At 34.7% G+C, this 70662-nt stretch overlaps 1 protein-coding gene across 1 annotated transcript; it reads right to left on the reverse strand.

Moving 5' to 3' along the window:
* Window positions 1-11601: 11601 nt before the first annotated feature.
* On the reverse strand, window positions 11602-32904 carry LOC123566088 (organic cation transporter protein-like). The gene is made up of 10 exons (XM_045359931.2): window positions 32647-32904; window positions 28365-28558; window positions 27675-27905; window positions 25136-25338; window positions 23906-24244; window positions 23160-23294; window positions 20860-20945; window positions 18657-18774; window positions 17481-17553; window positions 11602-12288 (listed from the first exon to the last, which is right to left on the reverse strand). The coding sequence occupies exons 1-10, from the start codon at window positions 32783-32785 to the stop codon at window positions 12085-12087; spliced, it is 1722 nt and encodes a 573-aa protein (XP_045215866.2). The 5' UTR covers window positions 32786-32904; the 3' UTR covers window positions 11602-12084.
* Between the last annotated feature and the right edge of the window lie 37758 nt (window positions 32905-70662).

A 70662-nucleotide genomic window follows, 5' to 3' on the forward strand; every position in this document is an offset into this window, starting at 1 on the left:
TGCCATGTCCTGTAACGGAATTAGTCATGTACTGTAACTGAATTCGTAATTAACTGCAACGGATTTAATCAATGTACTGTAGCGGAATAAAGCATGTACTGTAACGGAATTAGTCATGTACTGTAACGAAATAAGTCATGTAATGTAGCGGAATTAGTCATTTACTGTAACGGATTTAATCATGTACTGTAGCAGAATTAGTCATGTACTGTAACGAAATAAGTCATGTAATGTAGCGGAATTAGTCATGTACTGTATCGAAATAAGTCATGTAATGTAGCGGAGTTAGTCATTTACTGTAACGGATTTAATCATGTGCTGTAACGGAATTAGTCATGTACTGTAACGGAATTAGTAATGTACTGTATCGAAATAAGTCATGTAATGTAGCGGAATTAGTCATGTACTGTATCGAAATAAGTCATGTAATGTAGCGGAATTAGTCATTTACTGTAACGGATTTAATCATGTACTGTAGCAGAATTAGTCATGTACTGTATCGAAATAAGTCATGTAATGTAGCGGAATTAGTCATTTACTGTAACGGATTTAATCATGTAATGTAGCGGAATTAGTCATGTACTGTATCGAAATAAGTCATGTAATGTAGCGGAATTAGTCATTTACTGTAACGGATTGAATCATGTACTGTAACGGAATTTGCCATGTCTGTAACGGAATTAGTCATGTACTGTAATGAATTGCGTATCATTACTGCATACGGATTTAATCATGTACTGTAGCGGAATTAGCATTATGTACGAAATAGTCATGTATGTACGTGTATTACTGAACGGATTAAGTCTGTACGGATAATGTACTGTACGGAATTAGTCATTACTGTATCGAAATAAGTCATGTAATGTAGCGGATGTCATTAGTACGGATTTATTACTGTAACGGATTTAATCATGTGCTGTAACGGAAATTAGTCATGTACTGTACGGAATTAGTCATGTACTGTATCGAATAGTATGTATTAGCGGAGTTAGTCATTACTGTAACGGATTAATCATGGACTGTAGCAGAATTCATGTACTGTAACGAATAGTCATGTTGTACGGAATTAGTCATACTTATCAATAAGTCATGTACTGTAGCGAATTAGTCATTATGTACGGAATTAGTAATTAACTGAACGATTAATCATTGTACTGTTACGAGAATTAGTCATGTACTGTAACGGAATTAGTATAACTGTAACGGAATTAGTCATGTACTGTAATTGAATTAGTAATTAACTGCAACGGATTTAATCATGTACTGTAGCAGAATTTGTCATGTACTGGTAACGGAATTAGTCATGTTCTGTAACGGAATTAGTAATTAACTGCAACGGATTTAATCATGTACTGTAGCAGAATTAGTCATGTACTGTAACGGAATTAGTCATGTACTCTGACGAAATAAGTCATGTAATGTAGCGGAATTAGTCATGTACTGTAACGGAATTAGCCATGTACTGTAACGGAATTAGTAATTAACTGTAACGGAATTAGTCATATACTGTAACGGAATTAGTAATTTTTAACTGTAACGGATTTAATCTTGTACTGTAGAGGAATTAGACAAGATCTGTAACGGAACTAGTCATGTACTATAACGGAATTAGTCACGTACTATAGTTGAATTAATAATGTACTGAAGCCGAATAAAGCATCTTTTGTAATGAATGAAATAAATCATGTACTGTACCAGAATAAATTCACGTACTGTAACGACATAAGTCATGTACTATAGAAGAATAAAATGCACTGTAGAAGATTAAGGCATGTACTCCATGTACTGTAGCGAAACTAATCATATCTGCTCAGATATTATAATAGTCCACGTATTCAGATGGGCAATAAAACCAATTTTAAAGATCCGCACCATAGAATAACTGTATTCTTTTGTGTTTCCATGATGCTAATTACATATGAGTTGGATGATAATTATCAAGTGTCTATTGATATATAAGAGGTCAAGACAATGCTTTAATGTGTAACCGTTTGATTAAAATGCACAGAACTTGATGTACTAAGATAAGTTTAGACCACACTTTATTTCTACAGTATAAGATAGTTATTTATCTATGTTTTAAATATTATACTGAAAAGAGAATGACTGAATAAATTTGCAGATGAAGTTGATGAAGCCCATTAATTCGGGAAGGGTCTAATTATTGTCAACCTGTCATCTTAACATATAGCTGTATTATACATGTATTATCACAATTATTTTCATAATGTAGGTCTTTTTAAAGACCCACCACAACCTAGTGACCTACTTTTTCCGCGCACATAAGCATCGTGCAAATCACTCTAATAATACTGGTATAATATAGCTATTCTACAAGATGACATGTGGACAATTTAGGCCCTCTCTGAATTAATGTGTTTTCACAAATTCACCTACAAATCAGCATAGTTTTAAAAACATAGAATAATAACTGTCTTACACTGTAGAAACAAAGTGTGGTCTAAACTCACCTTAATACACCAAGCACTGTGCATACTGTTACGTTAATTTAATAATATATTTAGACATTAAACACATTGTCTTGGCCTTATATATGCCCCTGTCAATTTGTAACTAGATACTTGTATTTCTCTATTTTTTTTTTCATGCAATTAGTGTACAATTACCATCATGGAAATACAAAAGAATACAGTTATTTAGCCTGGCTCCCTGGCTGCATGGTTATTTTTTTATATAAATACTGCAAGCAAAATAAGAAAATCTTTAGCCTCTAAAATAGCACATTTTATCTGATGGCTGAACCATATGTTCGGAGCCAGTGGCAATAAAAAAAGTCAATGTAGAAACAACCTGCTGGAGTTACTTCCCTCTTAATGAATAAATATATATATGTAGAACAAACATAGGGACGGGAGCCAGTCTAACAGTTATTTTGTGGCGCGTCTTTAATGTAGTAGACCCGTAATGATACTCGGCAATTTCCGTGTGATTACGGTCTCTCCTGACGCTGTTCGGCATCAGAGATGAATATAGCTCAGCGCGCACCTGGCTTTCCGTAAAAATCTGGAGAATGCCAAAATCACATACAAAAAGTACGTAGTTTGTAGAGAGTCATTACTTGTCCATTACCTTTATACCGAAATGTTTAAAATCATCTCAATATGTGCACCCAGAGTGGAGAACCAAGATACACAAACTCGCAATATATTGTACACAATTATGTCTATAAGTGTCATAATTTTGCAAAAATGTAAACCGAAGCATAAGTATGATTTGCAATGAAGATCCTCCATTACTAAACTTGTGCTCTTAGCGTGAAAAAACATACTCTGGCCGATATCTGTCTTTGTCTTTTTGTTCTTTCGTTTTTCGCCTGTTTTCGCAAAAAAAAGAAGACACTTTCCCTAAATGTTTACTTTCGATATCAGGAGAAAATTTGGCCGTAATAATCTCGACTGTCTTGTAATAAAAAAAAAAGATTATTGTAATAACGAAATACTTTCTCGTGAAAATGAGATATGTGATACCGGTAAATTTCTTGTTATAACGATAAATGATTTTTCTTCTGAAAGAATCTCTTCGACTTTTGTAGTATTGAGGTTGTTTTCTGTTTTGTAAACTCCAGATGCATTTAAAATGGCATTTATTTGTTTTATTTGCTGTTGGAGAATTTCATACAGATTTCAGACATAAAAGTTCATGTGTTATTGTAAAACAGACATTTTCAATTTTCTTGAGAGTTCCTTTTAAAATTACATTTTCTATTTATACATTATGATTAAAGATGTTATAAAGATTCAAAAACCTACTTTTCATCACTATGATGAAAACCTTTAGAACAATACATGTTTTTATTTGGTTCATGAACCCTTTCATGGATTTTTTGAAACAAGCGAAAAGGCTTCCTTCCCAAAACAGAAATAAAACTGAATTAGAGTAAATAAAAACAAACGATTTTTATGGTGAAACAGCATTTTCTTTGCACATCTGTTTTACTGTTTGATTAAAATGCATGGTAATATTTTGAAAAAAAATATATACACACATCTTAGATTGTCTTCACATGATCCATTATGTATTAAATTACTCAACCTGGTTAAAACTGCAAACTCGGCACGGACAAAGCACGGGCAACTATTGGTGCATATATCATAAGGTCAAGTTCAAGTCTTGTAAAGGCATTTTAAACATTCAAACATAACAAAATGAGGTTCTAAAAGTTTCTCAGAACATGTATTGAATATTGTCAATTTAACACATTTAAACTGCGATAAATATTTATGAAATTCAGTCAAAGCACTTTTAACTTAATACGGAGACACAAATCGTGAATAGAGGACAATAACTCCGCAATTATCTGATTGACATGGGTTTTTTAACACAATACAATACATTCAATATCTTACCTATTTTGATGTGCTTCCGTGAATCATGAAACAAAATATCCAGTTGAATTTATAGATTTCTATCCACCTATACATCCGGATGATTTATGGATATTCATATTATCAGTCCCGTACATCATACATTGAATGGTAACACCGTACAGCTGTAGTTATTCGCAATGCACGGTTGTCCGAGTAAATGAAGTATGTATACAGAGAGTTCCGGCTGATAGTACGAAAAAGATTTTATTCCATATAAAAGAAATCCATTGAACAAGTCTACAATGTCCGAAATTTAATGAAAATTAAAAAGAAAACTTTCTACAACTTTAAGAATAACCGGCGTGGAATTACATACGCTAATCTAAACTGTCGTTTTATGTTAGAAAGGTTTTCCCTGGATTTTCTTTAAATAATAGACAGTGCCAATGAATATACATAATTCTAAGAAACTCAAACTCGGAGTGGTAATAGGATTTCAAATTTTCAAAATATATTGATTAGATTTGAATTTATCGTCAAGAAACGACATTGACAGGATAGTTTCCATTGTAACTTTGACCATAATGTTTTAAAATATGCAACTGAATGGATTACTAGTAATATACAATTTTCAGGATATCTCAATTCGCTTAAAGCAACATTTCCATGCAAAAGTTGCTAAAAATCTTATAAGATTCAAAATGATCCGAGTACCAAGGTTTTATCTGACCTGAAATTCCGAAAAAGCCATGTAATGTGTATTCGGTGGTTCAGACAGTAGAGTCTTGTCCCTTTTAAATTTATTGTATTAACATTAACAGGTCTTCTGAAATGAGATATTTGCGTCAATATCCGGCACGATCAAACTAAAAACATGTTGACTGCACTGGTAGCGAATTAAAATTAGAAGGTGACTACAAGTTTAAAGTGATAAAATGCAGCGAAAAGAAGTTTATAGTGTAAGTAACCCAATTTACAGTAACTGACTTTCCTCTAGAGTAAACTGACCTGTAAATTATGTTCCAGAGTTCCATCTTGAGATAATTAACCGATTTGGCATGTATGCGCATCTATTCGAGCTACTAATAATAAATAATGAGTATGTACATACAGAAGCATGAAAGGGACATGTACGGATTATTTTAATCAACTAGTGACCACGAGGTATAAAAAGAAGAAAAAAAACAATGCCCAAAATATAGTACAGTTATGTCATGACTTCGGAAAAAGAAAAAAATAACTTTTCTTAATTGTCTGGCCATGAGTGAATATAACACTTTTTGCACTTGTTCCCTCTAAGCTTCCGTATGTGAACTTGCTAAAGCACCCAGTGCATTCCACAGATAAGCGTAACGCCGAAATTTAAGCACGTGCCATTCGAAATTTACCTCAAATCATTTCTTTCCATCTGCCAAAGGTTATAAAAATATCAGGTACGATTTTAAGCCAATAATAGTTCATAGCAGCAAGATTTATAAACAATATATACATGTAGTTTTTAATATACATTTTAGCGTCGGTATTCTATTGTTTTTTCTTCTAAATTTAGGTTCAGTTAATACTAATTATTGATTTAATGTATCTGAGATATTCTCGTAAGTTTTACGTCAGAAATTTCGGAATAAATGAGGCCAATATTGCATAGATTTAAAGTTTTATAAATTTAAAAAAAAAAGAAAGTTTTTATAAGTCAACGTTAATTCAAAAATGTTTTTAAAAAGGAAGATCTTCTCACTACCTAGTTAAAATGATTTGTAATTTGAATCTGATCATCAAGTTACTCAAGAAGAAGCAGAACTATTTAGACGCAGACGTGCATCTTTGAGACATAATTTTCCCGTTAAGAATTAAGATAAAATGTTGTTGTTTTTTAATGTCTGACGAGGTTCTAATCATTTTCATGTCTGTTCACATTACATTATCAGACAACTTACGTAGCGCGCGACTTTTTTTCCTGATAATTCTGAGATGCACAGTGACGTCAGACCGTGTAGTTCCAGATATTACACTAGGTATGTTTCTCGTTACAAATCTAATAACCTATGATTATTTGTCACAACGAGGTGTATTTTTATGCATGTAATTAAACACTTTAAGCATATTTCCGCCATTGACAATCCTTTTCAGAATTTGTATTAATTGTCAACTTTTGATCTGATCATGCGTCATGTTGACCTACATCAAATGTGTATTATTATGATGATTGTATGAATAAACTTCTTCTATGTAAACTTTTTCTATGTAATCTCATTCTGCATGTATTTTCACAGTTAACTGCAGGAAGTGTCATTTCTTTATCTTTTGAGAGATGCATACACCAAATGACTTTATACTCTATTGTTTTATTCATTATTTCTGTAGAGTTTGATGATGTTGTTGTTGGTGTTTTTTTTTTGTCAAATTTTATAAATACCCTCTTTAATATGAAAGTATTAAAATATGGAGGATTTCTTTTTATTTCAATACAATTTCTAGAATACAATACAATTCAATAAATTCGATATTTCAACAATCTGAGCTAAAACTTTTATTTATTTCCGATATATCCTGGCTGCGCAAGCAAGATAGGCGAAGTGAGGTAAGAATCATTTTCTAATAAATTCCTGTTAGACATATCATTGTCGGTGCAAAGTTTTGATAATAGGTGTTATATTTATATCATTCCTGGGATAAAGTAGGTTTATCATATTTATACTTATGCTAAAATAATTTTAGCCAGGATAGCAAAATCAAAAGTTAGCATGTATTAAGCACTCAGTAAACATAAATAAGTGTCACTGACCAGTTGTAAAAGCTTTTAATAAATCGATTATTGGTCAAAATTTGATTACCCTCACCCTTCAAAATGTCATACTTTTTATTTTAAAAATGTTCTGAAATCGCAATTTTGAACCCTGATCCTGAGAATAATTGTGTATCTGGTGTCAAATTACCTGAAATTTTGCTACTTCAGAACGTGCGACATTTTTTAAGTTTCTTCAATGTGCTGTTTCAAACTTTCATTATGCATTAGTTAATGTTGTTGAATTAGACTTTAAATTGTAGTTATCCATGTATTTACAGCTAAGCATGTAATAAATACAAAATAAATAATAAATGATATAGAAGGGAAGCAACTTCCCATGAGCTTATTCTTAATAGTGTGGCTGTGATTCTGAATGACCTCCCTTTAACAGGAAAAAAATCTCGTGCTTTTCATTACTGATAAAGACAATGGTGTAATTTATTGTCAAAACTGCATATTAAATACGAGTCGTTCTATATGATTATTTTCTCACAGAAACTGAAAATGCGTGCAAAAGTGCAATGGCATTTTCACTTTTTTTCGCTGGGTATTCTGCATCATATTGTAATAAATGTGTTAACTACATGTTAAAGTCATGAAATACGATTTTTTTTTTGTTAACAACATTTGAAATATATTAGAGCACTTAGAACCGACTGGTACAAGTGAGAGAAAATACTCCCAGTAGTCAGTTTAATACAGTTTCTGGATAACCGTCCCGCATGTTTCTTGCTTCTTGTCCCTATGTTATTGAATAAATCGTCTTTAACTCATTAGTTTTATGCGTATGTTACTTATCTTTCCATGAACAAAATTTCGAAACATAAAACAGCCCGACAGACAACTGAATTTGTGTATGAAAGAAGTGGTATTTTAGTCAAGGCATTATAGCCTAAATAGATGGGTAACCTCAAACAAATTCCTTCACAATAATTATTTTAATTTTCATACACTATAATATCTGCACTAACAGTTTACAAAAGTCCTCAGAAATATTTGTGTCCAATCATGAAAAAATATATGTCTTTTATACCCTACTATTTTTCTGCAAGTCCCTCGATTTTTTTCTTCACGGAAGTCAAGAAGATAGATTGTATTATTTGTTTCAACTCTAAAACATGGACATCTTGAATACTGATAGAAAAAATGAAACAGTTTTATTAAAACAAATATTTATTGCTTCGAATACATACTAAACATGTAAATAATCACATTTTATGTGTATAAAGACCCGAACTGTACCCCACCCACTACATTATAAAGATAATCATATGAATAAACAGGTAGTTTCGATTTAGTAACAATGATGTGTATGTAGCATTATTTTTACAGTGTTACATTTATTCTTATTATATACAATTTTATTTTACAAAGAATTATGAGATCTTACAAATACATTTATCTGTGTAAAGTATCACTTAAACTAACAACCTCAGTAAATATCGAGATGGCACATTATCAAGCAGAACTTTTGTTTATAAGTAACAAGCAATTACTTACTGGAAAAATGAATATAAATAAAATGCTGCACATTACATGTGTTACATTTTTCTGGTATTAGTATTTTAACAATATGTTTTTTTTTCAAACACATGTAGTGCAATCATAGATTTATTCATATATGTGTTCATATTTACAATCACTTCATCAAATTTAATTAAACATACACTTCAGCCCTATTAGAGATATCTATCTTGAATATAAATAGTAAAACAATAAAACAGTTATGTCAAAATACATACTGTTTGCAAAACTGATACATACAATACATGCTAAATTCATAATAGCATGTGACTGAAGTCCTGATCTATACCCCACCCACTTTAATACATATCATGTAATATCTAGAATCCATATACAGTAAAACCTATGTTGAAGACCACCTGTAGATAAGACCACCTTAACAAAAACACTGATGCAATGCCAAACGGCACCAGTTTTTATTACCATGAGACCATTATTAATTGATATTTCACCTGTTAATAGAGACCACCAGTCAACTAAGGTAAGTTTTTGTTCTTCTGTAGTAACAATAATATGTTTGCACTGTTATCAAATTTCTACTGTTATTCCCATTATATGTACAATATCACTGTATAATAAATTGTGAGATCTTGGAAACTTATATACATCGGTGGAATTAGCTCTTCCGTGTGACTACAACATAATCGTTTGTTAATAATCCATAGTGATATGACAAAATACTTTGATTAGCAGAGTATTTTAAAAAGCAACAAGCATGTACTGACCAACTGAAACATAGTAATATAAATTATATGGTAATAATTATAACTCATTTCTAATTACGTTTTTAAATAACTATGATACAAAATAGCCTGCCTTCAAATGTAATGAAGTATACAACAGGCTTAGTAGATACATTTGCAGAGAATGTTATACTGACAAGTACTTTTCATGTTGACAAGTATCAACAAAGAAACATTTGAGACTGAGGGGCAAGCAAATATTATCATTAAGCTTCAGTATCCCTTCATGCACACAATTTAATTTTCCAGTTCATCTTCTACTGACTGAACATTGCTACAACCGATTCCATTGCATTCCCCACAGGCAGTAGAACAAGGCAGACCATGCTTACGACAAGTGCATCTTCGAGAGTCGCAATTTTGTTTGCAGTTGCATCTTATGATTTTCAAAAGTCTCTCTGGCGCAGCAGGAAAATCACATTTCAGTGGGGTAAGCCTGCCATCTTTTTCATACCAGCCCCATTCCCGTGGTTGTAGTATTCTTTCAAGCCATGTCTGAACTTGTAGGTACACCCTGTAGCTGTGATATTTGGCCGATCGAGAAGTTGGTGGTAAACTCTGTACTTGTACAACTGTTGTGCCTGTACTGACACGCTGAAAAAACTTTCTGTATCTTAGCCTATCTAAACCTTCAATTTTCTTGCCATTGAACAACGTACACATCATTTGCTCTCCTGCTCTTTCGACCTCTTCGTGAGTGGACTCTTTCAGAAATATCTTTGCATTTGCATGGAAATCTGTGTCGACCATGGCTTTTTTTAGAGCAATTCCTTTTGCTATTCCGTATATCCTCGATGTAGTGTCACAACCGCAGAATGCGTGGACGACAGGTAAAACACTGCATATGCCTTCAGTTAGTACATTCTTTGTCTAAGAAATATCCCAAATTTCCTTTTCTTTGAACCAGAGTCAGACTTAAAAAATATCTTTTCCCTGCCTTCTTCCGCGTGAAGACACAGTAAAACTAAAAGGTCTGTATCCTCACCGATAACCACCGTCGGTTTTTTCGTCTGATAATTCCACTGCTGTTTTCACTATCAAGAGATCAGCATCGTCTGCCGCATAGTGGACGTTACAATTGGTATGTAATAATTTTTCTACTAACATTTTGATGAAGTTCTGTTTGTTTTCTTTATTTGTCAAGATCGATTCCTTTTTGGTTTTACAAGTGTAACTCTCGCTGAAGGATATTTTTGCTCCTATTCTGCCTTTCGTCCTTCGTTCGTGTGTTGTGTCTTTTGTAGAAGGCCCATTTTCATACCCGTCAAATACAATATGTGCATTTTTATAGTTTGTTTCGACAAATCTACAATAATTACTACATATTGCTCCAAACGAGGTACCATATTCCCAAGGGATTCGTTGAAGTAGAGATCCGCCATCCAAAACAATATGACACACGGTCAAGGGTGGTATATATGTTGCATCACATTGTCCCAAGTCCCATATAGTGTTAGCGATTTGAGGCTTCTGTGCTTCTCTCATTAATTCTGAATTGTCAAAAAATGCTGATGGATTTGCTGACAACTCGTGCTATTTTGATTGTGAGCGTGATGAAAAATTAGACTGGGTATTTGCATGCACACTTTATGATTTCATGCTTTTTTATGAAATAGTAAGAGTATGGTGTCTGTAATTGTAGCTTAACTGAAAGGATACCTTAGAATACAGGCAACACCCATCATCAAAATAATGACAGTAATGTTAAGCGTGTGATATCAGAGCTTGTTAATGTTTACTTTACCATTTAAAGAATTTTAGTTGAAAAACAAATTTAAAGAAAAAACATCATCTATCGGTTACAAGCCTTTAATTAAATACAGTGGTTCGGCAATTTCCCTAGAGGCTATTTCATAGATTTGTTTTTGATACGCTGACTGGTCAAAAATGGCTACATGGGTATTATCATTTCCTATTGAGATGAATAGAATATCAAACATAGTAAAAGCAACTTTCGTCTTTAATAATAATTTGAAATAACTGATATTAAAAATGTTGCTTGTTTTGAAGGCATCCGCGGAGAGCAGGGGTGTCATTTAACCACCAAAGTGGCAGAAACCAGTGGACTCGATATAAAAATGTTGATATGTGCAAAATGAAGTGCATTGCAAAACTGTATGAGTGTTAGGATAGATAATCCAGCTAAACTATAACTAGAAGATATGAGGTTTTTGTCCTAGTCTGTGGGAAAATAAGGGGAAAACATTGAAAATTCAAAAAGGAAGACTGGTATAGTTTATTCCATAGCATAGATCTAGATTGCTCCGTTGAATAATAAGATTCTGAAAATAAGACAAACACGAAATCCAAGTAAGAAGAATTGTATGAGTTCAAAAATCTCCACCAATAGATGATGAAAACTAATAAAATCTTTAAACGTCAACCTTGGTAACTTAAGGTTGCGGTTTTAAGACTACAACATTAGAATAATCTTACCAAAAGTTACTATACTTATGAAACTGAAAACTGTACACGTGCATCACAAAACAAATTTTCTGTGAAATATTTAATGACAGTATATGCTAATACATTATAGGGAGGTTGTTTTCAGTTAAATGAAATAAATAAAACTGTTTATTCTGTTAATGTAATAGTTAGACCAACTCTAAAATTCTAACCATAAGAGTAACAAGGGCAGAACTTTTAGTAGATTTAATCATTGTTTGCATATTTCGCTCGAAACACTGAATAATAGCGTAAGTTTTCAATCAAACTTTTCAACGTCTTCAGAAGAAGAGTCAGGTGTAACGTCAGATGATGATAAGGTATCACGTTCCCATTTATTGCACTCAGCTATCGTTGTAGGAAGCTCATGGACGGCGCTTTCCGGAAGCCGTATTGCAAGAAGCACAACCAACAGACACATCCCGCCAAATATGGCGCCGGGTATCCATAACGCTATCAATGCCTTGAAAAAGATAATTATAGATGTATTTCTAAACATTAAACTGTACAAGTGTATATATCACACCCTATAAACGACTGTATTCCCCTCTTCCTCTTGCGAGTGATCAAAACAATAAACTGACAGCTAAAAGTTGAAAAACAGCATTTTAAAGTGACTGATTTGCTTTGAAGGTATATATATTTACATTTTATTGGAAGCTAAACATGATTTGTTTCTGTATATAATGTGTTAGTCTGATGACAGGTAGAATTATAGCAAAAAACTCGATTGATCACTGATTTTGTCCAGAAATTGTACATTGTCGGCGTCAAAAGTACTTATTTTCTTGCTTGAAGAATGACCTACATGTAAATCCTACTGTTTCGTGGATAAAGAAACAATACTAGTTTGGTAAAATAAAATAAAATCATTGATAAATTCTCCAATTTGTTTATAACCGTAAATGAAAGAAGATTCGGTGTTATTTCCTGACTGTATGCACGCTTGCTTAATTACTGTACAAGTGCTAGCGAGTTTGGTAAAAAGACTGTATGCCTGTTTGTGAGTGACTTCTTTATAAAATTTTGGCGTTTCCTCGGCTCCTGTAGTATTTCTTCATATTTAGAATCTGCAAACAATGTTTGAAGGAGTGTGGTATAAAGCAGTAACCATGCGGTCTGTCCGTTCGTTCTGTTTGTATATGTGTCCTCATATATTTGGTCGTGCAATTACTTCAGTGCTATTGCACCTACCTCTCTCAAAGTTTACATACAAACATCGGCCGTATGTAGTCAATGTCCATCTTATTATTCTTTTTTCTTTTTAAAGTGACACTTAAAGGTGAAACATGGTCTGTTTTTCGTGTCAGTGCTATAACTTCTTTATGCATTAAGGGATTTTGAAATAACTTGGCACAAATGTTCACCATCGTGAGACCATAATGCGACAATGTGTCGCATACAAGACTATATTTTCTAGAATTTCAAACCATTGAAACCAATATATAATCGCAACTGCAATTAATAAGGTGTGAAAATATGAATAGTAAATGGGGTGATTTGGAGTGAAACAGCGCCAGATTGAATCCACTAATCCTTTGTGGATCGCTTTCTTGACAGCGTCGCACAGTAAACAGCTCTATTTTAATTTTGTCTTTGTATTTGCCATAAACACATGAACTTTAACATGAAACTTGTTTTATTTTACTGAAAATACATTCTGCGAATGAAATAAGTCCCCATTTTACAAGCAGAAGTACCATTAGAGGAAAAAATGAGGGTTTATTACCTCACCTGAGCAATAAGTGCCAATGTGAGCTTTTGTGATTACCCTGTGTCTGTCGTCCGTCATGAACAATTTGACTGTTAACACTGAGAGGTCACACTTTTGATCCAATCTTAATGAAACTTGGTCAAAATGTTACCCTCAATAGCATCTTGAACGAGTTCGATACTGGGTCATCTGGGCTCAAATACTAGGTCACCAGGTCAAATCAAAGGGAAAGGTTGTTAACAGTCTAGAGATCACAGTTTGGTCCAATCTTAATGTAACTTGGTCTGAATATTACCCTCAATAAAATCTTGGACCAGTTCGACATTGGGTCATCTGGGTTCAAAACTAGGTCACCAGGTCAAATCAAAGGAAAACCTAGTTAACACTCTAGAGCCCACATTTATGACCATTTATTAATGAAACTTTTTTTTTCAAAATGTGTTTTGGTGATATTTAGGTCCAGTTCAAATCTGGGTCCGATGGATCAAAAACTTGGTCACCAAGTCAAATCAAAGGAAAAGCAAGCTAAAACTCTAGAGGCTTCATCTATGACTATATCGTAATGAAACTTAATATTAATCTTGATAATCTATAGGCGACTTTAAATCTGAGTCAAGTGGGGTCAAAAACTAGGTCACCAGATAAAATCAAATGAAACGCCTGTTAACTCTCTATCGCCCATACATAAGGCAATATCTCTAATGCCTACCCACGACTACCCGATTTGATAATCATTCTCATACATTTATACTTACCAAATAACATACAGTTTTCGATATAAATGTCGGAATTTGCCGATCATACTGAAACAAAGACGAGGTACAACTCACGCCATTCTTAAAACAACGGAAGTGGATTGAGCAAGGCCTAGCAATGAAAACGAACAAATCCGCAAGAACAGATTCCCGGCGTGTGAGTGTTATCACTATCAGATGTAAATTATTTATGACATGAGAAATAGCGGTAAATCTTGACAGGTAGTAAATACGACGGCTGTATTTGTAATGATAACATGTTTATTTTTTTATTGACTGCTTTTAAATCTTGTTGACTGATTTACCATGAAGTAAACTCTGAATTACTAATAAGGACTTAATCCACTTTTCCGACAATGTTTTCGTTATCCTTTTCCATTTATACGTCCATTCGCAGGATACTTGCAGGTGAAATAGTTTTTTTTTTAAATCAGAGAATCATTTTGTTGCAGACGAACAGACAGACGGGGGTCAACCTATAGTCCTCTCCTGTTTCATCTCATCGATATTTTGAAATCGTAAGGTAACATTTCTTCGTGTGATTTCCATAGGAAATCGACGGTTAATTTCTTGCAAGACATAGTTGGGACCCTGTGTATACATTCAGTTTGTAATTCGTATTTCAGAATAGTACATGTGTTTAAAACCAACACTGAACACTTGCATGTAAACGACGCTGAAGCATTCAATTAATTATTTAATTAAGTAGGATAGCGAGTCACACACACTCCACCCCAACCCCAATGGATTAGTACAAGCATCGCATGACTGGGGTCGACATTAAATGACATTACAAATATGACGACTGATCAAAAGAAACATTTTTGTAGGCATAGTTTCTATTTCATTTACGCCTTTGTAGAACATAAATCGCCTATTGTACTCGCAAGATGGAATACAAAATCACTCGCAATTACGCATTCAGATCAAATATCAAAATTGGCAAGTCGGCATACAGTAAATGTTTTTTCACCGACTAGGTAAAATTAATTTCTTTCAAAACCGCAACATAAACGAAACATTTTATTTACATATATTTATGGAGTATGCATACTTATTACAGAAAACATAATAGATAATTGGATTACAAATCAATTTGGCGTGATATTCATCAGTTTCGTGACTTGGTCGATTGAATTTTCATGCAATGAGTGTGATCAGTCAACATTTTTCAAACATTACCTGTCAGTTTCATCTATTATATCACCATATACACATATTTATGTTAGACTTATCGTTTAACTTAAATACACGTACAGTGTAAAGCCAAATGATGAATTTGAAGACGATTCTTACCTTTTGGGTGTCTGTTTATTGCTTTGATCACTCGCAAGAGGAAGAGAGGGAATACAGTCGTTTATAGGGTGTGTGTATATATATATGCTTTATTTCCAAAAGCCATTCAGCTATTATGAGTTCAACAGTCTACGAAAACGGTTCAGAAAACCAATTATCCTTCATTTAACCTGTATTGACCATATCTGATACACTTAATAATCGGTACAACTAGCACTTCTATCATTGTTGTCTATGTAGATGTTTAGAGGATATTACTTGGTTGTCTTTTCATACGGAATTTTTAAACGAGTTTCATAAAATAAAATAATTAAATGCGAGGCTCTGTCGAGCATTTTATCAATTCTATTCAACGAGTTGATAAATAAAGTCAATGTGTAAAGACACAAATGTAATATTCTCATCACATGTTAGTTTTTCCCGCTGAAACATAAAATTTTCTTCTTTCTGTACCTACTATAGACCAAATAAGTTCGACTAACGTCTCTTATATTTGAAACGACGTCAACGTCAAAGCTTTATTACTCTAATATAATACCAAATTTGTGTAATGGCTTTTTTTCACCCACACGACGAAGAACATGTGATAAAAGTAGATAATAGTAAAACACTTTTTTCGCTGGACATATCACGAGTGCATAGATTCTTATTGAATTGCACATGAATAATATTATATTGTTAATCTCAAAATATGATAAAAATAGTTTAAAAAATTCAAAATATGGCATCTCTAAAAATGATATTTTTCACTACTGAAGAATGTAGGGATAACGCATGTTTTTTCGTGTTATAACATCTGCAGAATCCCGAGGGACTGGTTGGTATCCGAGGGATTCTGAAGATGTTATAACACGAAAAGAACATGCGCTAACGCTATTCTAGCATAAAGCGCGTGAAAACCAGGTAAAAAAATATACTGTCCCTCAACGTCATTGAATTTCCATGAAATGCGCGGTAAAGTCTACGTTGTTTATTCACGTTGACGTCATTTCCTTTTGAATTATCCGTTTTGGGGCCGTAATACGGAATGCGCAAATATAAAAAGGTGTTATAACAGCACGTGAGCGCGAGACACACGTTTTCTCTCCTGTTAAAACACACCGGAAAAATGACAATAACAGTAGTTTTATGCTAGAATATAATCTAGAAGTATGTTTTCAAATACAGACATCGGCTTCAAATACTTTACACTCACCGCTGAAAAGAAGTAACAAAAACAACAACAAGAAACTTATATAAAAGTACTTGAAAGCTTAATGAATTATTTCCAATACTTCTCATAGATTTGACGATTTAGCTCCTCTAGTATTTTTGTAGAAAATGCGTTTGCAATAAATATCGACAAAAAGTTACCAGAGCAGCCTTAAACAGAGCCTGTTTATAAATATTTGATTTAGCTTGATCACTTCTTGACATGTTGTCTTCAGCTAATCACTTATTGATGTAATTATAACCTTTCACAGAACCACAATAAAACAGCCCACTATTGTAACAATCAATGGATATGATACAATAAAATGAAGTGTGATGACGCGAGGTTTAGGTGGGTGTAAAATGCGTTTTGATCGAGGGTTGATTTTTGTTTCATATATCAAACGTGTTTACAGATGTCAAATTTACGATTCTGCTATATCCGTAAGAGTTTTATGCATTGAAAGTAGACATAAAGACAGTAGATGACACTGGTACAAAATAATTCAATAGAATATTTATATTATAGTGAGTCCGTGGTATATTAACAATATGGAAGATCCTTTGGAAGCATAGAACAACCAAGCCAAATTTAAAAAAAAGCAGCCTCGATTTGATTCAACCTGTTCAAGAGAGGTAATGAAATAATATGCAACACCTGTAAAAGTTTACTTTTACATAGACTGTATTAAAACTTACCAAATTGCTAGCAAAAGGAGCTAATATTCCACCGATGCGTGATATAGAAGATGCTATACCGAGACCACTATTTCTGAAAATATAGAAGAAAAAAATTGATGCAATAACCAGAAGTATCAAAGTAGGGTATTTCATTTATTGGTTTCTAAATTCTATGTCAGAATGTTCGAATATTCCAGTATGATATTTTTCTTTGATCCTATAATAAAATACAATTCGTTAAAATATGGATAAAACAGCAGTTTATTCAAGATTAAGGCCATGTTAAAATTAGATTGTTATTGTAGATATAAACCTGAATTTTGTTTTAAAAAGTATTTAGATGTTATATCAAATGACAGCCTAAGAAAATCATTGACATTTTAACGATTATGTTCAAATAGCTTAGAAGGTATACAAACCTATAGAAGAAAGACTGTATAATAATAGCTTAGATAGTATACAAACCTATAGAAGAAAGACTGTCTAATAATCTGTGAACCGCAATATATATACCAGGTGGCATGCAAAGAAAATATCATAATATAAAGATCTTCATTCGGTTGATCAACATTTACATCTGGCGATAGTACTGACATGTATGTATCCGCAAATATTGTATACAACTCTCTGCAGCAAAATGCTATGATTGCACAAGAGGAAAGACAGCATTTATAGGTAATTAACTTTGTATGTGGATATATGCAAGAGTTCTGCAGCGGTAATATTGCGCGACTTTAGGAGCGCAATATTATCCGCGAAAGAACGAGTGCATTTATCCGCATACAAAGTTGATAACCTTTTAATTACATACCCACTATCAAATAATTAATTTATGTCATAATTATCGTTCTGTAACGAAAGACAGGAAAAATACGAAAAGAATTTCTCCGAAAATGTAATAAACAAATCAAACTGACGCGCATTAATATTTTCCGCGAAAATGACGTCAACTTGTTGTCGCAACGTGCGCGTGGACGCCATGGACGTCACGCGATTCTTTCCATTACAACATTAAGAAAACATTCCACGTCCGATATCAAAGCGTTCCACATCAATATGGAAACATATTGCACGATCGCTGTCCATTGAAATTCAATTGAAAATAATTTTAGGTATGTAATAATCTTTATCATTTCCATGCAAAACCTTTCCTTGTATATAATAACATATTAAAACATGTTCGCCATTCTTTACCTGTAATTTGTAGGATATATCTCTGGAGTATACAAGAACACTGTGCTGAAGCAGCCAGTGCTAGCTGCTTTTCCTATGAGGGAAAACACGGTGGCCACTGTCTCGCCTGCATTGTCCTCTGAAATAAAAAGAAGTAATATACCTCGTTATTATTAAATATTTATGTTTAGCATTTAATTCTTGAATAAATTCACGTATCTATATTAAAGTACACTTGATCGCACAGAAATGATATATCAAAACAAGTGAATGAAGTATTGCCATGCAATACAATGTCCCCTACTGGAAGGCACCTAATTTTCTCTACTGCAGTATAACATAATGAACTGATATTTGTCAATAATGTATAAAGAATATTGTACTTTATATACAATATGTTATAACAAAACACTTGAATTAAAATTTGTACTGGTACTGATGATAAACCCGAACAGAAAATGAGTTTTTCTACCTGTATTTTTTTATTTCTGCAAATTGTAATCAATGGTCGGTATCAAAATAAAGCTTAACATTTGCTGAAAACTTTACATAATTCAAAATTATATTTAGTAAGCAAACTCGCACGAAGTGAGGCCCTGAAAGGGGTTTGTAAAATGGGGACTGTATGAACGTTGACTGATGATAAATTCGACCACTCTGTCATTTACAAAAAAATGTTCGTAGTTTTATATTGAAACTTTCCCCAAAATGCTGCAATATTCATTTCTGTACAAGTAATGAAAAGTGATGCAATGTCAGGCCTTCATGTGGCGACAGTGAGCATACGCAAAAACACCCTCTTATACAGTAATTTTGGATAAATAATTTTTATACAGATAAATGTAAGTCATTTATTTATACAGAGTATTTACCAATTTCATTTTTGTTTACACCAGTTGGTGTTGTAAGTGGAAACTATTAGATGGTGTGTTCAATTTTATAAATAACCGATTGCAATCGAATATTTCCAAGTTGGTCGGCTTTATCAACTGACCCTGTTCATGCCATGTTAACATTTGACTGCCAAGTATGACCTTGACCTTTGAGCTAGGGGTATGAAAGTTGTACATGACATCGTCTTATTATGAGGTACATTTGTGCCAAGTAATATTAAAATCCCTTCATGGATGTCAGAGTTATGGACCGGACAGGAAAAAGGCCCTGTTGACCTTTCACCTTCAATTGTGACCTTGACCTTTAAGCTAGGGGTCCGGGTTTTGCGCATGACACGTCGTCTCATCATGGGGAACATTTGTGCCAAGTAATATTAAAATCCCTTCATGGATGACAGAGTTATGGACCGGACACGGAATTGCGGACGGACAGAAGGACGGACGGACGGACGGAATGACAGAATGACGGAATGACGGACGGACGGAAAAGCGCATTCCTATAGTCCCCGAAACTGGTTTTCAACCAGCAGGGGACTAATAAACTGTTAACGTTGTACCCCATAACCTACAGTTGATTTTACTCTCAGGTTGATCCTTAAATAATTAAATAATTACAATTCCCTTATCAAGCATAGAGAGAAGTTCCAAATGTGTCTAGGTTTACAAGAAAGATATACTAAGCACACGTTTGTTTGTTTATAAATCAAAGACAGTGACTGATTAAAGAAAATATAATACCAAATACAAAAAGAACTGCAAAAGTATTTTCAAACCCTGTGTCTTTGTTTACCAGTCAAATACAGTCAACTGTACAGATACTGTTTAACTGCCAAGTGTAGTGCTGAGTAGCAGTTTACCCAGTAAATACAGTCAGATATTAGCTTTCTTGACTTGAATGTACGAATACAATTAGCAGGTTCTTTTTATGACAGATTAAATGTGTAGGCATGTTTCTCTATATCTTGGAAATACAGCGAAATGTGCAGATCAAATAACATAATAGTGTCCAAAAATGTATATGTATGGTGTCTTGTTTTCTTTACTTTCTGAACTGACTGAGCAAATGCTTTTGTCTATCTAAACAAGCACAGTCAGTGTTACTGATGATACAAACAAACTACATTCAGCGAAGAAAATTCGATCACAAAGAAAAAAGGTCGGTGAAAGAAATCTTACATATATATGTATAAGCAATACTTAAAAAAATGGTGAAGCTATTCTGTCATAAACATACAATTACTGTTAATTGGGAAATAATTATTATGTTTCACAGTGAGCAATGACGTTTAAACTTTTTATATTTATTTTCTTGTTTACCTACAAATACTTACTGAATACAGTGAGCAACGCCGTTGATATGATGAGAGACATTCCCGCTGTGCTAAACCATAAAATCATTGTTCTTTTACGTCCGATCCTACAACACAAAGACAAAATGTTAAAATCTCAATTATCTTCATTTCTCGTGTTTACTTTAACTTTACAAAAATTAGATATTATCATTTTGAATGTGCATAAAGTTATTCTATATTCTTGGAAGCATTGCAATCTGTCAACAGAAAATGAATTTGTATTATTGTGTGAAATACAGGAAGTAAGCTCCTCACTAAACTATATTCTGACACAAAATGTGAAAAAAAAAATTACTCTCTTTCATGCAGATCTTTATTTCTGGCAATAGAAAATAACTTTAATTTTAAGCTATTACATTTTATTTACAGTATAATTCTAACACAGTTAAGACAAAAAGGACTTATTTGATGATGACTTTTTGCCTCTGGTACAAGCAACAGAAGAATTTTTTTTTCAATCCTTTGTTATCATTTTAGTGGGGTTGCAATCTTCAGCAAAACAATCAGTGCAGGATAAACAATGTGAATAAAGACATATAAACTACAATATTATCAATGAAATTTGAGTTCGTCTTGATGACATCTACTTCTGTCGAAAAAAGTTTCCACTGAAAAGATTAAAATGCCCTTTTGGCGAAGCATTAATAAAATTATATTGCATTTCAAAGACAAGATACCAGTTCAATGGTCTTTTAACACATGTAACTTTACACTCATACACACATTTGCGCTTGCACATACACATTTCTGTCAAAATATTAGGTTTTACATGAATATATGTATTTCATTGTCGAACACAGTGAAAATACCATACAAACATACAATTCACACATTTCGTTGTTTCTGTTTTAAAACCATTAACACAGACTCAAAATGAAAGACCTACTTGCGGTTTAGATACATTACCATCTGTACAAAGGTGTCACTAAGACAACACTGAATTATACACCACTTGCTGAATAGGTAAAATTCCATTAGATTCTATGAAACCACATTGAAAAATGTACTTCTTCCTGTAAAAGAGATAAAAGTCCATCGGTTTTGATGGATACATTTAATCGGAAAATTTAAAATATCAAACGTACTTACTGGTCAGTGTTTGAGTGTATCCCCAGCTAAATATAGAAAATATATATATACAGATATACGCTCTATTAAAAATTCGTGAGAGAAAAAACACTTACCTTTAGAGACGAATTCTTGCTGATTTTCTGGTTAAGTCACACTGATAAAACTAAGTTTATATGCTTTTAATGCTGAAGGAATACCCCATTCGCACTTTCGGGCCCTGCTTTAGGCTTTGACGAATACGTGGGTAAAATGACTGACCTTTCGCAAGCCAGAGATCTTATGCAGCTGCACACTGATTAGAACAAAGTCAGAAGAAATTTGTCAGCAGAAAGAGAACATGTTTATAGAAATAATACACTTGAAGAGAATGAGATGACCAGGTTTGGCAAGAAAAACAACGCAACTCACAACTAAAAGCGATATGTGCAAACAACTTTGCATGTTTTTGCATAATGTCAACGTAATTCGCGTAATGTATTGAAATAAATGAAGTCCTTTGGACGATTTGATTTCTGATGTCAGCATATGAAACCTTCTTGGTGTCCCTCTGCAAAACGTTCACTACAAGTTTTTACCTGTTGACATCTATATGGTTTTATCGCTTTTAAATCATCAATGATTCATTATTGATAAATGACTGACTATGTAGAGAATATCTAATGACAACACTGCGAAAGAAATCCACGACATACAAAATAACTAATTCTGCCAATTTTCTCGCACGAAAACTGGCGAGAGCAAAGCGCATATCATACGTGTTAAATACTAGTGCATTTTCCAAATGTTTGCCTCTTTTTAATGCGTCATGTGCCTGGTCTGAAAATAATTATTTTGTCAAAGAGTTCGATCAATACAAAACCAACGAATCGGTCTGAATTTTCATCATCTTCATACAACTGAAAATGCACTACAACTTTGATCCACAAAAACTTAATGTGCTGTTGAGAAAACTGCAACTGCAACTATAGAGAATTTCTCCGCATATGGCTGACAATCAGTTTACAGGATGACCAGAAGAAATTTTACTAAAGAAAGTTGTTAACGAAAGAAAGTTTGAACATTTTCAGAACATATAGATTTGGATACGTACCTCAACAAAAACAGATAATCCATGAATGTTTGATGAACAATTATAATACTTTTCAATTTACCCTTAGCGTTGACGTGAGGAGATCTGAACTATTAACAACAAAGTTTAACCAACTCACTTGTTAAAAAGGTAAAGTTCAAGTAGAAGTGGTGGAACCTCTATCAGACCACTCAAAAAGAAGTTGACGAACCGATCACCTGCCAAGTGAGAGGATACAAGCGTGAGACCATAATATGTACCCGCTGCCACTATCCTGAAAAAGCAATTGAGATGTTTTTGTTTGTTACTTTGGGGTTTACGCCGTTTTACATCAGTATTTTTCTTATGTAACGGCTTGCAGTTAACCTAACCAGTGTTCCTGGATTCTGTACCGGTACAAACATGTTCTCCGCAAGTAACTGCCAAACTCTCCTACATAAATCAGAGGTGAGGAAGAATGATTTCAGATATAATGTCTTCTATCAAATCGTCAGGGAGAACATACGCCTCGCCCGGAGACCGTGATCCGTAGATCTGTGCTCTCCTTATTGAACTAAGCGGGCGGGTAATTTAGACAATGCATATAAATCAAAAGGAGAACATGTCTATAGAATATATTCCTGCAGATATTATGCAGATTAAAGATAAACAAAAACACTTCCATTACAGATATGCAATCCTAACATTTGTTTTTTTATAGGGTTCTTCTCTTACATCAAAGGCATCCTTATAGATGAAACTGTCGATCTACGAATATCAAATTTGGTTAACATTACATTATAATGTCTGAATGGTTCTCTTTTGAGTATTGAACCCTGTCCGTTTTACGAATACGCGAAGTAAAAACGGTATAGATTTTGTTTTGTGTTGTTTAGAGGTACTTACCATGAATACCACAGGATAAGTGTATTCGCTCTCAAGGCAGGGTTTTTGAGAATGTCAATAACATTGTATTTCTCGACTGTTGGGTTATGTGTAGCACTGTCGTCTTGAGGTTTCTCTCCATCTAAAAACGTATACTTTTTCTTGCCAAATAAATCCATCTCTGTGCCATTTAATTCTGGTCTTTCAGCTTCTGTTGCTGGAATATGGACACACTGATTAAGAAGTTCTTCTGCTTCCTTGTATCCAACTCCATTCCATTTTGTTGCCTTTTTCAAAATTCTCTTTGCTTCTTCGACTTTTCCGTTGCAAAGAAGCCATCTGATGGATTCTTCTAGCATCCTATTAAGTATAGTCAAAACAAGACTGTTCGCAATGAATCAATGGTTGTTCGTCATCTAATCATCAAAAATCTAGACAATATGTATAAAATGCCGAATTTTCATCTGAGCTATTTGTAAGAGTATTTTAAAGCTTTAGACATAAAAATGTTATATCTTCTGAACAAATACACAAAATAATACACTTTATAGTGTAATAAAGCTTTCACGTCGACGTCGTTTAAAGTGTCGGAGACGTTGGTCAAATTGACTTATTCGTGATAGTTAAAGAAAGTAGAAATTTTTATGTTTCGGCTGAAAAAAAACTCGTTTAATAAATTCAGTATGAAAAGACACTCATGTAATATCCTCTATATATATTAAATGTAATAAAATGTTTACAAAGCTTACAGCTAGGGGTAACATACTATAACCAAAACTTAGCCTGCATTTCATACACTATCCCCTGCTTGAAGGAAACGAGTCACGTATTTTTTTAAAAGAATGTTTTGTTTCAATTTTAAAAAATTTCTGTACGTTTAATGATGTAAACACTTCTATCACTGCACATGCAAGGACATCCAGTTGAGCTGAAGAAAGCTACTAAAACTCTGTGACATGATTCCCTTTAAACTGTGAATGGTGTGTAAAATCATGTATAACGTTTTGGTGTATGGTCTAGCCTCTGGCTCTAAGCATTATACCTAGTAAAACATATTCGCCTTACACATACCAATATTTTTAAGTAGTCATATGAAATAGAGTCAATTTTATTTTATCTGTTCAGAAATTTCGTAGACGAAGATTAAAATACTACCTAAATGTAACTAAAAAGCAAACAAATCTTTGAACATTTTAATAAATAGTTGTACGCACATTAAACGAGAGTTTCTGTTTTCCAAAATACACTTACCACCATTCAAATAGGGCGTAAAATGAAAATGCAGCTAGTCCTATCTGGAGGTAGCGCCAGTCCAGTCCACGGAATGCATATCCAAATACTGACAGAACCATGATGCCTACAGACCACGACAGAAAAGTTGCAACCTCCGTGTGTGAACGGACTTCTCGTGGGAACATCTCTAGAGCTAGAATTTTACCAGTGCAAACAACGCCCTGTTGAAGTTGAAAGGAAAACGGAAATGAAATTGTAAATGAGTTCTTATGTAGGGAACATCACTTATGTTTTAATGCATGCCTATGCTTGTTTAAAAAGAATAGATATCAGAAAGTGATTACTATATTTCTTAAGAAGGCTTTGAAACTTTGTTACTGACAGATTATATGTTATGAAACACATAAGAAATAGTTGTTTTTATTAATTTTCCTATTCAAATTTGTAACGGGGAAATGAAAGTAAAATATCCTGATTATAAAGCTTTATATTGAACGAACGTTGTAATACTTACATCCACCGTGATGTAAGAACGCATGAACATTTTATTGCCGCGCCGGCCTTGGTTCGGTTCCCGACACGGGCATGTTTTTTTTCTTCTTGATTTGGCATTTTTAAGACAGTTGAGTAACAAAAAATCGTGTTCTAATGTTCATAATATGACCAAACTTCAATTTTAAAGAAAGATCATTTCAGCCAAAATTAGAGGTCAGTGCCTTTAAACTTTTGACTTCTATAAGATTTTTCCGTGACTCCTTTCATAAAATACAAATCATCCTAACAGTTTGAGTGAAAATAGAAGAAAACTGTCTTTACTGACGAAAAGAAATATTGAAGACTGAACTTTGTGCACTAAAGGTATATGCCTGAATTGCGTTGGAGCTAACGAGCACCTTGGATATTATTATTTGTAGCGTTAACCACATGTGTTCAATTGGCGGAATATATTTTTTATCATAATTTCACGATCTTTTCTAAAGTAGAATTACTATAATGTAGGCAATTCGTACTAGAGACCAGTCAATGACACAAATAATAATCCTACCTCGTGTTTATCTATGCATCTGTATTTCACCAGATAAAAGGAACATAGATTATTGAACTAACTGTATTGTTAAACCCTTGGTGTAATTTTCTCATTAAGTACTGAAAGGTTGTTATATACATGAATATGATCTGTCACAGCTAGACATAACAATATTTATTTAAATTTCAGCTTAGACTGTGGATCTGAATTCTTTTTATTGAACTTAAAACATTTTCAGATGGCATACAATATGCATGAATAGGACGACAATTTTGCAATAATCCAATTATAAATGTGGATTACATATTTATCAATATCTTAACAGATATGAGCCGCGCCATGGGAAAAACAACATAGTGGGTATGCGACCAGCATGGATCCAGATCAGCCTGCGCATCCGCGCAGTCTGGTCAGGCTCCATGCTGTTCGCTTTTAAAGCCTATTGGAATTGGAGAAACTATTAGCGAACAGCATGGATCCTGACCAGACTGCGCGGATGCGCAGGCTGATCTGGATCCATGCTGGTCGCATACCCACTATGTTGGTTTTCCCATGGCACGGCTCATATAATTATTTGCAGTGGAATTAAATAAGAGTACCAGAAAAGCTAAAACAATTTGCTAAAAATGATCAAATCAAGACTTTAGTCTAATGCTTGGTCTTAAATGCTATAAATATACTTTCGCCGTCAAGTTTCTTAACTGTTCTTTATATTTTAAAATCGTAGGTACTATCTCTGTATAATTGCTGTAACTGGTTTGTATTTACATTAGATTTTTTTTCACGCAACTCCGCAACAAATATTTCATTTAGACATCTGGGATCATATGATTATAAAAGATATGATATTGCTGCTGCTAGGGAGCAGTGTTTTACTACAAGTAAAATGGGATCATTACGACAGCATATATATATATATATTAGTTTTATTTTAGAATTGACACAGATATGACAACAGAACCGGGAAAGTGGTTCATAATGATAAGAAAAAACTCCCGGGTATGCAATTATAATATGAGCCGTGCCATGAGAAAACCAACATAGTGGGTTTGCGACCAGCATGGATCCTGACCAGCCTGCGCATCCGCGCAGACTGATCAGGATCCATGCTATTCGCTAACAGTTTTTCTAATTCCAACAGGCTTTAAAAGCGAACAGCATTGAGCCTGACCAGACTGCGCGGATGCGCAGGCTGGTCTGGATCCATGCTGGTCGCAAACCCAATATGTTGGTTTTCTCATGGCACGGCTCATTATTATTATCTTGTATGTCTTCAAAGGCAGAGATAACACAAATATCAGACCATTTACTAAGAAATGTAGCGGAAACTCAATAATTTGATTTTATTGACTATAAATCATACTCAAAGTAATGAAAAGGTCATACCTGTGAAAGCGATCTTATCTTTATATTTTATGAAATAAATGTACTTACAAAAAAGGTAAAATGATTTTATCATAACGTGCAATCACTGTTATTGGAATTTAACATAGCGGGGATAAAATCAAATTTATTGTGTTTCATCTTTACCTGTTGAAATGTGCCGGTGACTAGCCTCAAGGAAAGCAGCATGTATATATTTGTTGAGAACGCCATAACAGCCATTGTTGTCATAACACCAATGTGAGATATCACGTACACTCTCTTTCGGCCAAATCTGTCTGCTACATGAGACGTAACGAATGCTCCTAGACCCTGTCCAGCAAGTGCCAAAGACTGTGCAAGAGCGGCTAAATTAGACCGAGAACAAACTAGGTTCCACTAAAAAGACAAAATTAGCAATACAGCAAACGTCTACTTAAAACATTATAGAAATAGGCATCTACGTAGCACAGCAACCATTTGGATAATAAAAAACAAACAATAAAAATGCATAGAATACTTGATATTCGATATATTGTTTTTGGATTAACCTAGATTTCATCACGAGCGGGCACCTGGGTAGAACCACCAACCTTCCGTAAGCCAACTTGATGGCTTCTTTCATGAAGAATTCAACGCCCCGAGTGAGGCTCGAACCCACATCGGTGAGGGGCGTGATTTCAAGTCAGCGACCTTAACCACTCGGCCACGGAGTCCCCCTTACCCCGACCTTTTTTCCTAGATACACAACTTATTCATAGAAATCCCATATTTCAAACGCATAATGATTGTAATGGTTTTATATGAGAATATATGAATAACAGCACAGTTTAATAAGTTTTCACGAAAAGTACGTACCTCATATGCATATGACAACGTGTTTGAAAATGTAAACTTGTCACATTTTCTAGTCTCTACAAATGCCGACGTATTTCCAATATGTTTGTAGACGTCGTATTCACACTGAGAGGCCTTATACGTGAAATTGTCGTGCAGATCCGTTTCATTGTCACCTGTCTCTGGTACATCGCAAGTGTATTCAGGAATATACCCTGAAATAGAGGATATAAATCCATGTGGTTTTGTTGCATCACTTTTGGTAATTTTGAAAATCTGTACGTAGTTTTTTTTTAAGTCATGTTACACAAAGTATACACAGTATATTATCTGATTATCTGAGATTGTTCAAACAATTCAACACATGTACCAAAAACACAATCTGATTAAAACCATCTACTATTAATCCTACGCATTGGATCTGGAGACAACCAATAGTGGGTCACGTTCAGACGACCTTTCCGCTAGCCAATCAGAACCTTGCTTTCAACATTTTGAAAGTGAAAGTAGAAGTTAACAAATACATATATATATTGTCCTGGGATTCCAATTTTAGATATGTGATTATCCCGGATATATAGTTCTGACGACCACATCTCGTAAATTCTAAATTGTGACAAAATAAAATAATAAAGTAAAAGGAAGACAGATATGGCCGAATGCGCGCCTTGTGGTCGATAAATGTGTTTTGTGCAGTTTGAAGGTTTATGCCGTTTTGAAGGTTAAGCCTAACGTTTGTTGAAACGAGTTGTCTGAATGGTTCAAATAAAAATAGATTGGTGGAAATAAAAGTAGCGATATTGAAAATTTGATTACATGAAAAGATGAATTTGAATGGGCATCCGTCAGATATTAATTTATGAAGACCGAGTACTTTAGTCAGAAACAACCATGGCAACTTTCAATATGGTGCAGCAAAAAATGAAAAACAATGGAGAAAAAACATAAGGAAATTGATTTCTCCAGAAATGATAAATACAAAATATATATAACATGTGAATCTGCCGAAAATTTCGGATATTTCAGCGAAATAACTATATGTATTCAGTCCCGAACTCTGACTTGTTATTTTCAATTAACAGTGATCTAATTTTGTAAGTAAAGTTTAAGCCCCTAACTTATGGTTTAAATCATTCCTATGTTTGGAACAAAGGACAAAAAAGTTAATAAAGAAACGATTATTGGAAGTTATGTATGGGGAATATGACAGAACAAAAATAGGGACGGATGTCAGTCTTACAGTGTCGGTGTGGTGATTTTCCATTATGAAGGCTTTGACATGTACAAAGAGATTTTTGTCCGATTTTTGTCAGATTTACCTTTCTGGCCTACCAGTGTTTTGCACAATTAAAAACACATTCACAAATTCGGGCAGGCATGTATGGAAGCTTTTCGGTAATTTAGCAATGCATTTTATCACATCTGAAATTTTACACGTCTGACAGAACTTCTTTTTCTGCATGCCAGACAGTCTTTTCCCGTGTGAAAAACTCGTCTTACACCCCGAGGTGTAAGATGACTCATGCGCTGTAATTATGAATGAATGCGTAATTTCATATGCTACTACAATAAAACAGTACTTAAAAGAATAGCGTTCGTTCTATTTTATATCTTCTATTCATTGAAGAATTTGGCATGCAAGAAAAAGAATCTATCACTAGATGAAGGTGCGGATGGAAATATCTTGCTCGTGGGTAATTGTTTATGAGGAAACTAGGCAGAGCATTTACCCTCGAGCCAGTTTGCCTTTACAGATACCCTCGAGCCAGATATTACCATCCGAACCTTCAACATTTGAAAGATTTATATTAACTGCACCCGTTGGATTTTTTCTTCCTTAATGTACTTATCCCGCTGGAGTTTTTGACCTTGAGTGTTCTCCCACTTTTCTTGTCCCTCGGGACTTTTCCCACTTTTTTCTCGAGTCTGATTTTTCTTCAGTTGGAGAGTTTTACCATGTTTTTCTTCCATTTCATTTTTTGATTCAATGCAGATTTTTTTGGTTGCTCCCTATAGATTGGTTTTACCCAGTGCAATTTTTGCAGAGATTCATTTATTTACTTTTTTGTTTTTACTTTTTCCTTTTTTACTGGTTTTTTTTTTTTGTGTGTGTTTTTTTGTTTTGCTTTTTTATGTTTGATTTTGTATTCGACTGAAGTTTTTTTCCTTTTTGACCAAATATGGAAATAGAACGATCTTGGTAGATGAAACCCCTAAATGTTCGCAGACTTCAGGTTGAAGTAAGGCTTGATTTTGAGAAAGCAAATGTAACAAACTTTGGAAATGCGGTTAATTAATTTTCCTTTCCAAGTACGCCTCAACATCTGATAATAGTAGATTTCGAATTTATGCAACTACAATTAATGTTTTCAACTGAATAATGCATCGACAATACAAAAACCGTTTCTGGTACAAAAACGACCATGTTGAATAATAAAGGAACCGTACGAGTATAAAATTCAGTGTATTCATACGAAAAAAATAGTATATACCTTTGTATCGCATCACTATTGTATAAATAATTCATTTATTATTTACTAATTCTCGTTATCGCTGGTCCTATGGGCTGCAATTCATTTCGAAACGAATCGATATACTCTATGAACTTCCACGTGAAGCAATGAATTAGGATGCCTTGTAGACTATGATTAGATAATATATTGCAGAATATTCCTTCGGCTAATGTAGACTGTATTTGAGCCACACCATGAGAAAACCAACATAGTGTATTTGCTACCAGCATGGATCCAGACTAGCATGCGCATCCGCGCAGTCTGGTCAGGATCCATGCTATTCGCTTTCAAAGCTTATTGCAATTAGAGAAACCGTTAGCGAACAGCATGGATCCTGACCAGACTGCGCGGATGCGCAGGCTGGTCTGGATCCATGCTGGTCGCAAATGCACTATGTTGGTTTTCTCATGGTGCGGCTCAATTAATGATGGTAGTAGCTGGCACCTCCAGGTAATGTGGTCTTCTTCGAATAATTATCTGGATAACTTGAAGAAACATTTTATACTGGATATGCGACTAGCTAGAGAACATTATCTTCAGAGATAAGTGGAAATGTCCATAATAAACCCTTCGTTAAATTTATTTATTTATTTATTTGGGTTTTACGGCGCACCAACACAATATAGGTTATATGGCGCCAAACAGGACTACAAATTTTGGTTTCATATCTCATTTACATCGAAATAAAAACATGAGGTATGGAATAAAAATTTGCATACCTGCTGGAATGACAGCGTTACAGCAAAACAAAGTGTTAAGACCCTATTAGTCGCCTCTTACGATCATGCAAGGGTAAGGCAGTGGTTCCAATTCTTATCATACACAGTTCGTCCCAGAACCACATTGGGCCCCTTCATTAAAAGACAGGTACAGACAACATTTGATGGAGCATTTACACATTGATAAAATATATCATTGACATCTTAAATGCGAGACAAATTATGCCTATGGTATTAAAATCCCGTCAAATCGTACCATGTAAAACGAAACATTTCAAAAAGTGGTCTTTTTAATATGTCAGAACAGACGGCGAAATATTTTAATATTTCACTTATTCAGGTTTCTCACAACATCAATAAACAGACCGTAACTTCAAAAATAAACTACATTTTATTATTACACTTTCAATAGAATACAAACGAAACTGAAATTCAGTGCATGATCGATCTGTAAATGTAGATCAAATACAGTTTTTTCGCTATACATTTATATTAAACTCCATATAACGAACACGTACTGTTGGTTCCTTTGTGTCAAATTAAAGTCATCTATTTAACGAATTTATCTAAATGTGAATACAGTGGGGGATTGAAATAGTACGAGATAGGAGTCCGCTATTTGCCTGAGTTTGTAAATACTCTCAGTGTCAAATTAAAGTCATTTATTCAAAGAATTTACCTAATACAATGGGGATTGAAATAATACAAGATAATAATTTTCAAAGGAGTCCGCTATTTGCCTGAGTTTGTAATTACTTTCAACGTCAGATTGAAGTCATTAATTCAACAAATTTATCTAAACATGAATAATAATACAAGACAATAATTTTCAAAGGAGTCCGCTATTTGCCTGAGTTTGTAACTACTTTCAGCGTCAGATTGAAGTCATTAATTCAACGAATTTATCCGAACATGAATATTAATACAAGACAATAATTTTCAATGGAGTCCGCTATTTGCCTGAGTTTGTAACTACTTTCAACGTCAGATTGAAGTCATTTTTTTCCAAAGAATTTATCTAAACCTTCATAAAATGGGGATTGAAATGATACGAAACAATAATTTACTCACCGGTAAAGACAGCGCTTAGAATAGCAAAACATGCAGGCGAAAAATCAAGTAAAACAAGAAAAATCTGGAAAAGCTGAAATTTTCCCCATGGTTTAATCGCCCTCCAAACAGAATCCAACTCCTGTATTCCACGATCCATTCTACTTCATATACACAATATATTCCCGGTCTTTACTTTCAGTAAGAGTTGCTTATATCTATGTTTGCTAAAATCCCAGGTCAGCTGTAAACTGTACCGAAATCATTCAATGATTCATTGAGAATATCGATAAACTACTGTTATTTTTGCTGAGAGTTGTAGGCCTATTGTGGTTAAAGAGATATACAAATGTAGTAACTAAAACATACCACATGTATGGAACAAAGGTACACAAGTTATACGGACCGATATCCATTCCGACTGCCTATTCTATATATAAAGCGGCACGGACCGAAGTGCCGTTATTATATTTAGTAATATTTACGTTCATATTTTTGTATGAAAGAAAAAAAATGTATAAACAAAATTGGTGCAATAATGTTAGTAGTGGCCCTTTCCACGAGATTGCACGCGCGACCTGACGTCATTCTATAATATTTAGATGTTGAAAGGATCGATAGCCTGACATTTGTTTTAACTTTTTGATACTCACGGAAAGAAAACCACTTATTTTTATTGCTAGCTATTGTAAAATATAAATATAAATTAGCGCAATTCATAGCTTTGCAAGAAGTCTCAATGTCGTTTACTGGTCCAGTGCCTAAATCCGGACACTTTCGGTGGTTTTATGACGATAACTTTGCATTCCGAAACCGCACTTGCATCACATTTCAAATGTATAATTTTAAGTTCTTTACAAATCTCTATGCAAAACAAGAAAATCGTATATTGCTGATTTCATCATAGAAAAAGTCATCCGAAGTGGGCCAGTAAAAGCTGTCAAAATCGACCTTCAGGGTGCTTAAATATTCGGACACTATTTCGGTATGAAATGCAACGAATCTGTCCAAAAAATTACAATGAACACGACTTTGTTTGAAACAAAGCAGCTAGATTCAGTCCTGCAAATGTATACAGACATCTCCGTTCTATTGAAGTTTTATTACCTGTTAATCTCGTGATCATGTGGACTAGTTTCTAATTTAATGTGTAACTGCCAAATATAACAATAATATAGTACGCAATAAAATCTACGGTGGTATGTTTAGGACATGCAATTATTTTTTTTTAGGATTAAATTATCTTGAGCGATCAACATCTTATCTCGAGCGATCAACATATTATATAAATTAAAGATAAAATTATAAAAAGATAAAAAGATAAAAAGTCACACACTGTTGTTGACCACTGGTCATCAAAGCGTTCGTCTGCGTTGATCATGTTCATTCCAGTAAAAAAATCACGACCGTAAAGCGTTTTTTAAAGGTGTCCGAATTATTAAGCACCGTCCGGATTTAGGCACTGGACCAGTATACCCGTCTTGACGCACTAAAACCATGTAGTTCTTAAAGATATTATCGAGTTTTATCATATTTGTAGACAGCAAAATATGATATCTGAACGGAGCGTCCGTATAAATCACACAACGTCGTCGGTCTTATACTCTGGCGTTACGGTAACAAAAGAATAAGACATACATATAAAGTTTATTTTTATCTTGGACGGCATGTTGAAAATACACTATAGGTTTCGTATTACCAAAGCGGACACCGTGGTCTAGTGGTTTGAGCATCTGCTAGAAGAACGGGAGGTAGAAGGTTCGATCACTACTGCGATGCGTCCGGTTCGTGACTCTCCTTGTCTATGGCATTAAAGGAAACAATTTAGGGAGGTAGATAATATACAAGGCTTACTTACACCTGTTGTATAATTAGATAAGTTAGATATTGATCTAAATGGACTAACGAATCAGAAATTCAAAAGGATCATTAGTACGTTCTATGTCTGCTGTAAAGTGTGACAAAAAGATCAAATTTTATCAATCAGTAAGTTTATAATTGTTTACTGATAGTGACGCAAGCATGAACTGTATACATGTACGACGATAATTCGATATACTGTACACCTTGTTTGTTTTATCATTAGGTAGAAATATCTTCCACCGAGTGAACACCAGCTACCGTGTTTTACGAGTGGCCCAGCAACAAGTGAAACTAAAATATATGATGCTCATGAGTAATCGCTATTGTATCTTATATGTAAATTAAATAAATATCCTATCTATTCAACGTATGTTCAAGGAGTCACCTTTTTCCCGCTCAGCGTCCTCCTGACATCACAGTGATTATAATATGTAGGAAATCCTTGAACAGTTCTATGAGATAATAATTCTTTCACATTTCAATGCCAAGTGGAATATATTTAATTCTTCTTGGTAGTATACATTTTGAAAAGAATTTCCAATAATTTATATACAGACAATGTTTTTCTTTTTTGGTTTCAGCAAAAGAGTAAAATTAATTACATAGTTTTAATTGAATCAATGAAATATTTACGCGAATTTTCACGAGTGGAGCAGAATGAAGGATAATTCGATTTTAAATGTAAAACAACTAAATTGTCTTCTTTTATAATGGGTTCTAATAAAATTGTAAATATTTTACAAGCGTAACGTCACACGCATTGCACAACGTCACGTTTAACGTCATGGCGCCACAAGGTATAACGCTAGAAAAAATTAGAATAGTTTTGCGAAATGCACATGTTTCTTTTTGATATGGTCATGGTTGGTCGTATAATTTAATGTTTTTAGTGATATTTATGTACATTATATATGATTTTACTGAAGAAAATTTTTGATAGAAAAATATCCCATTCCTATCATTATTCATATTCTTTCATGTTCAAGTGCATTTCTTGCAAGCCTTGTTACCGCCCAATGAGCAGGTGCCCTAGGGACGGATATTTCTATCCGATTCGTAAACACATGACAGATATTATTATTCTGTACCAGTGAATACTATATTTTGGACGTCTCGCTGTTTATCAGGTGATATTCTATTATTATTATCTATTATTGTATTTCAGTAATTAGCTGTAACAGCATGCCATAAAATTGACGTCCTTCCGCTTTACAATGAAGTTTTGTATTATGACGATAATTCAACTTTTTGAAACAATGAGATGGAATGAGATAATGATGGGATCACTGCATGGCGATAGACGGCAAGTGAACAACAGAACGCTGCGGCAGACCTTCGCGGGACACTTCTGGGCGGCACAGTCGTGTAGACCAGATAGAAGACCTGCCAGTACATCGACGGATCCACTGACGGCACGCGGAGAAGACCCCCGAGCTGCTCAAACTTCACGCTCAACGTGGAGGGGCATCTACACCACGGGAGACCAGCCTGCACCTGCAGCATCAGCCGCCCTTTTAAGGGCGACCCTTGCCACACCTTACCTTCTCATATTGTCTATTGGCTATCATAGGGGAGCTGTCATTTAGGAGTGTAGGACAAAATCCCCTGCGGACAAAACCCCCTTTGCTCATTTTTGCATAGGCGGACAAAATCCCCTTCATGTTTTTTACAAGGAGGACAAAACCCCCTTCGCACTTTTTTCCAAGGAGGACAAAACCCCCTTCGCATTATTTATAGGGAGGACAAAACCCCCTTCATCCTAGAATGAAAAGAGCAAATTATATATTATATAATAATACATAACTAATCAAAGTATCTGAGAGTTATTTAAGAATTTACTTTAATGAACAGTTCAGTGAGAAAAACATACAATTAACAGGTCAATTAATTATGAGATATTTTACACTTATTTATTTCAACAAACTAGTATAATTGTATATGTATAATCTGATTAATTTCAAAGTCATTATGGAACAAACTGTAATAATTGTATATAATAGGATAAATACATCAATTATCCATATTATAAACATTAATTATAATTATCTTCAAGACATCTCTTTCTATAAATAAAATGTTAATAATCTATATTATTGTTTTCCCTTTATTTCCTTATAATAAAAAAAGCAAAGGGGGTTTTGTCCTCCTTGTAAAATATGTGAAGGGGGTTTTGTCCTCCTTGTAAAATTCAGCAAAGGGGATTTTGTCCTCCTTGTAAAAAACATAAAGGGGGTTTTGTCCGCCAATGCAAAAATGAGCAAAGGGGGTTTTGTCCGCAGGGGATTTTGTCCGGATCCCGTCATTTAGGTCTCATTGGCCGCGACAGTGACCCTCTTTTGGCTTCAAAATTACTTCTCTTTGGCATATACTCTACGGAAATTGCGTAGAGGTAAATTTTCACCATTTGGCTTCAAAAAGCATCTTTAACGGTATGCCTGGTGACATGCCGGGGTCTGTACTCTAAATAGCGAAAACTATGTTGTGCCCGACAGGGCAGATGGACACTTATTAAACTTAAACTGTCAGTCAGTCATTATTTCTAATCCCTTTGGGGTCCATTCATTGGTATTGTATATTCTCATCTTAGCACATTCCCGTTAAAACACGGATATCTGACGTCGACGTATAATTTGGCGCCATGCATGCGCCATGAAATAGTGCTTCCCTATTTCACATCATCGAGAAAATTATTCCACAAGCCTATTGTTTCGATATATCGATATATTAAAACATGGTTCTGCTATAAATTATGTCTTAACTTGAAGTCCACGGTGTTAGTGGGCGTGAGTGTTGTTCGTTGTATTTTTACTACCTCTCGTGAACAGACTTATCACACCGAGTCTACTATAAGTTCACTTGGTTTGCATTATCATTTTATACATTTTATTACTCTCAACTAAAGAACAATCAGTATAGAGAAAGATCATGACATTTAACGTTTTATTTAAATTAACTGAATAGAAACCAGTCGTGTACATTCATAATGAATAATGTGATATTTTATATACAATGGCGTAGGAGTAAACTCAACATGGGGGCGGGGTGGGGAGGGGGGTGGGGGGGGGGGGCAATAAGTATGTGGGGGGGGGGGGGGGGAAGCTAAACCTACCCAGATTAAAACAGACATCACATCAAATCCATACTAGTACATCTAAATGCTCTCCTAAATTAAATGTTTTCCTTTATCTACTTTTTTCTGAAAAAAAAAAAAGAGAACAGTTTGGGGGTCAAAAGTTGGGGAGGGGGAGGCCAACCATATAAACCATATCCGTCCCCTCCCCCACTTTCAATATTAGGAAGGGGGGGGGGCATGGTCTCCCTTCTCCTACGCCCTTGATATAACAAACATTCAAACACAGAATAGTGGAAGAGATACCAATACAACAAAAAGATTACTTGTGCACAAGGTTACAAAATCTTTATATGGCTACATAAATACATACCCAAAATGACAATTTGACAGCAGAGATTTTAAGTATAGATAGTAGGAAAACTGTAATTACCTGTCATTATCGTGAAAATAGCGTGTAGTATTACAGTAGATGTGGACAACACTGAAAATGAAATAAATCGTTTCGTCAATTAATGCCTTTGCACGTGAATCGGATAGGTTAATGGCTAAATTTTCTATGGGTTGTTCTGTTACACATACCTGGTATATTAAGTTTGAAATTAATTTTGAAATGAAGATAATTTATCATGGCATTCGAAAATCAAGATGTTAGGTTTTTGAATTCGTGATAAGGACCAAAAATGGCCCCCACTAAATATGCATGTAAAACAATGCCATTCCATTGGTAATTAACTATATTTTTCAAAATCTACCAAGATATAATGACCAGACGTCGGTAATAAACCAAAAATAATTGATTATTACATCTATCTAAGACTTCCGCTGAAAAGATATTTGATCATTTAGAATGGGGGTATAGAAAACTATTTTGCAATATATCTTAGTTTATATTGCTGAATCCTATAAATTGTATGTCGTCACAATACACAGTGATCCAACTTCTTGAAACGAATCTTTATTTTGTATTCTAAGGCAGAATGATCGTGCAAAAACAAGGGAGATAACTCTTTCATGTAAGGACGACCGGAAACTCTTTTAAGAAATAAGATTTTTTTTTATTTTATACATCTACAATGGCTTATTCTCTAACTATAATGTCTGTTTCGTTTTATTTCGTATCAAGAAAATTTCTAAAACTAAAATTCAAAACTTTCATTTCATATGCGTTTCCATAGCAACATAGAAGCAGTTTTGCATTTTTTGGATTTATAGTAATTTAGCGAGTTATTTCACATACTTGATGAAATATTAACTTTTTAAAAAAAAATTTTTATTTCTATATCTCCTTACATATTTAGAGGTTTTTTTTTTGTTTCGTATACGGAATGGTCTTCTTGTTGTGTGACATGCGTATAAAACAAAACCTTCGTCAAATAAATCAGGAGGCAGGACTTTGTCTTACAAGTTTCCATTTTTTCATATTTTCGGTGATTTTTTTATTTAAATATGTAATGAAGTATTTTCATCAAGTGAGTTGGAAAAAACGACAGTGTTCATTTTACTTGACTAAATTATACACGAGTTCCTTACCACATAATTAAAACACGCACCCGCAGAAACGTGGCCGGAACCGAGTTAGATCGGTATTACAATTATGGAAGCATATCTATGTAGTTTATTCAACTTAATTTCTTGGATTAAATCAAAAACGTTTCCTTTGACACGAAACTATAATATCGATATGAGAAGCACGAAATATACATTAGTGTATGTAAGATCATTACGGAAGGAGTGACATGAAAGGCACGTGCAGTTTCCCGCCAAAATGCCCTTATATATGTAACGTAAAATGTTTCCGATTTCCTGCAAAAGATTTTGGGTTATAGATGAAAGAAAATTATTTGATTTTACTCCATTATGTTATATTCCAATTCCAATTGTTGCATTTATATTATATATTGCGTTTATATTAAAATCAGTTTACAAGACGACCTGGGATATAAGTAGTAACATTTGTATGCGCGCATAAAGACATTTTTTTATTCTAATGGTATTTAACACTAAATTCATTAGAGCGGTAGGTATAAGTTGTTTACAAAATAACAATAAGGCATGGTTGCACAGTGAGAAGCAGATAACCCGACTTTCCTCTGGATTATCACTTTTCCTTTCCTCAGATAGGAAGACAGACAGATTCGAGACGAAACGGCTGCAGCGATAAAGAACCGGCATAGTTGCTCAGTACGCACGTGTTGGTCTAAGAAACATCTATGCACATGCCCACGTGATAGCTAATAAGTGATCTCTATAGTAAGTTTTCCATCATGCCGAGTGATATGTGCGCAAAGGTATTTTTTATACTAATACGTGCGCAGATGTTTAATACTTACATGTGCGCATGTAACGTAATTCTTATTACGTGCGCAAGTAGATATTACGTGCGCACGAAGTAACTAATACGTGCGCACGTTTTAGTATGACAAAACATCCATGTCCCCCTCTGTGATACCTTAACTACATGTATATACATTCCTCTGTTGTTTTTTTAAAATCATTACTGTTATTCTAGAAAAGAAGGAGAGAAAACATAACACCTGCATATGTTGTTTCATTTTAAAAGCATATTCATTAACAGTGCAGAGTGGGGTGGGGGGGGGGGGTCTGTATTGGGTTTGATCTCCGGCCCCGTCATACCAAAGCCGTGAGAAATATTACCAGTAACTCCATTGCTTGGATGCTTGTAATTAAAAAAGGAAACTGGGTCTCTGCTCCTACCCTGATGATGGATTTATTAGGAATGAAATGTCAAAATTGATTTATGTAAGTTGTAGAACTTGCTTCAACACTGCAGATTTGCGGATCGCAGGATTGCGAGTGCGATCCCCGGGCGAGGGTTTTCTTCTCCGTGACGATTTGATAAGGGGTATTGTGACTATAATCATTCGTCCTCCATCTCATAATCATGTGGGGAAGTTGACAATTACTTGTGGGCAACAGGTTTTTACTGGTACGGAATCCAGGAACTCTGGTTAAGTTAATTGTCCGTTACTGTTGAAAAACGGCATTAAAACGCAAAACAAAACAAGTCACAATCAAACTACAATAAATTATTAAAAACAATAATTTGACGCGTCTTTCGATATTTAGATATTCTTTAAACACAAATATAGCTTAGCTATTTTGTTTTGAAAAATGTTATAGAATCTATAGGGATTTTATCTTTTATTCATAAAATAAAATATTTCACACCGGAAATGACATGTCAATGACATTAATTGACTCAACATACATTTATTTATGAAACATCGTACGGCGATGAAACGGAGTATTTTAAAATTGATGAAACAATTCTGAGTTGTTGACTTACTATTTTTCATATGTCATAAAAAGAAGTATAAAAACACATGTTTATAACTTTATCACAGACATACATATACAGTAAAAGAAAAATTGACTAATTATAGAAATAACGCAGTTAAATGGTTTAAAATATTTTAACTCGCTGCTAAAAATATAAAATCTAAATATGGTTTGCAATCATCAAAGAATAGTACTTTCTGTCGTTTTTGCCAGAAAAAAAACTTTTACAGGATTTCGGTTGGGAATCGATCTCGCATACCACTGACACCAGACATAAAATTTAATTTCAGCCGTCGTGCTTACCGATTACAGAGACTTATGTACAAATTACGTCATATTTTTTTACATAAAAGAACTATCTACATATGTCTACTAGTTGCGGTGTACATGAGTTATCTTTCTTGTTTCTATAACATTATATAAACAATAACAATTTTCTTTTTAAGCAATTTTAATTACTCTTTTTTCTTTCTTTAAAAATGCCGCTTAAACAAAATCATCCCTAAATACAGTTCACGTAGATCTAAAACACGTAACTGATCATTAAAATGTCTAGATCTACTTTCAGTTTCACTTTTGTATTAAACTCGGCTGTAAACATTTAATTTTTTTTAAAAAACAACTCTTAGTTATCAGTTTCATGATTAGAACAAAACTCCCGCGTATCTGTTTGATGCTCGGTTGCTTAGAGATGAGCACGTTATCCTGTTTCTTTCAAAGAAAAGTGAGGCTAAAAATTGCGAAAAAGTGGAAATTCAATATGAGCCGGAGCGGGTGTCAAGCTGATTTTTTCTGAAAATGTATATTTTAGTAACCTTATTTTCTCAGCAAAACTTCAGCTTGACACCAGGTCCGGCTCACAATGAAAATCGAGCATGTAGTGTGTAAATCGCGTGTAAAAACGGTAAAAGTCACGGACCTCAACTATTTTAAAGGTCTGAGTCGTACAAATAACTTGGTTTTGAAGTTTTTAAAAGACATAGTTGTAACGATTATGATCTTCTTTTTTGTTTTAGACAGTTAAAATTTCAATTATGGAGTTTTCATTTTCTTATAATTTAGGGGGCCATTTCGCATACCTTATCATATCCCGTCCTTCGAGAAAATTATAAAAATCAAAAATTAGCCTACGTAACTTGTATATTGTCTGCCAGTGGTATTTTGTTACTATTTATAGTAAGGTATATAATAATAAGAGGTTAATAGATCTATACGGCTTGGTTGTGCCTTCTTTCCATAATGGCACACCTGGTGTCATAATTGCCCGAGGGCTGTTATGAAACTAGGTGTGTCATTATGGCTTGAAGGTGCAACCAGCCGTTTATTAACCTTTTTATTATATACCTTCGCTTCATATTCATCTTGGTATTTTCATTTTACATATTTTTTCTACAGACATATAGTGCGGCCCTATATGGGCCTAAGCATCATTTGTATTGATTCTTTCATCAACAGTGCCATCAATATTGGACAATCGATCTGAAAATGACAGCACCCTTTCACCCGCCATAATGACGTTGCTTCATGACGTCAACGTCAGAACGCGCTGACGTTCCAGTTACCCGGGGACATTATGATTATGGCGCGTGAGGCGCACTGTGCCATTATGGATTCGTCAATAGGGGCCGTACTGACCGTTTTAAACGGCCTTTTTGTTACTATTTATAGTAACGTATATAATAATGGTCACTTAAATGTTTTCTATAACTTGACAAACTATTTGTTTATCAGACAAGATGGATTTATATCGGTGTGCAAAGCCGTCATCGTTATTTAGTTGTTACCATTGTCGAGTGTGGTACAATTAATAATGTTTTGCTACATTTTCTAGCATATCAGATTTACAGAGAGTTATTTTCCCGGAAAAAAAAAACTATATATCGCTACTATAGAAGAAGAAAAGGGGATGTTGCCTTTTATATAAGAAAACTACAATTCTTTAAATACAACCCGCTGATTTTACTTCTTAAGTTCCTCCGCTGCCAATTTTATCAAAATCACCCTAAATACATTGCGAATGTATTTGAATTCATTTCATACCGACTTGAAGATTAATTGATCCTGTTTAACGACCTAGGTGTTTTGGTATGCTGGGAAAGTCCTTTTCTGTTAACTTTCGTCTATGTTGAGCAGGAGCAAGCCCTATTCTTTCTTGCTAGGCTATATTTTTCAAAAGTTTTGTATTACAGGGTCGGGTAAAAGACTAATTGGTTTGTAACTTTTGGGGAACATCTGTTGGCTTTCCATCTTTGTATATAGAGGTAACTATTACAATTTAACATTAGGTTTCAGTCATGGCTGAAAAGAGTTTCTGAAGGTATATGTCAGGATTTCACCTACAGATAACATGTGTTCGTTAACCAGACGCTTACCCGTTTTTATACGCCCGACTCTGAAAGTGGCGGCGGTCGGCGTCCAAAGCATGTCCGCTCTCTAAGTCAAACAGTTTTCATCCAATCTTCACCAAACTTGCTGACAATGTTTGTGGGCATAATATCTCGGCCAAGTTCGATAACCACCCAAATCGCCCCAGGCACTCTTAAATTATGGCCCTTGAATTAGGCCAAGTTCGATGACGGGTGTATTTTGTGACAGTCTGGCACTCTTGTTAAGTAATTTCAGTGTATGAGTTGACCGGTAGATAGAATTTCATCCTTTTTGTAATCTCTAAGTAATAGTTTTAGTATGTGTGAGAGTGTGTTACCAGGATATATCAGTGCTAGGGGTACATCGAGGGTATTTTTCTCTGCACATATCGTCGAGGCCGGCCGAGCATTACATATTATAACTGTTTTATCGCATAGTTTTATCATTAAAATTTATATATTATTTTCATTTACATTTGTTTATTATTAGTCTTACTCTTTTGATTCCCTTTCTGCGCCTCGCTGACTGAAACACTAAAACTTCTGTTTTAGAAAATGTGTTCCGCAGATAAAAAGTATCCAACAGATTTCTGCATTGGTTTTAAATATTTGCATTTCATTGGCCAAACATATTGTAAAACTTGTTTTGTTTGTTAAAAAAAAATCAAAGAAAAAGAAACATTTGAGAAATCTCAGAATTTCATATATTTCATGTATTTCTGAATTTGGCAATCACTATCGAGTTTTTGAAATATTCTAGTTTATTTATTCTTTTACTTTATAAATGTAAGTGTTTGTGATAATTCTTTCTCTGTGAACTATAAATTGGAGCTAAAATCATCTTTTCTTTGAAAGGAAAAAATTATACTCCCTCAATAGGACCTCAGCAGAGAAAAAGTGTGGCGATATATATCGGAACAATTTTACTGTGCTGATATATATCGCAACAGTTTTTTTTTTCTAATGAAACTCTATAGAGATTTCTGTGTTGATATATATCGTAACAGTTTTGTAAAATATCAGCACAGATTTTGTAGTATTAATGTACGTTACCATGTTTAACATACTGCAAAGATCAAAGGAAAACTGCCGCACTATGCGATAAGATTGCTTTAACTTTGGTATCTGAATTGCGAAGATAATTGCCGTCGAACATTTTATTGTTTTGGCGAGTCTTTTCTTCTTAGACCTCATTCAATTTCCGACCAGAATGCCATTGGAGCAATAGGCCCGTTAGATATGCATAACGAATTAAAGCTAATAAATTATAACTAATAGATTATATGTAATAGTTATAGTATGTGTGAGAGTGTGTTACCAGGATATATCAGAGCTAGGGGTACATCGAGGGTATTTTTGTCTGCACATATCGTCGAGGCCGGTAGGCCGAGACAGATATGTGAAGAGAAAAATAACGAGATGTACCCCTAGCTCTGATATATCCTGGTAACACACGAGCACTACATATTATAACTGTTTTATCGCATAGTTTATCATTAAAATTTATATATTATTTTCATTTAAATTTGTTTATTATTATTTTTACTATTTTGATTCCCTTTCTGTATATATATCGGAACACTTTTTTCCCCTTTTATCATTAAAATTTATATATTATTTTCATTTAAATTTGTTTATTATTATTTTTACTATTTTGATTCCGTTTCTGCGCCTCGCTGACTGAAACACTAAAACTTCTGTTTTAGAAAATGTGTTCCCCAGATAAAAGTACCTAACAAATTTCTGCATTGGTTTTAAATCTTTGCATTTCATTGGCCAGACATATTGTAAAACTTGTTGTTTTGTTTGTAAAAAAAATCAAAGAAAAAGAAACATTTGAGAAATCTCAGAATTTCATATATTTCATGTATTTTTGAATTTGGCAATAACTATCAAGTTTTTGAAATATTCTAGTTTATTTATTCTTTTACTTTATAAATATAGGTGTTTGTGACAATTCTTTCTCTGTGAACTGTAAATTGGAGCTAAAATCATCTTTTCTTTGAAAGGAAAAAATTATACTCCCTTGATAGGACCTCAATAGAGAAAAAGTGTTCCGATATATATCGGAACAGTTTTACTGTGCTGATATATATCGGAACACTTTTTTTCTTATGAAACTCCATAGAGATTTCCGTGTTGATATATATCGCAACAGTTTTGTAAGATATAAGCACAGTTTTGTAGTAATAATGTGTGTTACTAGGTATAACATGCTGCAAAGATCAAAGGAAAATTGCCGCCTTATGCGATAAATATAAGTTTTGAAATTTATAAGTGATAAATGTCCCATCAGAGTTTCAGGCCTATCGAATTTAAGCAAATAACGTATAATGTCTGGGTTATAGATCTACCACATTATTGTACTTGCTAATCATTGACTCTGGTATGACCTCACCTTGCCGGTTAGGTGCAATAGAATTTCTGTTTTAGAACACTTACACTTCTTACAGAAATTGGCCAAAAGTGGTATCGATAAAATATGTAGGTGACACTGTCTGTGACGTCATCGTGTGTATAGTATAGAATGTATGTAGATGTCATCAAAGGATGACGTCACTGTTTTAGTTCAACAAGCAGAAAGTGCATGTTCAAAACGAAAACAAAATGTGTTTACCATGTGTAAGTAGTAGATCTTATTCTATTAAACAAAACACATCTTATAAGCTTTTGTAATATGTAATATGCTACCTTAGATTGAAGTTTTCTTGATGAAATAAGAAATTTAATTCTAACTCGCATCCTAATCTTATTTTATAAAAATAACTCAGCTGTTTATCTTGCAATCGCGTGAAGTTAAATGTTACTTCATTCACAGTGTTCTGTTTCACGCTTTTAGATCGAGCCTTTAATAAACGCATGGGATCGCATAAACCCTTTCAAAAGAGCACGGAAGAGGTCAAGAAAAGTTGAAGCCTCTAAAGAAGGTAAGAAAGTTTCTACTATTTCGTTGGACTCTCAAACTTCGTGATACCTCTATGTATGACGGTATTAAAAACATTTCTTCTTTGAGTCATATTAATTGTCAAAGTCTACAGTGTTCTATTTTACTTTTCCATTCTTTCACTTGTTGCCAGGTCATGTGCCTTGTATTCATAATTTTAACATGTCCAAAACACTGCCGAATGATAGATCTACTTATTTCACTTGGGTATTGATTACATTTTACTCGGACTTTATCATAGACTCCCTGTGTAAAATCTCAAATTTTAACTAAAATAAAAATATTAAATCGATAAAATATTTCAATGAAACTTTAAAGTTTTCTTGTTTGTAGCAACATCTGGGACATGTGCAGTAAAAAAACTTAATTTGATTTCTAAAATAGTGTAATATTTATTTCTAAAGTCACTATATTTTCATTGTAAATATACTTCGTTATACCCAAGAGGAAACTGGCAGGTACTCGAAAATGCAGCTCTCTGACTGGTCAGTTAGAACCCCTAATGTTTTGTGATGTCATGATAAAGTTATGAATAAAATAATCCAAATGCTATTGAAAACACAGAAAAAAATAATATGTCGACCATAATGCAAGAGCACCGGCTAACTATGAATGACATCACTATTGTAAACAATGTATTCTTCCGCAAACTTCCCCAGCATCCTCAGCTGTCACTAAGCAACATCCTTAAACTACATATTACCAACTTCCATATATCTGACCTCTTCTAAAATACTCTATAAGGATATGATAACTGATCAAATTGAAAATAAAAGCAATACCTAGCATGAAAATACCTTTTTACCCCCGAAAAAAATTGAGTGGACCACGGAGGAATACCGGCACATTTCTCCCGTCATACCTATAACTTCATGCACTACGTCATACGCGCCAGTTCCGGTTATCGCGAGATTTTGTTGCGAGATTTCGGCGGAAACGTGATGTAAACAGAAATGCCACTTCGTGAGAAAAAATGCCATTCAAGCAGGTAAATCAACTAGAAAGATACCATACCTCTATATTTTGGTAAATTCTGCTATTCCCAAATGATTCTGTTCGAGAAACCCTTAATTTGACCCGTAAATATTGAAAACTCTTTCGTCTGCACTGCTTACATTCTGTCAAGAGGTCAAGGTCGTCACTGATGCGCTTTAAGGCCAAACGTATTTTTATTACTTGACTGTTGTTACCCATGTCCCCTAGGTTGTTTCTTCAAAACACTTAGTGATTTTTTCTGTCATTTTAAGCTGGCATGCAGCCTTTGAAGTAATCATACAGAAACTATTCCCAAACAGTGTAAAAGAAGATGGTACCTCTGTCAGGCTCTACGATGTGCCACAACAAACTCTTAGAGATAGAGTCCTGGGAAAGATAGACCCCGAATGTGAAACAACTAGGAGGAAACCGGTTCTTTCTTTATTTGAAGAATCCCAGCTTGTTGAACATTTGAAAGTTATGGCTAATTATAAATGGCTATGGATATACAAAGCAAGAAACTGCTGATATTGCAACTGAGTATGCCATTATGCTGGGTAAAAGACCAGAGACAATCCATTCACACTGAAATGGGTAGACAGTTTCAAATCAAGGTGGCCAGAAATGAAATTTATTAAACCTAGAGGTCTACAGTATCTTAGGGCCAAGATGACTTGTGAAGAAACTATTGATGATTATTTAGGTGGGCCGATGGTCTAGTGGTTACACGCTTGACTGTCAATCCAGAGGTCCGGTAATCGAATCCCAGTCCAGGCACTGGAAATTTCTGAGATGCTCTTGAGTGTCTCCCACCTAACTAGAGGCCTGTACTGGTTCTTCCCAGGAAAGACGGCTTCGCAAGTATCGGTGCTATACACCGGGCACGTTAAAGAACCAGACTGTCTAGTCGCAAAGAACGTTCTCTCTGTCTGTTCTGGGGGCTTTATCTCACTCTGTCCCTCTGGTCAGATCGCTCTGTGTCTGTACTAGTAGAGGATGAATTTTCGCGCCCTGTGTGGCTGCGTCTGCTATATGTAAAGCGCCTTTTAACGTGTTTATCATGAAAAGGGCGCTATATAAATCTGGTATAATAATAATAATAATAAATAATAATAATAATAATTTCACTAACTTGAACAAAATTCTTGTTAAATATGAATATGATTTACTAACAAGCCTCATCTAATTTTCGATTTGGATGAGAAAGGTATCAGTTTGGATCATAGTCCACCATACATTCTCGCAGATGCCTGTCCACCTGAAAGTACATCTAGCCGAGGTAAAACAACAACAATTCTAGGTTGCGGTAGCGCCAGTGGAGTTGCAATACCTCCATTCTTTGTCTTTCCAGGCAAGAGAATGATGCCTCAATTGCTTGTAGGTGCTTCTCCTGGTGCTGATGGCACAGTTAGTGATACAGAATGGTCCAATAGTGCAGTATTTCGACATTATCTACAGCATCACTTTTTAAAGTTTATTCCTGGTCGTGCCTCTGAGCCAGTTTTGCTTCTAGTTGATGGTCACAAGTCGCATGTGTCAGTAGGGATTGTTGAATGGGCATTAGAACATAACATTATTATATTTGTATTTCCTGCCCACACATCACATATTCTTCAACCTATGGATGTAGCCTGTTATGGTCCTTTCCAAAAATGTATGATAACCAGTGCCATAAGTTCATGCGTACAACTGCTTCAACAATATCTAGGTACAATGTATGCGAAATGACATGTAAAGTTTACCACAAAGCACTATCTCCTGAAAATCCAGTCTGGCTTTGCAAAAAACACGTATATACCTAATCAGTCGAGAAGCAGAGATATTTGACAGGGACTCTGATACAAGTGATGCTACAGTTGAAGGCGGTATACCTGTAGGTAGAGTAGAAAGTGCCCCTTTCAGTCTAGATCTATACATAGAGCTCTAAATTCGGCTACCCATATCGGGCCTCAGTCAGAGCTCTATTCCCTTCCATTCAAAAATATGCAATATAAGGTTTCAGCTAATATTATATGTTCTATATACGCATTTTGCCAAAAAATTGTTTACTTCGCTAACTGATTGCCACTTTTTCTACATTTCTATGAAGTCGACTCTTTCCGCAATGTTCGGATGATTACTTTTAGTTGTATTTTTCCGTATCAATCGCGCATCCAAATCGATGCGGGACGCCATGTTGAATTTGACCACAAGGCATCATGGGAAATATGCAAATTAGGTAGGTCAATGAAAATGTTAAGTAATTACATTGTTGCGGGATAATTACGGGACATGGATCAAATTCCACGTCTCACGAGCGGCTCGAAACTAATTTTGATAGTTTCGAAATTGTCCTGTTCTGAATAAACAAAAGTTATTTTAAAAAGAAATATGAACATTTATAAGGTAAACTGACTCACTGTTAATCTTCTAAAGTTGTGATCCCTCCAAAATTTACAATTTACAAACAAATTTCATTTTAATTGTCTGTCTCCTCGACGACATCATAAGTCTGACTTCGTCGATCATCTCGATGAAATCCAGGCACCGATCGCACCCATAGGCCCCATCTAACGGTATCCTTATGGTATAGCATTATATAGTAAGAAAAGAAAAGGTAGGACACTTCCGAAACACCAAATCTGATTTGAAGCTAATATAGAACGTACGGTTCAAACGATACACTTAATTAATTGATATTATTGTAATTAACCTACGGCATAAGTTTGACCTTTATCACTACAGTATTTTTAAAGAAATAAGCGATTTTCCACGAACTTCAGATTTCTACATCTTCCCTGCTTGTATACATCCGGTTTGCAACGGAGTGAATTTGTAGTCCTTATTGCGGTGGTCAAAAATAAACCTTCGGTATCGAAGGTATAAAATTTCGTGAAAATAAATCGAAAAATTTATATTCTGTACCGGCTTGGCCCGATGTAATAATGTTGTGGTCACGCTTAGCAGCGCTCCTTAGTTGTTCTAACTGAATTGACATTTTTGTTTATTATTGTTTGTCGCTATTTTTTCATTCAGTTCTATTGAAGTAATGATGATGAAGGTATATAGCCGAGGTATATCGATTTTCCCGGTATCTGTCGAACTATACCTATTAACCAATGAAATCGCAGAGGATATTCGCACCGTAGATCCGGAAACAGCGGAGCAAAGCAAATGTTGGACTCGATTCAAAATGTAAAACATCGATTTTATAGCTATAATAGGACTTATTTGAACATTTTTTGTGGTAGATTCTAAATTTGTTAAAATTAATATTTCCAACTAACGTTTAAATTTTATTCTATTGAAATCGATCATATATTAATGAACAAGAGAATATGGGTATTCGGAAGTGTCCTACCTTTTCTTTTTTCTTACTATATAAATGCTATGCCATACGGATGCGTTAGATGGGGCCTGTGATCGCACCATGCTCTTGAAACGATGATTCATTGAATTCAACATCATTTCCAAAAGCATGGTTCAAAGATAACCTGTAGTTTAGTACAGTATCCTTATTGAATTATTTCCAGTTCCTTTAGCAATCATTTTTCCAACAGTTTTAATAAATAAATAGAATATGGTTATTCTCTATGTTCGCGTCCTTGTTGTTACTGTTTCACTTCTCCGAAACGGGTGACGTATGAGACAAATGACGTAAGAAGACCGAGAGCTTCATGCAAATTTACATGAGGCTCATTCGGGTATACTGTACTTAGTATACTGTACTGAACTACTGCAATAGATTGTTGAACTTCTACAATAGATTGTCAATTTGTCAGGGCTCTTTCTCCGGACAGTTTATTTGTAACATAGACATGTTACGTAGTTGTCTAGAAATATATTACAACTCACTTTTTAATAGAGGAGGCGAGTTCCGTTTTGAAGAAGTAGTCCATCTTGATAAAGAAATTGTATTTTATAGTTTGGCCTTAAGAAAAATATTTGTTTCCGGTAACATGCTAAATTAGGGTAGGTAGATCTAGGTCGGATTTTTGTTTTGGATTTTTTTTTAATTAAGGGAGATTTTTCGGAAATTATTTTTTTGTCAAAAAATGAATACAAATAATGGGGTTATGCCGCTAGAGTATCAGCATCAGTAAATTGATTTCTAACATCACTGACCATGTTTAAAGCATAAAAAGTGCATTCTCCAAGGCCATAAAAACAAGAATGAAACTATAAAAAATAATTTCTGTACAGCTGAACTTATTTTCATGTTGAACAGAAGTCACTTAAGTCGGTGATATTAACGACTACTCCCCTCCCCCTCCCCACCCCACACACATATACACGCCCGGACGCTCACTTTCCCTCAAAGTTCTGCGTCTTTGAGGCAAGGAACCTTGAACTATTTTCACACATATATAAAAAATTTCTTCAACATGATGTTAGCCCGCCCGCCTAGCTCAATAGGGAGAAGAACGCAGATCTCCGGATCTCGGGGTCGGGAGTTCGAGTCCCGGGCGAGGCGTATGTTTTCCGTGACGATCAACATGGTCTTGCTCATAGAATGGGGAGAGACATGTAATTGTAATTCTTAGTACTGTTTTAGCTATTGGTTACCTCAAAATTTTGGCGGCAAATCTGTACGTGTCTTCCATGCGACCCCTTCGTTAATGACCGCCTGCTTATTCAATTTTAAATTTATGTGATTTTCCCGTCCTAATTTGAAAATGCTAGTATACAAGTATGACTTTAAGAGAACGGAAATTTCCATAGAGATAGTGCAAGTTTATTCTAATCATATTACATATAAATTATTTGCGATTTCCTATATCATTTGCAATTTCCCGAGGGATTGTTTATGTCCGAATCCATGAGACATTCATGGTGTTAACACACGGAAACGTGTGTTTTAATTTTACTCTTATTCTGGTATTGGATGAAGTATTAAAAAACAATCGGCTTCTCTCAGACGAATATGCTTTAAATTAGCGTTCCTGTGTCGTAAAAACAATTTACAATTAATTACGCACCAGTCTATAACGAAGACGTCACCGTCGAGGCGCATAGCGTTGACAGCCGGTAGGTATTGGAGGGGACCTCTGCCCATATAAGGGGCTTGGGGTTAGGGGGTCTCTCGCCTGGACATTTTTTAATACAGACTGGTGAGACATCCCCCTCATTATAGGGGGGATCAGGGGGCTCTTCTCCTGGGAAGTTTTGAAATACAGACATGAAATGGTGGCCTTTGGTGCATTTTCAGTTAATATAATGAGTATAGGTCTCTTCTCAGTCATCGAGGTTGGGGGAGGGGGGAGCACGAGCTGGATCCGGGCCTCAAGTCCGTATCTGACTGTCATTAAGACAAGTGAATGGTGAAACAAATTTTATGTTTTTGATAATTTGGTAGGGGCGAGTTATGTCAATTTCTGTATTTACTTTATAAATAATTTATATAATATTTCTAACCGTAGACATCGATCTCGAAGGGTCAATGGTTAATGAAGTTTGAGCACACAGCGCTTGCTCCTGTCCTTATCATGTTACTCAAACTCCTGATGGAAAACAACTTGATGTCAACATCTTCGTAAGGGGAGCGCTGGTCTAGTGGTTAAGGTGTCGGTCGCAGTTCATAGTTTCAAGCCCCACTGAGGTCATGACCGCATCTTCTCATATATGACACTAGTAGACTTGCTTTTTCAGGAAGCGGACTCGATAGTTGGTCAAACAAACTTGAAGCTTTTATCACAGTCGAGCTCAAATAAATTTGTTTTAACTAACACCTTAGTATATTATGAAAAAAAAAATCAATTACATGCTTCCCTCAGTTGTTTATAAATTTACGGTACTGGTAAGATGCGTATCGTAAACAATAAACCCGTTAAGTGCCTCATTTTCTTTACACGCATAATTATGACCCTGGCATTTTGATTTATGGTCAATCAAGAATCAAGAGCAGCCACTTTTACCATACCCGGATAGTAACACAACAAATTAAAAAAAAACATTCATCACTATTTTCTGATTATCTTTAGAAATAAAGTTAAGGTTTTATGTTCTACAACAGACAGGCATTTCCCACCACAATTTCAAAGAAACCCGTGGGAAACCGCACGTTTGACCCCAGTGATTTGCATATTTGTGACGTCATTACAATGTAGAGAAATTTCTAAAATGGCGGCCGCTGTTTGAAAACATGACAGAATCACAGCGGTGAAGAAAACGTTTTTCTTGCAAATTAGAAGCATCTACACTGATTCAAATGGTATTCAATATAAAAAAAGACAATTTATGTTTATTTATTTCTATACAAAATTTTCCGAAATCCTTGCATGGAATTGCATTGCACATTCTAAATTCTCCTTCTTCTATATTGACATTTTTTGACAGGAGTGGCCTATGACGTCAAACGGCAGCATGTCAATACATGCGATCAGCTGTTTAGACGGCATAGAGGCTATGACTACTTTCAGTCTATTTGAAGAAAGAGTAAACAATCTAAAAAAAATGAAAACTGAACAAACAGTTAAAAAACCTAGAAACACAATGAGTAAGATTGTATCAGGTAAAGAGCTCAGTGATGTGGTGGTACTCGAACAAATGGAAACACATGAGCATGAACATAAAAAGTCTAAAAACCCAAAGAAACTTAAGGTCAGTAAAGTAAAGAGTACTAAATCAAAAGCAAAACCAGTTCAAACAAAGAAAGCAAAACAGCCCATGTTGGTAAGTGAACCAGTTCCAGGCCCATCGCACTACAGAGTAGAAAATACTAGTAGTTTGTCTGATAAATCTGAGATTGACTCTGACATTATGGAGACTGAATTGTGTTGTGTTTGTGAGCGCTGGGAACCAGAGGAGTTGGTTATGAAAGGAGTAGTTGAGTTTGTTAAATGGGCTAAATGTGATGGGGTAGAGGATGTTAAACCTTGTGAGCACTGGACTCATTTGAACTATTGTAGCAGTGTCCGCTTTGTGAAGGTAGACGACAAACTGTGTTCCTCCTTCAGGGAAATAAACTGTTGTTAGATGCACTGAACTTCTGAAACTGTTAGGTGTTTAAAAGTTACTGTTCAGAAGTTGTTAATTTACATTCACTCTAGTTATGTCAAGAACAAATAGTTTTATTGTTTTTAATATGCCTGGCCTTAAGTAGCAGGTACTTTTTATGACGTCACGAAGTTTGGAATATCAAGATGGCGGACATTATGCAAAATTGAGCCGACTGAGAGGGATCCCGTGCATTAACGAAAACGAAAGTAGAGCGTTTTTAAAGAAATATGGTAAAAATAACCACATATTGTGTATTTACAAATAAGATAGGATCAACAGCTTCACATCTAAGGTATTAGATACTTGCTATATTCAAGGAAAGTTGTACTTAAGTTTCATAAACATCGCAAGATGTTCGTCCAAGCCTTTACCTCGGGCTACATTCCATCCATGGTCAGCTTTTAACGAGAATTTGCAAGAATTCTCTCCCTTAATTATTGACTGTGTTAAAGCAATTCCCTTCAAACTGGATTTTCTCCCTTACATTAGCTCAAGTCGTGTCATTCATTACCTAAGTCAATAATTCTTTGTCATGGATTTTGCATTGATCTAATACATGTATTTTGCTTTAGGTAATACACGGAAATAAGGCTCGCATGTTACTCCATAGAAAGCAACAAAACATGTAGCCAGTTTTTTTTTATATAAATCATGTTGTTTTATAGATTCATATAGAAGTATTATTCATGTAAAGATATAAAACATTTCTGTAAAAAAACACTATGTTAGCTTATGATATTGCTAAATTCGTGCTGTCATGTAACAGAAAATGAAAACATTTAAATAAATTTCTTTTCTTTTGAAACTTTGAATCCTGCGAACATTGAAATCCGAAAATTAGTTCATAAACGAGCTTTCCCACAAACACATGTATACATAATAGTTTTCCTCGAGAAAAACGAAACTTGTGTGAAGATACATGTATTCCATTTTGACTGATTGTTCTTGTCCATATAACGGTACTTTTTTTAACTTTCATGCTCAGAAGTTTGCCTTCTAAAACATGGTATTACAATAAAATAAAGTAATAAACTAAACAATACTGTATTTGACAGGCAATGGCAAGAAAAACCCGAGCAATTAACAAACTTAAAAAACATACATGTTACTAAAACACGCACACACATGTTTTATTAACTGGTCTTGATCCAAGGTTTTCCATAGAAATCAAAGGAAGAAAGAATCTATTGAATTATGAATCAAGTTTCTGATTTTTTCTGATCAGCATTGGTGTACGTGTATCATAGAGATCCTAACTCATTTTTTTAAACAATTAGCTCTGATTCATCCTGTCTACTTATTTATGGTGTCTAAGTTACTTGATTATACATAAAGCAAATATGCCATTCAGATATGTGTTTGTACATACTATACAATTCAATCATGAAATCAAATTTATCGTGTAAACTGAAGTCTTTAGCTGTAAAGGTGACTGTTTTTCATGTTTTCCACGAACAAAACCGTGGCAAAAAAAATGTAGGTCGTTCTAAAGAGATAATCCTACCGTGCAAACTCATGGAAAGCATGCATTTTTTTTTTTGGCTTGGATTTCATTTCTAAAGTAGACATGATATTGAGCGTCTGTTAATTTCACCCTGTCTTTGCACATCGTGGAAATCATGCTGTGTCTTTTGTTTAAATAAATGTACACATTCTCTCCCCCCTCTCTCCAGCTTTCAGTGAGGGCTTAACTTGCAAATTACACTATTTCATTAGAAAAGTATTCTTTGAAGTAGTTTTTCTCCTGTCGTCGAATGTTTCAATATTCCAAAGATATTAGCTTTCAGTCGGAAATTATGTAATTTATGTTCATTCGTATTGTTTCCATAAAAAGTTTGGTGAAAAATCAAAGCTCTGCCTGTTCTATTCTGTTCTTTTCTATTTTTTTTTATTAATTAGACAATTATGAAAGTTATTATTTTAAAGACTATATTGAATCGTACATCAGTTGCTGGTATATGCAGTTCCGTAAATTAACACGGTTTAAGTTACATCAGAACTTTAAGAAATCCACAAGTTTTTTTATTTCTTGGTACACTTTGAAGTAAAATGGAAGCAAGAAGCCTTTACCCTATTACACTTAAAATTATATTATTGTATTGTTTATAAAGTCAAAAATACCTACATATGTGATAATAAATTGTCATGCTTTGGAAAATATGATTTATTTGCCTCTAAAGTAGAAGAAATTGAAAAGTTTACTGTTTTTCACTATACGTTCAATATAAGCGACGGCGATACTTTTAAAACAAAAGTGGAAGCAAGAAGAGGTTCAGTTAGAATAAATATTTTCACATTAAATTGAAGAGAAGAAATTGAAGTTTTCTGTCATATCTGGTAAAATATTCACAAACCAAAAGACATATTAGAAATTAATCATTACAAATAAATTTCCTATATAATCTATTGCTCAAAGTAATGTCAATAGGGAAACCAATATTGCGTATCGGATAATTTTCAAGGGGGACAACCTACTATAATAAGCCAGTCAAATATAATAAAAGCTGGGGATGATCGTTTGGACTTGTGTCAACTGATACCACAATTGTAACGATAAAAAAGCAATGGTATATAGCTACGTCATTCCGTGGTTTAAATGTTTTTCATGCACAAACCTGTGTTCAGGACGAAAATTTTGATTTGGAGTTGGAGTTCATTGTTTACCACAAAGAGTGTCCTGTGCGCGAACAGAGAGGGATCCGTTTTCTCATTTTCCACAGAGAGGGATCCAATATGCGTATACACCGTGTTATGCAGCAGTTGTACATATGAAATGTGTTGTTTGGCTAGTTATTTGTAGTTGTGTGAAAGATTTATGCATGAAGGGGATTAAAATTAATTGGATTTTACATGTACGTAGTAATTTTATCTATTTATATCCTTGTGCATCTGTCATGTTTAAATATTGCCTTAGTATCACGAAGTTAGAGGATCCGAGGATACACTGGGCGCATTCGGCATACAAGCCCCTGTAACTCTGACCAGATCACCCGAGTTCACCTGAGTGACACGAGTATCAATTGTAGTCCGAACGCTTTATCGAGTAACTGAAAATGACGGAGAACGTTACCTATATGCTAACAGTTCAAAAGCTTCTGAGCTGTAACAATAATAAAGAATGGTTGCTACTTTTGACATATAATAACTTAATTTTCCAAAATAAACTGCTGATCAGACAAGACAGTATCCCTCGATCGTATCAGAAATTATGTTGAATTAGTGGACTTTATGTTTTATGTATGTGATATAGTGCTGTTAGTTGATGACATTGCCGCTGCGTGTATCTTACATAATGTTTGCATTTTCAATGACAATACAATAAGTGATTTTTGTGAAGAACCTGATATAGGTACGACCTCTGTCAGAGTGAAAAATCAGACTGGATTATTATCAATCGACATTTCAGATTCTAGGATCAAGTAACACTTGGAAAAAATGTTCAGCCCATATTGTTTAATAGACTAGAAATTTCTATTTTATGTTAATTTATATTTTAAACTATTTCTGAAGCAAGAGCTACAACTTATACTAATCCTCTTATGTCTACACATGACTCTACTACCCCGAACCATTTCAAATTAAAAGGGTGTTTAGTAAAATTATTTCGTTTTTTTTTTATTGTTCTGACTTAAAGAAGGTTTGTCGGCAAGTAGGGAGGTAGAATATTTTACTTATAACTTCAACATCAACGTGTGGCTTCTTTTGTGGATTATTTGTCCTTATCACTCATTTTGTGTTCTAAAGACTAGATGTTTTTTCTAAAAGCTGTCCCATGTGAACCTAGAAAGAAAACTTACAAGCTTTAAGAATCAGATAGAGAACCCTCGAAATATGCTTGACAAGGATGTTACTGTAAGAAGCAGATTTCTCAACCACTGTCCTATTCAGCAGTATTTTCAGATGGGGACATGAATGCCAAAAAGAGCATTTCAAAGTTACTCTACATTTAGAAGAAAGTAAAAGGTTTTAAAAGAACAATGACAGCTCGCTCCACAATTCGAAGGCAACTGTCGATATGAATGATTTTCGATTCTAGAACTGAACTAATGATTCAAGGATTAATTGACTTGATTCTATATATGATCTCGCTTTAAACCCCAGAGTAGATATAAGAAGTTTACAACCTAGTACCGCCCTTAGACAAGAGCAACTTGATGGTAAAATTTTAACCGTCATTTTCTTACTACAAAAAAGGGACATAACTGCCAAAATTAAAGTAAGTGTTGTGAAACTTGATGCTTTTACATGGCTTTACAACCCTGAAGACATGTGAGAAATGTTAACCAAATGCTCCCATTAGTTTTGGAGAAATCAGCTTGCAAGCAAACAGAACAGTATCTATGCACAAGAAAGAGGGCATAACTTGTCCAAAATTAAGGTTATGGGAATTGATGCTTTGGCCTTCCTTAACATCACTGGAGACATGTATGGAAGTTTCAGTCCAATATCTGCATTAGTTGCCGAGATAGTACCTTGCATGCAAAACTTTAACCAGCTTTTTCTAAGTTTAAACAGTGGGGCATAACTTGGCCAAAGTTCAAGTAAGAGTTATGGAAATTGATGACATGTCCTTTACAACATGGAAGACATGTGTGAAGTTTCAATCCAGTATCTGCATTAGTTTAAAAAACTTGCATGCAAAAATTTAACTCTAAAAAGGGATCTGACTCAAATAAGAGTTATGAGGCTTGTGATATGTTGATATGACCTTATTTTACAGACCCGAAGAAATGTGTGAAGTTTTAACCAAACATCTGCATTAGTTTGGATACTAACTTGCATGTAAAACTTTAAATTGCATTTTCTAAGTCCAAAAGGGATATAATTTTGTCAAAATACATATAAGAGTAATGGGACTTGATCATCTGGGGTTAGGTAATGGCCTTAAAAAGTAAAAATAGGTTTCAAAGCAATATGTCTATAAATGAGACCCATAATTTACATAAGATTCGATCAAGAGTTATCTAACTTGATTAATTTGGTAGGTCTGATGAGCGCAAAGACTTGTTTGAAGTTTCAATTCAATACCATCTGTGGTTATTGAGATAAAGCCTTGATAGTAACTGCACTCAAACTTATACAAGTGTACCAAAGACGCCTTGTTTAAAGTGTTAATGCATTCGGATACGATCACCCGACTTTCCCAGCTTCAGGAGGTGGGTAGAATTCGGGTGACACAACTACTATCGCCCGGGTTAGACGAGTTATACTCGAGTTATACCCAGTGTGACTCGGGTTAGCTCGAGTAAGTATGCCGAACGCGCCCAGTGTTTACTAAAGCGGAATTTTAAACGAATGTAAGGAACAGCAACTCTTAGCATCACTGATTTTTTGACGGGTTAAGTAAAGATCTATAAAACGGTGGTTCTCGCGGCTATGTATCTTCTTTTGCGTTTTTGATTTACATTGCTTTTAAAAAGCTTTTTTAAGCACGAAAACACACGAATCACAAAGAAGGTTTAATCTTGTAGAAATTCGAAATGGCCGATTGAGTTCACTTTACATTATCAACTCATGCCGCACTATTTTTCATTTCAGACAACTTCGACCGCGACAACATTGAAGTAATATTTGTTTTGGAAGAAAAAAGATCATCAGTGACGTCAGATCCTGGGGTTCCAGACAACATACTAGGTATATTATTTTATGTTATAATATATTATGGGTATTTTAAGCAACTGCAAGGTATATTATTTTCATTATGTTGTTGAGGAATAGAAGACATGTAATGTATACAGTAAATGGCGTAACAGCGTCAACTTTTCGATTCACCATTCTGCATTCATGAAGCAGCTTTTTAATGAAAATTTCCTCGAAAATTTCCTCTTTACTTTTAAAGAAGCGAATGTAAATAGCAGCATTTTAAAGTTCTCAACGGATACTAGTTCTAATAGATGTTTCTAACTTTGCTAACTAATCACCGGGTACTCGCATTTGGCCCAGTTACGACCCTGACCTGGTCTGGGAGATAAGAGATCAGTGGGTATTTCTATGATTAAAAAAAAAGATTGATTTTGATTAAAATTGTTTTTGGGAGCTGTTATGATGTTGTTCGTGTGTCTTTGTTGCATTTGGCCAAATTTTATACCAGGGCAGGGTTCTTCGTTCGTACTCACCCTTACCCCAAATGTGTTCATACTCGAAACAACTCGAGTGTAGGAATGTAGATTCTAATGCTATTATTCTTGAAATTATGTTCCTGTTTACCAAATTTAAAAAAAAAACAACAAAAAAACATGAAACAATATTGGTAATGTCATGTTTATAATTACGAAAGATAAAAAAGTCGTTTAAAAACTTCCAGTACATGCTTTTGGTAGTGTTGTTAATTTCTGAGCGATAGATTATTTAAAACATGTTTACCGTTTCCAAGAACAGATAGGTAATTAGGCAATGAACCGGAATCGTAGTCATCACATACGAAAACGTGTAATGTTTTTATGCAAAATAGCGACAGTACACGTTTGTTTTGTGTATTAACGTCTTCAGAAGCCCTAGGGATATGTTTGTGACTTCGGTCTCGGTCGGGCTTCTGCAGACAATAATATGCACAAAAAACGTGTATTATCCCTACATCAGTAACCTTTTTAGGATGTAAGTCAAGGCAGAGGTCCATTCTATTTCAGCCGCAGGACCAAGTCGTGATGTTGTTTTGACGATGAAGAAAGTCTCCTCCCTTGGTTTAGTGTAGGAACTACTCTGATCGTACCCAAGATGTTTTTATTATACTCACACAAGTTCTACAAATAATTATTCATTTGACGTTATATATGATCTATTATTGAATAAACATGGTTGAATACTATTCCTAGATTTCACTCTTTCTCAACCGCCTCGGTAGCCGAGTGGTAGAGCGTCATCTTCGAGTGCGGGAGGTCGTGGGTTCGATCCCCGGCCGCGTCATGCCAAATGCGTAAAAATGGTACTAGTAGCTTCCTGGGTTGGCGCTCAGCATTAAGAGGGTAGTGCTAGGACTGGTCAGCCTGGTGTCAGTATAATGTGACTGGGTGGGGTATCATGTCACGTGTCTACGGCGTGATATTCCAGTGAGACAGCACTATAAGGTTGGGCATTGTGCTCACTGCTACAAGTAGACACCGTCGTTTATATGACTGAAAAAATGTTGAAAAAGACGTTAAACCCGAACACACACTTTCCTTGTTATGAAAGACCTTTTTGCATATGCGTTCACCATTTACTTGTCTCTGACGAGCGAGATATTTTGTTTTTATCGAAGAATAGAAGTCACATCTAACAAGGGATGATAATAAACTGGTGTCGTAGGGTAAATAGTGGTACCTATAAATCCTTAATGTTATAGTTGTTTTATTTCATTTACCCCGTTAATGTCCTGTCTGGTGTTCCGTACTTTTACCAAATCCTCCAATATTTATAGTATAAAGGAAGTAAATCATCGCCTCCTTTACTAATCTTACTAATATTTATGCATGTGACTTATTCCAACCAATCACGATCTGGTCACTCATAAATGGTCAATGTTTTGAAAACGTTTATTTGTTAATACTGTGCAAATAAAACCAAATATCTTTGGATATATTCTACATATATTCAGAGTACATCTATGATAGTAATGAAATCATATTGAACATTATAATAAAACCCATAATTGAACATTAAAAATTCTTTGTCATCCGACCCACCCCCTCATACAGCCATGTAGCCAAGTCATCTGCAACTATAAAATACTTGAGCTAGTTGGGAGCAAGAAGAAGGGTGACAAATGGCGCCCAACGTTTTATATGGGTTGCCTTGGAATAGTGCATAGTGAAATTAATGAATCAGCTATTGGAGATTTCTTCCATAGTTCATAGTGATAACTAGTGGCCTACCTATTTAATGGATGAATGGGATGCTTTGGATTAACTGGAATACTTACACACCAGGGAGCTGGCTGCCTGCCTGCCTGCTTCCCTGCCTGCCTGCTTGCCTGCATGCATGCAACTCTTCAGAACGGATTAATCGGTGCACCGCGGATACGTTAGGAATGGAAACAGGACTTCAACAGGAACTTTAAGCAACAGGATGGAATAGTGATAGTGTTTGTGGATGTAACTTTAACTGTGATCAAATTGTGATATAGACATTGTGTATAAATATTTGTGATATTGTGATATAAGGATTTTTGTTGTGACAGACGTGCAAGGTTTGGTGAGTGACTTTCTATTTCACACATGTGATCATTATTTTTATGTACTTTTTGTTAAACTAGTTTGTTGTGGTATATTTTTGTGTGCCATTTTGGTCCATCATTGTCATTGATTTAGATTCGAAGATATATTTTTCATAAGACTTCAAGGGCACTTTCACACTTTTGTTTCAGCATCATTGATTAATACCAAACTAACCAGTCCTATATTTCTTATATGATATAGATATATTTCCTATATAGTTGATTGATATATTTCCTATATAGCTGATAAACTGTTGGGTAGCCAGACATCTTATAAAGGGTATAGTTGAACTCCCCTGTACAGCGCTGTATACTATTTTTATATCGGTGTGCAAACGGATTTTGTCTGTTTATACAAAGATATAATATATATTTCCTTTTTCTATGTTAAAGTGTCCATTTGTTTGGTAATTCATTACTTAAAAACTGTTTGTTGATTACCGGTAATTCATCGGTTTTGAACAGACAGCTACTTAGCCGTTTTTGCGTTAAACTTTTTGATCTGCCGTAAAATCGATAGTCGCTGTTCCAGTACATATGGCAAGCCGATTGTCCAATAATTACGTGAACCCTGGTTCACGGTCGAAAAACTAGGATTAACGATCGATAAACTAGGTTTTTCGAATGTAAAACAAGGTTTTTCAAATACTAACCTACATTTTCGAGCGAAAACATAAGATACCGGGCGTAAACCACAGCTTACGCTCGTGAACCCAGGTTTACGTTCGATAAACTAGGTTTCTCGATTAAACTATGAATTTCGGTCGTTATCCGATGTTTACGACCGTAAACTTGTGTTTACAAATGTGAACCTACGTTCACGAGCGTGAACTATGGTTTACAACGTTATCCTATGTTTTCGCTCGAAAAAATAGGTAAGTATTTGAAAAACCTGGTTTTACGTTTGAAAAACCTAGTTTATCGAACGTAAACCCAAGTTCACGCTCGTAAACACAAGTTCACGTTCGTAAACATAGGTTCACGCTCGAAAATGTAGGTTCAGGTCCGTAAACTATGGTTCACGGTTGTAAACATAGGTTCACGTCCGTAAACATAGGTTCATGACCGTAAACCCATGTTCACGCCCGAAATTCATTGCTGATTCTGTAATCCTAATAAAAATTGACTGTAAACCATGGTTTACGTTTGATAAACTAGGTTTCTCGATTGAACTATGAGTTTTGGTCGTTATCCTATGTTTACGATCGTTATCCTATGTTTACGCTCGTAAACCCCAGTTCACGCTCGTAAACCGTAGTTTACAAACGTGAACCTATGTTTACGACCGTGAACTGGGATTTACAATCGTGAACCTATATTTACAAGTGTGAACTATGGTTCACGGCGTTATCCTATGTTTTCGCTCGAAAATATAGGTTAGGATTCGAAAAACCTAGTTTTACGTTCGAAAAACCTAGTTTATTGATCGTTAATCCTAGTTTTTCGACCGTGAACTAGGGTTCACATAATTATTGGACCATTGGCTTGCCATATAATTACAGATCAAATAACACGGTTTTACAAAGGTAAACTGTAGTTCACGGCTGTAAACCTAGGTTCACGCTCGTAAATATAGGTTCACGACCGTAAACATAGGTTAACGGCCGAAATTGATAGTTGATTTCATAATCCTAGTATATCAACCGTAAACCATGGTTTACATTCGATAAACCAAGTTTCTCGATTGAACTATGAATTTCGGTCGTTATCCTATGTTTATGACGTAAAATTGGGTTTATGAACGTGAACCTACGTTTACGAGCGTGAACTATGGTTTACAATATTATCCTATGTTTTCGCTCTAAAAAATACGTTAGTATTTGAAAAACCTGGTTTATTGAACGTAAACCTAAGTTCACGCTCGTAAACATAGGTTCACGCTCGAAAATATAGGTTCAGGTCCGAAAACTATGGTTCACGGTCGTAAACATAGGTTCACGTCCGTAAACATAGGTTCATGACCATAAATCCATGTTCACGCCCGAAATTCATTGTTGATTCTATAATCCTAATTATCGATCGTAAACCATGGTTTACGTTTGATAAACTAGGTTTCTCGATTGAACTATGAGTTTTGGTCATTATCCTATGTTTACGATTGTTATCCTATGTTTACGCTCGTAAACCCGGTAAACCATAGTTTACGAACGTGAACCTATGTTTACGACCGTGAACTGGGGTTTACAATCGTGAACCTACATTAACGAGCGTGAACTATGGTTCACGGCGTTATCCTATGTTTTCGCTCGAAAATATAAGTTAGGATTCGAAAAACCTGGTTTTACGTTCGAAAAACCCAGTTTATCAATCGTTAATCCTAGTTTTTCGACCGTGAACTAGGGTTCACGTAATTATTGGACAATTGGCTTGCCATAAGTACACGGCTTAATTTTAATCGCATTGAGATTTGCTACCGTATTTACTTACCGTCTCAGTGGACTAATGCGTAAGACGCTCGCTTTGTAAACTCACGACCCAGGATCGATTCTTGATGCCGGAACAATTTTTTCTTTCTTTTTTCAATTCCTTTTTTTTTTTTTTGCATACAATATATCAATATATACATACAATAAAATATATAGAGATATTTTATTTACACACATACACACAGAAATATTAAAGTAGAATTATAGATTCATATGTATATGAAGTACAGCAGAACTGAAGTGAAAAAGAACTACAATGAAATAAAAGTGAAATGAAATAGCATTGAATTGAAAGGAACTGCAATGAAATAAAAGTGGAATGAAGTAGAAATGAAGTGAAACAGAACTACACAGTGAAATAAAAGTGAAATGAAATAGAACTAAAGTGAAAATGAAGTATAGTATGGTGAAACTATAGTGAAATAGAACTAAAGTGAAACATAGAAGTAGAGTGAAATAGAACAAAGTGAATTATAAATAAAGGAAGAAGAATTGCAGTTGAAAAGGAGTGAAGTAAATCTAAGTAGAAACAAAGTAAAGTAAAACTGAAGCTGAAAAAGTGAAGAAAAGTGAAGTAGAAAAAAGTGAAGTAAAACTAAAGTTGAAAAGGAGTGAAGTAAATTGAAGTAGAAATAAAGTGAAGTAAAACTGAAGCTGAAAAGGAGTGAAGTAGAGTGAAGTAGAAACAAAGTGAAGTAGAACTGAAGTAAATTAGAAGTTAAGTGAAAAGTGAAAAATAACTCAGTGCAGTGAAGTAGAAATAAAGTGTATTGGAGCTAGAGTGAATTGAAATAAAGATAAAGTGAAGTAGAACTAATGTTACTGAAATTGAAATGAAATAGAGGTGAAATAGAAATTCTTGTGAAACACTGCCAAATATATGGTGCACAGAAAGGGCCACCATTGAATGTGTTGAAAAACTTAGTTTGAAGCTTGTTTGTAATAGAGAATGAACTCTGAAACTTTATGAATCAGAAATTGAATGTTTGAAGTGATTATTGAATGTATGGAGTACATATAGAGGCATAACTGTGAAAAGACACTTGATAACAATAAATTATGAAATATATGGTTGCCTGAAATTGAATGAAAACAGTTGAAAGTTTGAAAAGTACGGTGGATAATAGAGATATCTTATCAATTAGATATATTTCTTTGTGAAGTAACTTGACTATTACCATGGCTCAGTACTTATCAGATAGAGAATTGAGAAGGATAGAGCGACAAAGGAGGAAAGAGGAGGAAGAAGAAAAGAGGATGTTAGAAGAGCTAGATAGAGAACTAAAGGAGAGACAGGAGCAGGAACTGAAAGAATTAAAATTACAACAAGATAGAATTAGGAGAGAAAAACGTGCAAAGTTAGATAGAAGGAGGGAAATTATAGAAAAACAAAATCAGCTAGAAGAAATGAAAGAACGTCAAAGAATGATGGAAGGAAGACAGAAATTATTGAGTGAATATTTGAACATTGATGAAAATGCTGAAGGCACCAAACAGCAAGGTATGGTGTACGATAATGATCAAAGGGATGGAGAAACAATTGATGAAAGGAGTGATGAAAGTCTTGATGGGTCTTTATACACTACATTGGATGATTTAGACCAAGAAAACACAGAAACGTATATAAATATAGAAACACCAATATATGAAAGGTCGAACGTAGAATGTGAACAGGATGAATTATTGAGAATAGAAAGAGAAATGAAGTGGTTAGAGGATAAAGAAAAACAAGAAAATATAGAACTAGAACACAATACAAACAGAACTACACTACAGTACAAACAGACAAGTGAAAAATTAGACAGGTCACGTAGACATTTAGAGTCGAGAAAGCATATGGAAGATGAACCTATAGTAAAAGCCTTGAAAGGAGAAGATGTAGTATATAAGGAAGAAATAAGAGGTGATAGAGAATTTAGTTATAATGAAAATGAGGAGTAACTTGAACTTAAACAAAAGATTGAACAACTACAGATACAGAAAAGAAATGTTGAAGAAAAGATAGAACGAAACAGATTATTGAAAAACATGCAAAGAAAAGAAAAAGAAAAGAAAAGACTGGAGGACTTACAGTCAAATAAAGAAATGCAAAGGAGGAAAGCAGAAAAGTTACTGAAGCTGAAAGATGAAAAGGAGAGACTAGAACGTGCTCTTAACGTGCAAGAGAAAACGTAAGTAAGCTAGAGGAAGACGTCGAAAGTGAAAAATGCAGAAACACTGAATCAGAGCACAAAGAAAAGAAAGAGGATAAACATGTTGCAAAAGAAAATAACCATTGGAAAGGCAAATTGCTTAAACCAACAGTGCCCAGTTTGACTGAAACAACATCCGAGGAATGGAAGATAGTAGTGGAAGTGATAATGAAGTCTGGGTTGTATGAAGTTTGCTGAGACAAGCAGTAAGAAATTCTCTTTGTGGACAGACGAGAAAAATTTTGCTAACAATACCTCCGTCGACAACAACAAGAGATATCATAGACAAACTGGAAAGTGTATATGGAAAAGTTAGATCTGGAGAATCTGTTTTAACAGAATTTTACATGGCAAGACAGAAAAGAGATGAAGGAATTGTAGAATGGGGTATTAGATTAGAGAGTATTATACAAACAGCTATAGAGAAAGGACATATACAAGAGAGTCAAAAGGATGAAATGCTTAAGACAAGGTTTTGGAGGCAACTTTATAATGAAGACCTAAAGAATGCTACAAGAATGTACTTTGAGACTGCAAGAACGTTTGAAGAATTAAGAAAGAAAGTTAGAATAGAAGAGAACGAAATGAAAAGTGCTCTAGAGGAACCCATAAGAGAGGAGAAACTACACACACTGAAGAGACAAACAGAAACACATGAACAGATGACAGTATTACAAGACTTAGTAGAAAGGATGAAGCAGCTGGAAACAGAAATCAGTAAGACAAGAGAGACAGAATATGTAGACAGAAGAAGGTACAATGACAATAGAGCAGATACAGAATATCACAGGAAAGACGAGGAATACAGCAGTAGGGAGAAGAGATATTATGGAAACGACAAACGAGTTGATGATATATATGCTGAAGATTATGGAAGAAATGGAAGAGCAGATGATAAACATAATGGTGACAATGGAAGACACAGAAGATATGACGACAGATATAATAGATATGAGAGAGATTATAGAAGAGACGGTAGAAGTAATGAGAAATATTTAAGAGATTACGGTAAAGGGAGTAGAAACGATGATAGATATAAGGAATATAGAGATAGAAGAAGATACAGCCCAAGAGATAGAAGAAATGATAGAAGAGATTACTTAGATAAAGAGAAAGAACAAAGATATTACAGGAATTATAGAGACAGTAGAGATAGAAATGAATATGAAGAAAGAAACTACAGAGAGAATTGACATGAGAGAAGATATACTCCAAACAATGACGATAAAGATAGTGCTAGAACAGGAAATGACAGAGAATATAGAGAGCTAAATAGAGATAACGAACAAACACGGAAGAAAAATGAAAACGAAGATAAGACGAGTACTTTAAACTCAAAGGCGTCTCTGTTGGGGGGCAGATAGGAGACAATGGAAAACAAGAAAGCTCCAAGAGAAAATCCATTTTTGATAGAATAATTGGAAGTAACAACATCGGAGACATTGAAATAGAAGGAAAGCATACAAAAGGCGTAGTCGATACTGGTTCAATGATAACAACGATGTCAGTTGAATTTTACAACTCCCTTAATCCAAAACCACAGTTACTGTCAATTAACGATTTCAATCTTCAGATCAATGCAGCTAATGGACAGAAAGTTCCATATCTTGGGTATGCTGAAGTTAGAATGTCCGTACCTTTTATGAGGGACACTTCATTTGACGTTCCAGTTCTGATTGTTCCTATGACGGAAATAATCAAGATGTCCCTGTTATAATAGGAACAAATGTTATTCGTCTTTGTAGAGAGGAAATTACAGACCCAGTTTCCACAAATTTTCCAGAAGCTTGGGATATGGCATTTCAGAGTATCACCAAGAATCAGTAGGCATAGTCAAAGCTACACAAAGATTTACATTGCAGCCATATGAGACAAAGACCATCACAGGGTTTGTAAGAAAGGCAAAATCAGTAAAAGCTGCAGTTACTGAACCATGTCATGATTACCATTGTTCTGACACTAGTTATGTTCGCTTTACGTTTTCTGTTTTTTTTTTTTTTTTTTTTGTTTTGTTTTTGCAAGTTTGCAGTGATACTTAACGAATTTTTAATAACTTTTATATTATTCTGTGTTATGTCAAATTCATTATGATGGGAAATAACCACAATATATATATGCATATCTTAGGCTTTTTTTTTTCAAAATTGTAACAACATCATGATAATTAACCTAAACATTTTGACAACAATTATTTTCGTAATGTGCGTTGGCCACGCTTTTTGCATAACATTGATCTTCATGTGAAAATACTTTTTTTTTCGATGATAGAATTAAAATAATTTGGATTTGTTTTCTTTTTACACTTACAGATGCATTCAGAATGACGAATTTCTTATATATCCTCAAATCTTGCAAAAGTAGGGAAAACAGTCTAGAAGGTCTCTACAATCATGTCCGCTGATTAGTGAATCAAACAATCATTCGGTGAAGCAGATATATCGATACATTATTTTCTAGGCTGGAAGTTTGGATTCCCATACTTGTTGAAAAGACATCTAGTGTAACCGACGAAAAGTTATTGTCATTGTCCGTATTCCAGGTCATGGTTATTAAAATACTGCGATATTTTCTATTCCTATTCCAACCAACCCATTACTACTAGTTTTACGTGATGGTGTGCAATAGCATATGAACATGGTCAGGACTATGATGAAAACTACACTGACTTTCTGTGGAGAAAATGTCACATGCAAATGGTAATGAGTGCAAGCCCAATAGAACCCGCCCGCTTAGCTCATTAGGGAGAATTGCGTGTTCGTGAGTTCGATTCCCGGGCGAAACGCATGCTCTCCGTGACGATTTGATAGAATACATTGTGTCTGAAATCATTCGACCTTCACCTCTGATTCATGTGTATAAGTTGGTAGTAACTTGCGGAGAACAGGTATGTATTGGTACAGAATCCAGGACACACTGGTTAGGTTAACTGCCCACCATTACATAACAGAAATACTTTTGAAAAAAAGATATTATACGGATCTGAGATAAATACAAGGCTGTTAGGTATGGATGTAGACGTACGTATTTATATGCAAAGTGACAGACTTTGTTTGATTGAGACTGATCTTGGGAGGTTATGAAATGTACAACAGCCTCACGCCCCTAGCGATGGCTTAAAATTACACAGATATTGAATGGACTCGATGTTCCCAACGGACCGGGAAATTGTTCAGTCTTGAATCATAAAATATAACTAGTCTAAAGAACGAGAGTTCGATCTTCTGGTGAGTCACGTGCCCTCCGTGACAACTTGAAAGCAGACATTACACCTAAAGGTATTTTATTGTTAAGGCCTCACCAAATTAAAAAGTTGTTCATGGGATTTGCCGCTCGTATATTTTCACAAACACAAAAAAATTGAAAAAATCAAGCCAAAATTTGTTGGTGCGCTACATTTTACGGACGTAACAGTTTACAAATGCTTATAATTCCAGTCCCAGATTGTCCTAAAATGGACTCACAATAAATACATTTTCGTCTATAATATATCATGTTACTTATATTTAGTTGCATTAAAGTTATTTCTCCTTATGCAGTCACGCCATTTTCTTCGAATGTTCACCAAATTGAGTTGCTTCAAAAATCGGATTTATTTCATTGAAAATTGGATGGAAAAAAAGCATATTAATTTAAGAATTGAATGGTATTTTTCTGCGGTTCATCGATGTATGAACTGTCAGGAAGTTTACACCTAATTTTTACATAAACACCTCTTCGGTGTTTATGCAA

This window comes from Mercenaria mercenaria, chromosome 8, assembly GCF_021730395.1.
Source record: "Mercenaria mercenaria strain notata chromosome 8, MADL_Memer_1, whole genome shotgun sequence".
Lineage (NCBI taxonomy): Eukaryota > Metazoa > Mollusca > Bivalvia > Venerida > Veneridae > Mercenaria > Mercenaria mercenaria.

Excerpts from the sequence above, each read along its gene's own strand:
- LOC123566088 (XM_045359931.2), bottom strand. The coding sequence starts at position 32,785 with ATGGATCGTGGAATACAGGAGTTGGATTCTGTTTGGAGGGCGATTAAA. Across the intron at positions 23,295-23,905 it reads CTTATCCTGTGGTATTCATG|GATAGTGGCAGCGGGTACAT; the intron begins GTAAGTACCTCT and ends TTGCTTTTTCAG. Across the intron at positions 17,554-18,656 it reads ATATATCCTACAAATTACAG|AAATAGTGGTCTCGGTATAG; the intron begins GTAAAGAATGGC and ends CTATATTTTCAG.